The sequence below is a fragment of the Sparus aurata genome, chromosome 10 (genome assembly GCF_900880675.1).
Source record: "Sparus aurata chromosome 10, fSpaAur1.1, whole genome shotgun sequence".
Classification (NCBI taxonomy): Eukaryota; Metazoa; Chordata; class Actinopteri; order Spariformes; family Sparidae; genus Sparus; species Sparus aurata.
In genome coordinates this window covers 27,154,357-27,223,774 of record NC_044196.1, presented here as the reverse complement: position 1 = coordinate 27,223,774, position 69,418 = coordinate 27,154,357, and the positions used below count along the sequence as shown (strand labels likewise).

Here is a 69,418-nt window from a genome sequence, read left to right as displayed (position 1 = left end):
GAAACAGTAGCTGATGTTAGTTTAGAAATTGGTGTTTGCACCATTAACAAACAGCTTCCAGCATAACACAGAGCCTCTTAGTATTCTGTGAGATAAGTGTAACTGTGCACTGTCTACAGAATCTGCTCTCTGATCAGCTGGAGGATGCAGTCCTGAGTTTTTACCCAACACCAGTAAGAAGCAGGAGGCCTGCATCAGAGAGAGAAGTGGAGACTCGAGTCATTTATACTGCCAGCAGACAGACTCAGAGGGGCTCAGTGTTCAACTGATGCTTTTATCATGTTAAAACTGCTGTTGTGTTCTTTGTTGGGTGGGAGGAGTTAACATTGTATTATTGCAAAAAATTTAAATAACCAAATGACTAAATAGCTGACTTTTCAAGTGGTTTTACTATCATGTCTTCCTGGTTTTGTCTGACCTTGTAACTGTCTAGATCAACCATTGGTAGACAGAGGTCAACAGCAACGGAGGAGTCAGTGAGGTTCACCTCACTTATTTCACAGCAAGAGGCAGCGCCGTGTGGTCCGAGGGGAAAACCAGGAGATCTGTTAAATCAATGCGTCGTGGGAATGATGTCTGAAATAAAGCAGTAACTGTTTTTGAAGAACATCAATGTGGAGACATTTCAACTGTGAAATCCTTGAACTGAAAAATAAAATCTATTTTGAAAGGTTTGGTCATTGTGGTTGTGAAAATTTATGTCACCCACATGTCTTCTTTTGCACCATGCACTGTAGTGACAGCCTGAATCAGGGATCACATCTGTATCTTCACACTTCTGGCAAAGTGACACCCATCTATCAAACCAATGAAAAGTTGACTAGTCAGAGTGACACGTTTACAGCCTGATATGAAACCATCCACTCTGAATCACAGCTACTAACATATTCACTGATATGTACTCGGTAAACTCACCTGCATATATAAAAAAAATTGTTTTAATGATTATGCATTTAAACTTACACTACTTGTTACATTAATATCTGTGATTCAGCAAAGATCCATCTGAAGTGCTTTCCAACAGCTCCACGGTTGCCGGCTGTTAACATGAGGGGAATTGCCATGTTGGTTCAACATGAGTGCATTTTTTAGGCAGTCTCTCCTACAAGGCATGCACAGTGTTGCAGCAGTTGTTCACAAAATTGACAGAAATAGATGTATGAACAAAGAAAAAAGACAGAAGTTCAAACTTAAACTCCTTTCTCACCTGAAAAAAGCGGAACCATCAAGGTGTAAACTGGGTGTGAATGTCAGATCTGCAGTTTCTAAGAAAGAGAGAGAAAAGCTGGACACAGATCCCTTCATCTAATGTCAGAGAGTCTTCGGGGGGACCATCCAACAAGCATGTCTAATGGACAACACATCTTCACTGAGTTTTAGGTCAGAATTATCTTGTTTTAGGTCATATAGTCCTGTGTTATCTTTACCCATCCATCCACCGCGTTCTCCACCCTACTGTATGCAGTACACAGAATGCTCTTAATACCACGTCACCTGACTTCCTCCCTTGCTACAGTCATCATTAGGGATGTCCCGATCCGATTTGTAGGATCGGGATCGGGGCCGATCTGGGCATTTTCCCGCTGATTTTAATCGCCAATTTTGAACGTGGACCCGAGCACAATTTTATTTATTTTTTTACGTCAGAGCACACTTTGTGGCAGAATGCAGACACACGCAATAGCGTTACTCTGGCCAGTCTGTGGGTAAAATGTCTGCAGTGAGGAAATAACTTAAATTAGAAAGTGAAAGCAGTCCAAAGGCGACATGTAACATCTGCAATACGGCCGTTTCGTGGAGCTGCATTTAATACTACTCAGTTGATACAGCATATACAAAACAAACACTCAAAGAATACAACGTGTTCACTCGAGAGTACAGGCAAGGATACCGAATACTTTCAAAAGTTAAGAGAAATATCCTCAGCGATATGTCCACAAATATGACAGAGAGGGTCATCAAATTAATCGCTCTGGATAACCAGCTCATCTCCGTGGTAGAAGATCAGGGTTTTCTTCATCACCTGGAGTTTTTGAATCCCCGGTATGCCCTACCATCTCTGCATTACATTTACTCCACTTTCGAGTTACAACGTGCCGGTATGCACACTAGTTTCGTGGGTCTCATACAGCAGACTAGGGCTGCACAAAAAATCGTTAAAAAATCGCGATCTCAATTCACACATACACGTGATCTTATTTCTACACACAGCGATTCTGAAGCATTTTATATCTCGAGCTGAATCACAAACAAATGCTCCTATTTTCCTCCCCCAAAACCGCCCCCAAACGCAGCACTGCCGCTGCCTCCTCCCTCAACCTGTGGTAAAGCATCTTTACAACACGGAATTCAGCAGAGGACGCCCGCCTGCAGTTGAGTGTTTGGAAGGAGTGAGAGGCCGTTTTTAGACGGGGCAGCAAGCCGCCAATCTGCCCGTCTTTTGGGCAGCTAGGTCCACGGTTTTAGACAGAGGGCGGCAAATTGAGAGTCTGTTTAGGTCCGCCGATTTGCCGCGAGGGTGCACTTATTTCCACCTCGCCTGCTAGATGAGTAACTGGACAGCCGCTGAGATCCGGGAGATGCTAGCTTCTCCTGGATCTCTAGCTGTTTCATTGTGTTAGCTTGTTGTTGTAGCACAAGCTAGAAACGGTCGCTACTTTCAAAGTAAAAGCCCCCCGCTAAGAACCCAGTTCTAAACTACAATGGGGTGCAATGTAAAGCTCTTATTTTGAAGACAAATTTGTTGTCAACTGTTCCCAGCCCAACTTCGGGCTTCATGTCACGTCACATGTTTACTCGATGAATTTTACGCCTCCGTTTTAGAAAGTCGATCAAAGCAGCTATCACATATCACCTAGCCAAAGATACAGCCCCAATAAACACTGTACAACATGAGGGATTAAAGGATTCCCTCTCATCTTGGAGACAAATGTTTTTTTACTCATCAGTGCAATAAACATTTTGTGAAAAAATCGTGCCAGAGAATCATGATCTCAATTCTAAGCAAAAAAATCGTGATTCACATTTTTTCCAGAATCGTGCAGCCCTACAGCAGACCATGTAAAACAGGCAATCGAGGAGATGCTGAACGCTTGAAATAGACAAGCAACGTGTCCACGTCATTTTATGTGACAACGTAAAGGATATGAAAAAAGCAAAGGATGATATGGAGGTACCAAGCGTGAGCTGTGTCTCACACACACTTCAGCTGGCTGTACTCGAGGGTCTGCGGTCACAGTGCAGCGTCACACACTCACCTGCTAACGCAAGGAAGGTGGAGGCCAATGTTGTAATAGCATATGCAGAATAAGAAAGACCCATATGAAAGTATATACTTCAACAAAATAAAAAGAACTATTAAGGATAGGCTTGTATGCAGGTACTTTTTTTCTTAATGCAGCTGTACTATCTAGAAAAATATCAGTTAAGGCTAAGTATCGGATCGGGACTGTTGGCAGATACTAAATAATAAAGGACTTGGATCAGGATCCGGGTAAAAAAAAAGACCTGATCGGGACATCCCTAGTTATCATCATTATGGCCATAAAAGCTGCTTTTGACCAATCTGATCATTTTTCAGATGAGCACAGGCCCAGTCACACTTCACCTCCTTACTCAACAAGAATACAGATCAGACATTTTCATTTGACATGCAGCAAGAATGCACACTGTACCCGTGGTGGAAACACATAAAGCACTACTGTCACAGTGATTATCTGAGCTACACACACACTCCCAATATCACCAACAGTTAGCTAGCCAGTAAATAAGACATGACACACAAGTGTGGACATACAGAACGATGTATTTCTTCTCCTTAACTTTGCCCTCAATAAGAATAAAAACAGAAAATGTCCTCTGTAAAGTCAATACTATGTGTAGGCCAGAACACAGTTGTGTATGTACAGTATCTACCACCGGAGATCAGAGAGCAGCTCGGACACAAGTTCCAGTGGAGAGACCAGCTCCGTCGGCAGAGGAGGATGAGAGGCAAGCGAGGGGGAATATGGAGGAAACCTAAAGAGGCGCAAAACGAAACTACCGCTCCCAACTATTCTCCTCGCGAATGTTAGATCATTGCAGAACAGGATTGATGAACTAAACACCAACATCCGATTCCTGAAAGAATACAGGGATGCGTGTATCTTGTGTTTTACGGAAACATGGCTATCTGAGGATTTACAGAATGACATTCTTCAGCTAAATGGATTTCTTGGACCGATGCGTGCGGACAGAGACTTGAACATGACAGGTAAAAAAACGGGAGGGGGAGTCTGTTTCTACATTAATGAACGCTGGTGCTCCTCTGTGCATGTTAAAGATAAAATTTGCACGGATGAGTTGGAACTGTTGTCTATTTCCCTGCGCCCATTCTACCTACCCAGGGAATTTGGGCAGGTGATTGTGACAGCTATTTATATTCCACCATCAGCTAATTCAACTAGGGCTTCTCAGACAATTTACCAATGTATTGAAAAGCTACAAACTGCCTCCCCTGGTGCACCCAAGATCATCCTGGGGGATTTTAACACCTGCAAACTGGACTCTGTGCTGCCCACATTTGAGCAGTATGTTTCATGTAACACAAGAGGAGAGAAGCAGCTGGACCTGTGTTATGGCAATATTAAGGAGGCCTACAAATCCCTGCAGAAACCACCAGTAGGCACCTCAGACCACTTTGCTGTTCAGCTGCTGCCCACATACAGACAAAAACTGAAGCAAGAGAGGGTGAAGCAGAGAACAGTTCAAGTGTGGTCCAGGGAGGCAACCCAGAGCCTGCAGGGCTGTTTCGCCTGCACAGACTGGCAGATTTTCATCCAGGACCATTCCCTCGAACAGTCTGTCACTGCAGTGACTTCATACATCCAATATTGTGAGAGTATGCTAATACCCACTAAGACTGTTAAGTGCTATCCAAACAATAAGCCATGGCTCACACCTCAACTAAAAAGAGCAATACAGGCTAAGCGCCAAGCCTTTGCTACTGGGCACAGAGTGGAAGGGAGAGCTGCCCAAACAGCATTAAAGAGGGAGATAACCCAAGCCAAAGGACGCTACAAGGAAAGGGTTGAGGCCATGTTCCAAACTGGCAATCTGAGGCAGGCCTGGCAAGGCCTCTCTGTACTCACAGGTAAAGCCCCAGCCAAGAGAACCACAGACAGGAGGAAAGAAGAGGAGGCAGCATTTGTCACCAATCTGAACTCATTTTATTGTCGGTTTGACACTCAGGACTTCAGTGCAGTAACAGAGGGGCTGAGGTATGAACTCCAGCACGAGATCAAGGAGGGGCGGGGTCAGCCAATCGTCCTCACTGAGGAGGAGGTGAGGCAGGGCCTGAGGAGGCTCAATCCATCTAAGGCCCCGGGACCAGATCTCATTAAAGGGAGGGTGATAAAGGAATGTTCAGATGAGCTAGCCAGCGTCCTCTGTCATCTCTTCAACCGCTCTCTCCGGGAAAATACCATCCCCACACTGTGGAGATAAGACCTATCCCCAAGACCATCCATCCTGTAGAGCTGAATGACTACCGACCTGTGGCCCTCACATCGGTCTTGGTAAAATGCATGGAGAGACTAATGCTACCTCGCCTCCTCTTACAAGTAAGCCCCACCCTCAATCCACTGCAGTTTGCCTACAGGCAAAACCGCTCAGTGGAGGATGCACTGATGACTGTATTACATACCACCTACAGTCACTTAGAAAAGCTGTGCGCATACACCAGGATCCTGTTTGTGGATTTCTCCTCAGCCTTTAACTGCATGCAGCCCCACATCCTCTGTGCCAAACTGCAAGAGCTCCAGGTGGATCCCTACATGATCCTCTGGATATTGGACTTCCTCCTCAAAAGGGAGCAGTTTGTCAGGGTGGATAACTCTACCTCTCCTGTCATGCTCACATCTACTGGCGCCCCCCAGGGGACAGTGATTTCCCCAATCCTGTTCTCCCTATACACCAACGACCTGTGGGGCTCGGACAGTGTGAGCATGGCTGTGAAGTTTGCAGACGACACTGCATTGGTCGACACTTCCAACAGCCACACCCATTTTGAGGAAGAAGTGATGAATCTGCAACAGTGGTGCGATGAGCACTTTCTCCAGATAAATGTGAGGAAGACAAAGGAGCTCCTCATAGATTTCCGGAGGAAGGTTGACCCTGCTCCACAGCTGACACTCAACGGAGAGGCTGTGGAGAGGGTTAGCAGCTACAAGTACCTTGGGACCATCATCGACAGCAGGCTGACCTTCAATGACAACACACAAACCATCTTCAAAAAGTGCCAGCAGCGGATCTACCTCCTGAGGAGGCTGAGTCATCTGGACGTAGCCCCTCCCATCCTCCGCAGCTTCTACATCTGCCACATAGAGAGCCTCATCACATTTTCCCTTTTGGCCTGGTATGAGGGCCTCTCAGAGACCAACAAGGCCAAACTACGGAGGGTGGTCACCCTGGGGTCCAAACTTTGTGGGGAGCAGTGCTCAAACCTCCAGTGGCTCTATGACCAGAGGACGGTGAAGAAAGCAAGTAATATCGCGAGGGACTCAACTCATAACCTCAGCACCTGCTTTCAGATCCTGCCCTCTGGTAGGAGATATGCTGCCCCTGTATTTAAAACAAACAGGGGCAGGACCAGCTTTATCCCCTCTGCTATCAGGCTTCTTAACAAACAGAACCCCCCATAATCCCCCGCCCCCCGCTCCACTTGGAAGAACTGGCCCTGTTGTGTGTGTGTGTGTGTGTTGTGTTGACACCCCCTCACATGCACGTTCCCAGAGACTAGAGTTCTTTCTTTTTTTTTACTGTGATTGTTTTTGTATATTGTTGTCTTGTACTGTTTTGTTTTTGCATATTACTGTCTTGACTGACCTGAGCAAAATGAATTTCCCTAGTGGACAATAAACTACATCTAATCTAATCTATGTACAGTATCAGCTGAAAGAGCAGTCTCAACCACAGGAAGATGTCAGTTCTATTTTCTCTGGAGGCGTTTCTTTCACATTGTGGCCTCAATACACAGACAACAAACATACAACTGTTAACATAGTTTGTTTTGATGCCACATTTGATGGGTGTGTTGCTGACAGACTTCCCATGCTGTAGCACACATCCTAACATCCCAGCAGCATATGCAATGTGTGGGTGTTCTCATAGAGGGAGGGGTAAAGCAGGAGAAAAGAGTTTAACTTCTGACGGTGCACAACAATCATCACCTCTAAAACCACCATCCGTGCAAGATGCTATCTTCACCTGTTCAGGCGCATGCTCGAGTGGACTGCCTTGACCATGCACAAGTGGAGACCTATTAATCTGCATCCTTTGCTTCTTCACTTTATTGGCCAAAGTCTATGTCACACAAAGGACACTGATGACTGTCACACCTACTCATATAGAGAGCCAAATGGAGGGAGGAGTGATAGAGAGACACATGACTTCACAGGAAGAGACAGCACAGTGTGGTGTCAGTAAGTCAGGAGGCCTCTCAGGTCAAAGCTTTGCAGCAAAGTATAAAAGTAAACACTTAAAATGACCTATATTGTGCTGAATAAAGAATGTAAGTCTGTGTATTTGTACTGAATGGATATAAATAGCGATGAAATAAGCCGATTCACTGTGGTGACGATCATTGTCTGTCTGAGTGAAAAATAATGTCCCACAGGAAGACTTCAGCCACAAACATTACACAACCTGCTGTTCTCAAAGACAACCAAGAGTGACGCCACTACTTATGAACTTTATATCAATCTCTGCTTTACACACACTTATTTAGGTACCTTACTTTCAAAGCAACATCAACCTTTAAACATCAGATTCTGCTCTGATCCAGAGCTGTTTACTGACAGAAGGAGCTCAGAGATTACTTTTTAACTTTCCGGAATGAAGTATGGATTTATCCTTTGCTACTGTTTATCAACCTGACTGTAGCAGCTATCCTCCATGTTGTCTGCTGAACGGAGCTGGAAGAGAAACTAACCTAACAATACAGAGACGAGAGGAGGGAAAGAAGAGAGAGAACCAGAGTCCTCTGCAAGTGCTGAGTTCGGGAAAGGGCCTAGATGAAAACACACAGAAACACACACCCTCGCCACTGCCCACTTATTTACAGCTAATGTATGGTAAAGTACTCCAGCTGTTAGGGGAAATAATCACTCACATAACAGCAACAGTATTTTTATCTACATCAAATATCAAGTGTAACACAAGTAAGATTACAGAAGTGGGATTAAGAACCCTTTGATTCAGATTTTATTTGTGAAAAAGATTCAACATTAAGGTGAATTTAATATTTTGTGATAGTCCTGGGTCTTTGATTCTCACATGCTTCTTCCTCTCTTGCTCTCAGGATCTATCTTTATCATGAAATTTGTCCTTGATGCTTATCTGAATTAAAGAAACACCCACTTGATGTTTGACAGAGGAGGGAACTGTAAAGACACTGATGATTGTTGTATGTCCATATAGGGGAGGCTACTGGGAGGTAGGTTATTTTCCACTGTGGTCCAAAACAGTTTGATTGGCCTTAAGCTCTCTGCATTAAAACCACATGCGATAACAGCTGCACAACTTTCACACTGTCACTTTAGCATGAAAACTGAAGCTATTTCTGATAGATGTTGATGATTGCTATGTTGTTCAGTAGAAGTCTAATAACTGATACTTTAACAGGTTTTAAATACTGTGCTTTGTATGTTTCAAAGGGGATTTAATTTTAAAGGCTTACCAGGAGTCATTTTAAAACACAACTGACACTGTCAATAATAGCATCTCATTAATTTGTAGACAACATGTTTAGGCTTCCTTCTTTCTTCATGGTGATTTTCAGTACAGAAAAACAGAAGTAGCTGAGTCTTGAAGAAGCTGATACAGCAAGAACTTGTCAAACTGAGCGGCCATGATAACATTACTGAGAAAGCCTGAATGAAAGCACAATGCCAAAAAGGATTCTTCCTCTTGCTGCCAAGTATTGACCAACAGTTTATTTCAGCTGTGAGGGCCAACAGTTCTAAGTTAAGTCACTGCTCTGTGCTCTTTTCTGCTTTTTTACCACTGCAGGCCAATCAGTTTGCCAGGCCCCTGGGGTTCCCTATGGCCAGTCCAGAAAACATTATTACTTCAATGAAAAAACTCATGAGAACAGAAATGCATAATGCATGCCTATCAATTACTGTTGTACACAGGGGTGACGTGCTCTCTAGGGTGCCCATCCATTGGATAAAACCTGATAAAGCAACATATCTGGTGCTCATCCAATGGATAAAACGTGTTTAAGTGGGTATCTAGGGTGCCCTTCCAGTGGACAAATCGTGATAGAGTTCCCTCTAAGATGCCTTTTTAGTGGACAAAACATGATACAGTGCCTTCTCTTCAGTTGCTTGAAGTGTTCTTTTGTCATCATGTTCTAACTGTAGCCAGGAATACTGATTGACCAGTGACTGGACTTTCAGACACAGGGGTCTTTCTCCTACAATCACTTGAGACACATTCACTGAACTCAGGTGACCACCATTTCACTAATTGTTTGCGCTGTTGAACTAGATTAGTGACTTTGAAGGAGATGAATACTTGTGCAGTCACTTATTTTACATCATATATGTTTAATTAATTGGCATTTCTTTGTGGAAATCTGTTTCCACTTTGCCACTCTGGCAACAAATGCAGAGTAGTACAGAATATTTAAGCTGGAGTTGATGAGATTCGCTGCAGGTGTGTGAGACAGAAAACTCCAGCCCTCCAGGAAAAACATGCCCAGCCTCCACAGCACCTCTGAAACACACAGGCAAAAGGAAAAACATACCCAGTACAGAAAATCAACCCGAACACTTGAAATCATGACAGAAACATAAGACCCATCCTGGATCTTTGCCTAGAGTGCATGTATAGCCTACATCCTACTTGCATGCTTGCATTAAGGGATGATTGAAGACCAAACCTGACACCATTCCAAGGTTTCTGCTTCTAGACCGATTAAGACGTCAGAGGATAAGAGTGTGTATCGATTGGTTGTTTTGATTGTCACAGAAGTAAGCCATGCAGAATATACTAAATAAAATAGAACAGCCACTTCCCTTCTATGCCCTGCTGAAAAAAAACAGCATAGACCAGCATGACTTCCTTGCTGGTCTATGCTGGTTAGTGCTGGTTTGGTGCTGGTTTAGCTGGTCCACCAGCAAGGTCCCATTAATTATGCTGGCCTACCAGCATAGTCTTTCTGGTGACGTTGCTGATGAAGCTGGTCACCAGCACCCGTGCTGGTGCTGGTATGCACCAGGAAGCAGCAATTGGAAGGACACAAATGCATAGAACCTGGCAGACAGGGTCAGCAGGTCAAGTCAGTGGTTTTACTCTTTAAAGTTGACATATAAGCTTACAGGCAAAGATAACAAGTCCAGACAGAGGTGACAGGGAATCTGTGGGGTTAACAGGAATGGGAAAGAGAAAATGGTGCAGACAGGTTCATATTCAAGATGGAAAGCAGAGCACAAAGTAACAGGAGACTCAGATTGATGGATATTGGTGGATGTGAGAGTCAGGATACTGGGAGGAGTAAGTGTCTAGGGGCATCCGGTCAATGCAAGGAGAACAGCAATGAGTGCAAAACTAAGAATGGGAATGTGATGGAGAGAGGCACACTAAGCACATCAGGACTGAGTTGTGACAGTACTATTTCATCAAGGGATTGAGTCTCGATATCTCTTCAGGATGAAGGAAGTAGGGTGGGCCTTGGTTCTGAAAGATGTAGAAGCAGGAGACCTCAGGTGGGCAGCTGTGCAACTGAAAAGCAGGAGGAGGCTGCTCGGGGAAATTGTCAGGGAACTCTGAAGTGGACTACAACCAGTAGGCAGGGCAGATGGGTGGAGATTCTCTGGAGGGTGGTCCGGATGCCTGTGACATGAACAGGACTGATCTGGAGGGTAGCCACTCTGGAGGGTAGCCAAGAAAACCAAAACAACAGAAGCTCCACAAGGAGCCTGCACACAGGGAGACAGGCTGTGTGCTAGGTAACTGAGGTGCAGGCCGGAGGGTCGTGGGTCAGAGGCTAGCTAAATGGGAGACAGGCCTAAGGCAGACAATACACCGGCTAGCAGACAGGGAGACAGGCCTGAGGCTAATGATACAGAGGCTACACACTGGGAGCAGAAATTGGAAGATGCAGAGGAGTCTGAAATGTCTACTGGCTGTTGGTATGAAAACCTGAGAGGACCTGGGGCACAGATGGACAATGGTAACAGCAGCAAAGCATGACAAAAATAAGAAAGTTGGAATCAAATCAGGATGCAGATAGTTCCTCCACCAGCAGAATCTGCAAGGTTTACCCTTTAGGCGCCAGAGTCGCAAATTTGCGACACGCCACGGTACTGAACAAAACAGCTGTTTTCTCCTAAAGGGGGGTTACATGTCATTCATATTCCCCACCACTAGTTGGCGGACATCCCGTACTTCGACCTTAGCTTATTAAATATGTCATGCTTCAATGGAAAATGTTCGAGGAAGTCCCATGCAAACTGTTGGGTGAGAGACCAGAGACAGTGTGCTACGAAGCTATTTTGCTGAAGCGGTATTTGCTGGATTTAGTTAGTTATTGAGACAAAATAGACGACAATGACAAGCAAAAAGTTGACACGTAGGGAAGTGATTAAGCTCCTATTCGCTGATTCTGATTCTGAAAGTGAAAATCTAACTTTGGGAGATGACGGTCGGTCGATTAGTGAGCTTGCTAGTTGCGGTGTGTCTTTGCATAGCAATGGCGCTGCCTTGCAGAGCGAGTAACACGCACAAGCACAAACATACGACCCTTTGCTCAACATAGGTGGGAATGGAAATGATACACAAACTCGTAGTATCAGTCGGAGAGCGAATGGATGTGGTAGAAGTAGCGGGGGTGGTGAGAACAGCGCTGGGACCTGCGTTAGTGTTCACTCTCTTTCTGACTGATGATTTCTGGAATCTTATAACAATGGAGACAAATCGGTATGCTCATCAGTATTTAGGCTCACATGAACTAATGCCAAGTTCATGGTTTCATGAATGGTATGATGTAACTGTCCCTGAAATGAAAGCCTTCCTATCTCTCCATTTGAGCATGGGCCTTGTACATAAATCAGAGATTGAGGATTACTGGGCAGAATTTTATATATACTTTATATCAATATTGCTCCTATTGTCTCTGTGCTTTGCAATGAGAGGCTCCACACTCTACAAAAACTACAAACTTTTATCTGGATAGATGGGCACAGATGAGGCGCGTCTGCATCTAAATGACGCCTACTGTTATCATTATTATTATTAGTAGTATTATTATTATTAATGATAATGATATTAATATTAATAATAATAATAATAATAACTAGAACTGCAAGCAGTTATGAACGGGGGCCAAGCCCCAGCGCAAGACTCGGACCCCAAGCACCACAGAGCCCAAGGAAGTTGGCCCCAAAGGATGACGGGCTCAGGGCAAAAGTGAGGACACAGGCCAACGTCTGAGCCGTGGCATTCGCTGTAATGGGAAGTGCACTGGAAGTGCAAAAGGTTGAATGTGTGCCGATTTGGATTTGTGGTAATAAGCCACGCCCACGTTGACCAGTCATGACCCCCTTCAAGATATGTCCTCAGGATTGGCCCTACATCATACGACCAAATTTCGTAAAAATCGGTGTAGCCATTCAAGAGATATAAAGTTCCCATATTTTTAGCGCCCCTTAGTGGCCAAAATTCGGCAAATTCGGCTCATCCCTTCCCAGTCTCATGGCAACCAAGGATCTCAAATTTGGTGTTAATAGCATTTAGTTTGACCGAGATATCAAACAGTTTACATTTTTATAGCTAGCTACAGAAATTTGTTCATTAATAAGTTGCGCATTTTTTGACCGAGCAAAATTCTTTTGATAACATTAGATGAGGTCCAGCTGAAGAGTGTACGCTCAAAGTTTCACGCAGATCGGACAAAATCCCAAGGAGGAGTTGGAAAAAGTAGGTTTTGCATATGTGGGCGATTTAGCGAAGGAAATTTGCAGCAGAAGTGGGCGTGTCCTATGTCAGAAAACCCAGCTCTATTCAGGGAACATTTGGATATAAGGTTTGCGAATGTGTTATTTATAATGTGGAAGTAACAGGCAAAAACGCGATTGCATCCATTATAGCGCCACCTACTTGAGTACATGTGCAATTTTTGGTATGGAAGAACTATGTCCTATTCTATCTGTACCATATAAATTTCAAAGCTCTCAGCATAATAGTTTGGCTGAAATTAATGTTTGTTGTTTATGTTGTAATAAGCCACGCCCACATTGACCAGTCATGACCACCTTCAAGATATGGCCTCAGGATGGGCTCTACATCATACCGACCAAATTTCGTGAAAATCGGTGTTGCCGTTCAAGAGATATAAACTTCCTATATTTTTAGCGCCCCCTAATGGCCAAACTTCACCAAATTCGGCACATCCCTTCCCAGTCTCATGGCAACCAAGGATCTAAAGTTTAGTGTTTATAGCATTTAGTTTGACCGAGATATCAAACAGTTTACATTTTTATAGCTAGCTACAGAAATTTGTTCGTTAATAATTTGCGCATTTTTTGACCGAGCAAAGATATTTTGATAACTTCAGATCTGGTTCAGCTGAAGAGTGTACCTGCCAAGTTTCACGCAGATCGGACAAAATCCCAAGGAGGAGTTTGAAAAAGTAGGTTTTCCAGTTTTTGCGATTTTGCGAGAAAAAAAAAACGTTCTAACCGGAAGTGTGCGTTTTGAATGTGTGACCTACAGTTTGGGAGTTATAGGCAAAAAACGTGTTTTCCTAGGTTATAAAGCCCCCTGCAGGTGGATATATGTAGTTTTTTGTATCTGAAATATTCGCAGGAGTCTGGACCAACCCTCCAAATTGCACCTCCAAATTTCCAAATTGCAGGAAACCCTCTGCCCCTCGACCCCTCGGGCTTGGCCCCCTCATAATAAAGAAGATAAGAGAAAAAACACATACTGTTTACATGAGTTTCGTGGTGTAGTAATAGTTCTAGTTTACGACTGTTGGCTTACAATTTACTTTTTCCCTGTTCACTTGATGTGTGGACAACATAACAAATGGATGGAGGGGATGAATCTGATGAAATAACTTCAACTCTCTTTCAAGATATCAGGTATTTCATGGAAATTACATAATCCAATATGGCGCCACCATATGCCAATTAGATGGGAAAATTTACTCCCTAGATAAACTTTTGGTCATTCTCAATATTTGTCACATTTACACTTTGCCTCTATCTCAAACCACTTTCAAGCCAGAGCCCTCTGAAATTTAGATGTCAAAATCTTGTATTTTTCAAAATAAAACCCGCCCCTAAAGGGTTAATGGCTTTGTTTTTAGATGTGTCAGCCTCAACCCGGAAAGATGATGCACTTTCCAGCATTTTCTTAGTAGAAGGAGAGCTGAAGGGTTGAAGGAACTGTCATATTTTAAAGCTGCAAGGGAAGCAAACCACTCCTCTGCTGTCTTTCCAGTAAAGCATGCTATACTGTGTTAGAGGAAACAATCAATATATACTACTATTATTAAACACTGTATAACCATTACTTCTTAAAAATCCAGTTAATTTCAAAATTAAAATCACTATCTTAAGTCAGCCTAGCAAAAACACCTCCAATACCACCTCCAGCATGTACCACCCTATAAGACAAAAACGATTTTCCTGTGCAGAATGCTTCATTGGTGTAAATGAAAATTGCTTCTACACAACTGTCTGAAACGGAAGGAAACATAAGGACAACCTAAGAACCATCTGATGGCCGAGATCATTTTTATTGCTTTGGTCAAACAAAAATTGTTTGTAATGTTAATATTGGATGATGGGATTAGATTTGACATTCTTAGATAATCTTACATTGTATAGTAAAAATAACACCTTCAGAGAATAACCTTCTGCGTCAACACTTTTCTTCCTGACAGCAGGTTTGTGGTCAGTTTGATGAACAGGATAAGGAACTTAAGACACACCCCGCCTCTTTGCATTAAAAGCACCCTGACTGGAGCACAGTTTAGTTGTGGACATTGCAGAGTAACAGCAACACGCGCCATGAAGAACTTCACTTTGATAGCAGCTTTGAGTCTCTGCAGCATTAGTGAGTATTGAGAATTAATTACTGTTCACTTATTTAAACATTTATCCAAAGGAAAATGTTCATGTTCCTTTTTTTGTCATCTGCTTTTGTGTCAGGCTGGATCTCTGCCTCAGTCTCTCAGTATCAAACTGTGGAGGCTCAGCATGGTGAAGAAGTCACACTGCAGTGCAACAACATTTCAAAGTATGATACTCAAACATTCTGGTCCAGACTGGTCAACACAACCAAGATCAGCTGCGTTGTTGTTATCTATAGATATGGAGGCAACGTAACAGTCTGTGATGGATATGAAAAAGGGAAATTTGAAATGAAATCCAACATCTCCACTGTCTTTCTCAACATCAAAAAAGTGGATTCATCTGACTCTGGACTGTATTACTGTGGATTTTTCATAAGCGGCACTCCAATTTTGACTCCCATACATATAAAAGTTAATGGTAAGATTACTGTATTTTTCTCTTTTAGTTATCTCTGTTCAGTTTGCTCTTTTCTGCTTTTATTGTACAATAACTGTATTTATTGTCTGAAAAACAACATCCTGTATGCAAGAAATTAGTTAATTAAATCATTCTGATGTAAATCTGTCAAAACTAAATCAAGACGAATGTTATCTTTATTTTATCAAAAGGCAGCGATGAGCCACATGATGATGACAGGGAGGGTAAAAGTAAGATTTCTTTCATTTGTCCAAGTTGTCAGTTAGTTCTAGGTAAAATAGTGAAGCTACATTCAGTTAGTAATGTTGAGCCTATATTAACTTTCTTGTAGGAGAGTCCGACAGAATAGCAATGCTGACGAGTGTGATCCTGGGTGCACTGACTGTTGTCCTTGTACTTGTCATCATTGGTCTGGTTGTGAAAGTCAGGAAACTTCAGACAGGTACTTTTTCAGTTACTGTCTCCATCTTGTTTCCAGTGGAAATGCTTTTAACTTTTGTCAATTTGCTGGAAAACTGACCTTATGTCTTCTTTGTGTCACATAGCTGATAAGGAAGACCAGAACCGAGAGCAAAGAGAGGTGAATCCAATTTTAATACTTTTGTTTACTGCATATTGTTTGATAGAGCTGAACCGAAAAACAGCCAGAACTGTATTGTATCGGACCACATTGGCTTATGTATTTATTTGTATATATTTGCATCTATGAGGTATATATATGGGCTGATAAGTCTAGAAATGGCCAAATTATGTTTTAGATCCACTGGAGAGCACTAACAACTTTATTTTTGGTGTATACATGTCTCGCTCAGTAAATGTGTTTGTCACAATCCTTTACAGGAGCTCTGAGCAAAAATTTAAATCAATTTACATGTATTAGTCACTTTTTATTGGCCTTATGTGAGCAGATTGTAGCATGATGTGAAAATTACATCTTCCACGTCTGTCTTGGTTGCCCATACAAGCCTGTGGATTATTTGTTTAAACTGTTTAATGCTGCTGGACTCTGGATTTATGTGTGAACGACTTTGGTTGATTTTCTGCCATTCCAAAGGATGTCTCTTCCTGCATGTTCTCAAGTGCCTCGTCTCAGTTCCCCTTTCTGCTTCGTTAACAGAGAGCAACAGAAGCTGACATTAGTTTAGAAGTGGTGTTTGCTTCATTAACAGTCAGCTTTTAGCACAACAAAGGTTCTCCTTAAAGTATGAATTTAAGGTAGTCTTACTAAGAACATTGTACCATTTGTAACTAAAGTTCATTTAGAAGGCGTTATATTTGAAGGAATTAAGGTCATGTAAGTCACCATATTAAGACTGTAAATACTCTTTTCATAGAATGTGGGCCGTGATGAAGACGTGAACTACGCAGCAGTGACAATTCGACCGAAAGCAAAAAGAAGAGAGCGGGAGCCAAATGTTATCTATGCTTCAACCAGATAGACTCAGAAGGCAACTGGAACTGACGCTCTATTATATGAAAATGCTTTGAGCTTTTGTATGCCATGTTGGTGAGAGAAGTTACCATTCTAGCCAAACGATTTTCTTATGCAATAAAGATCATGTGTTCATCCATTTGTAAGTGTCTTCCTACCACTGGTATGTTTTGATGGAGGATGCAGTAAGGACGATGATGACTGCCCAGGTTGTCTTACAGTGAGAGATGGATGAAGGTCTCTGACAGTGGAGCAGTGAGTGAGGCACACATCAATTGTTTGACAGGAAGAGACAGCACAGTATGGTCTGAGCACAACTGAGGTGAAAATCGTGAGGCCTGTTAGATGAAAGACCTGTAAGTTTCCTCTTTGATTTACAATATTCTCTAAATGATTACCTAAAAATACTAGATACTGTACTATATTGTAGCCTACATATTCTACAAAGCAGTGTCACTTTTATCATCAAAGTACCTAGGACAAACATGTAGTCACGGAAGAGTGAGAGGATCATAGAGACAAACTGCTACCTAGTATATGTTCCAACAATATTCTCATTCACTAGTGTCGGTTTGGCTTGAAATACACCCCCAGACCAAGCTACCCCAAGCTGCTTTCAATATTTAATCCTGCCAGAACTACTGCACACATTCCCACTGGTAAGAAATAATATCATCCGGTTAGAGTGCAAAACTCTGCCAGGAATTAACAGCTCAGTCTGACGTCCTCGGTGGTATTCAGTCAAACATTCTCTTCATGCTATTTTATTTTCTGCTGACACAATCAAGTTATGTGCCCACGCTGTGTGAATCTTTATTCCTCTTTTGAGTGTGAACTTCTGTGTATAGAAGTGTGTATTTCTTGAGCCTGAACATTTGAATCATCATTCATTTCCCTGAGAGCATGTATGCCGTCAATTTGAGGAACTTTCTTAGTTCAACTGAACCAGTTTGACCCAGAATCGGACCCAGAAGGAGAGGCTCCTGAAAAAATACAAACTCTGCAGCTGCAGGAGGACGTTTTAGAATGGTTAGTGTGTCTGAATAATTTTAGTTTGTTAGTATGTGTTGTTGCAGTTACTACCATGTAGCTAATGGCTAACAGCTAGAGAAAGCTGTGTTTGTCTCCAACCCATTTTTCAAACACTTGGACACTGTTCGCATTGGTGGTTAGCACACACATACAAGCTAACACGAACCGTAGCCGGCATGTTGTCGTTAAAAATGAAACACAACTACTGTTCCCTACTACTGTAGCCTATATGCTGTACTACCCCAGCAATAGGAAAATACATAAACACAGACTTGTGGAGTTTACATCTAGAATAAATAAAGAAATGCTGGATGCAGAGGATGATGATCTTGTAGTCCAAAGTAAAAGACAATCTGTAGAAACCCCACATTTTGGCTCCCAGATGGCAGAAAGCCAAGAAGTGGACACAGAAAATGAATTATTATGGTGGTTATATTTGTGGTTTTGAAGATGACATGACCAATGTTGACTACTGTTACAGACGTATGTGTAATGTGCCGATGATACTGAGGCTCAGTATCATCTGTCTGGCCTGAGGACACCTCTCATCAGCCCCATGATTGCTTTGAGAGAACAAACTGGGGCATCTTTGAACAGCAGGACCTGGAGGACTACACTTCATTCGTCCTGAGCTATATCAAGTTCTGCTCGGAAATAGTAACCATCAAGAAGTGCATCTGGGTCTATCCAAATCAAAAGCCCTGGATGACTGGAGAGGTCAGGACCCTGCTGAAGGAGAGAAACAAGGCCTTTAGGTGCAGTGAAAGGGCACAGTACAGCACTGCCAGAGTCAGCCTGAGGAGAGGCATTAGAGAGAGGCCAAGACAGCATAGTAGAGGAGGATAGAGGAACATCTCAGCAGCAACAACACAAGGCGGGTGTGGCAGGGGGTGCAGCACATCACCTGCTACAAATCCAACAACCTTGCAGTGGTTGACAGAGACGCCTCGCTGGCGGAGGAACTGAACATCTTCTTTGCGTGCTTCGAGGCAGAGAAACCGCATGCAGCCACATCACACCCCTTAACCTGTGACAACATCCTCATGTTGGATTAACATGAGGTGTGGCGCACACTTAAGGGGTGAACCCGAGGAAAGCTGCTGGACCAGATGGCGTACCTGGCTACTGAAGACCTGTGCAGTCTAGCTGGCTGTTGTCTTTACCAGGATCTTCAACCAGTCCTTGTCCCAGTACACTGTCCCACCTTGTCTGAAGTCCTCTGTTATTGTTCCACTGCCAAAAAAAAACAGCAGTCAGCAGCTTGAATGACTACCATCCAGTGGCACTTACACCGATCATTATGAAGTGCTTTGAAACTCTGGTTCGGGGGCACAGCATCTCAAGTCTGCCACCTGCATTGGACTCTCACCAGTTTGCGTACAGGGCTAACAGATCTACAGAGGATGCTTTTGCAACAGCCCTCCACACTGCTCTGAGCCACCTAGAGCAGCAGGGGAGCTATGCAAGGTTGCTCTTTGTTGATTTTAGCTCTTCATTCAACACCATCCTCCCCAACAGACTGGTGCCCAAACTGATGGGGCTGGGACTGTCTTCCTCCATCTGCCACTGGATCCTGTACTTCCTGACAAATCGCTTTCAAAGGGTGAGAGTAGGCTCCCACCTCTCAGCATCCATCAGCATCAGCACCGGCTCCCCACAGGGCTGTGTGCTGACCCCCCTACTCTACACCCCCTACAATCATGACTACACCCCTGCCCACTCCAGCAACACCACTATTAAGTTTGCAGACGACACCACCGTAGTGGGACTCATCTCTGAGGGGGATGAGTCTGCCTACAGGGCTGAGGTGGAGCAGCTGACTGGGTGGTACAGGGAAAATAACCTGGTCCTTAACACCACCAAGACGAAGGAGCTGATCGTGGACTTCCGGAGGAAGAAAACAGAAAACATCCAACCACTGTGCATCAGCGGGGACTATGTGGAGAAGGTCTCTGACTTCAGGTACCTGGGCATCCAGATTGAGGAGGACCTGCCGTGGAGTGCAAACACCTCAGTGACCATCAAGAAGGCACAGCAGAGACTTTACTTTCTGAGACTCCTCAGAAAGAACCACCGGTCACAAAAACTGCTTGTGTCATTCTACTGCTGCTCAATAGAGAGTGTGTTGACATACTGCATGTGTGTGTGGTATGTCAGCTGCACAGCAGCAGAGAGGAAAGCACTCCAGAGGGTCATCAACACCGCCACGAAGATCACTGGCTGCTCTCTCCCCTCCCTAGATGAATTGTACTGTGCAAGGTGCCTTAAAAAAACTCAAAACATCATTAGGGACCTATCACACCCCGGACATAAACTCTTTGAACTGCTGCCCTCTGGCAGAAGATACAGACAATACAGTTTTTACTCAAGAGCAATAGTGTCGCTGAATGCAATCAAGGCATAAAAGAGGCTACAGACTGGGAGCATAAATTGGAAGATGCAGAGGAGTCTGGAATGACTGGTCTGAAATCCTGAGGGCATCTGGGGGAAGGTCCTCCACCAGGTAAATGGCTCTGTTTTTAGATTTGTCAGCCTCACACTGTAAAGATGTGGCTAAAGCTGCAAGGGAAGCAAACCACTCCTCTTCTGTCAATATGGTATGTACAGTTTAAAAGTGTCGGAAACATCTTTACAGTGAAGCATGCCATACTGTGTTAATGGAAACAATATCAACTACTACTATAAAAGACTGTATAACCATTACTTTTTAAAAATCTGGTTAAAATCTGAAATTAAATTCACTAGCTTAAGCCCAGCAAAAACAAAATACCACCTCCAGCATGTACCATTATACTATGACAGAAAAAGGTTTCCCTTTGCAGAACGCTCCATTTTGTTCGCTGGTGATGATACAGTCATGACCACAAGGCGGTGAACGAATATTGCTTCTACACAACTGTCTGAAATGGAAGGAAACATGAGGACAGCTTACTCAAAAATGTAAGCTTTAAACATACAGACAACCTCAGAACCATCTGATGATCTGATGAGATCATTTTTATTGCCTGGTCGGACAAATGTTGTGTGTATCTTTTATATTGGATGATGGGATTAGATTTGCTAATCTTGCATAAAAGTTCTGATGTGTCATTTGTATGTAACAAAAACTTTGATTGTATTTCATAAAATAACACCATCTGAAGAATATCTTAACATTCTGCCTCAACACCTTTTCTTCCTAACAGCATGTTTGTGGTCAGTTTGATGAACAGAATAAGCAACTTAAAAAACACCCCGCCTCTCCGGTTGAAAGCACCCTGAAAGCACTGGAGCACAGTTCAGTTGCGGACATTGCAGAGTTACAGCCACACGCGCCATGAAGAACTTCACCTTAATAGCAGCTTTGAGTCTCTGCAGCTTTAGTGAGTATTTCCATTATATTACCGTTTACTTATTTAAACATTTATTTAAAGGAAATGTTCATGTTTCCTTGTTTGTTATCTGCTGTTTGTTTCAGGCTGGATCTCTGCCTCAGTCTCACAGTCTCAGACTGTGGAGGCTCAGCCTGGTGAAGAAGTCACACTGCAGTGCAACATCTACAACAATGGTGCGGTGATATTCTGGTTCAGACTGGTCGACAGAACAGAGGTCAGCTGTGTCTCTGTCAAGATCCACGGCAATGAAGCTAAAAACTGCGAAGGATTTCAAAATGGGAAATTTGAAATGAGAAGCAGCAACAACACCGTCTCTCTCAAAATCGGTTTTGTGACTAAATCTGATGCTGGACTGTATTTCTGTGGATTTTACACTAATGGAACTCCAACTTTCAGTGTTGTAGATTTAAATGTCAAAGGTAAGGTCATTCTAGCCTTTTCTTTTCATTCGTTGTTCATTTATATTTATTCTGTATTTCCATAATTGTCACATTACAACACAAAAAACAAAGTGGCTATTAAAACATTTGCTAAATTTAATCAAGATGTAAATCTGTCAAAACAAAAAGACTACTTTTATGCTTTTTTTTTTTTTCTAAAAGGCAGCAACGAGCCACATGATGATGAGGACAGCGAAGGTAAAAGTGAGATTCTACTAAAGATTTCTTTCATTTTGCAGAATATGAAATGTTAGTATGGTGAAAAAGCTAAATTTTTAATTTGACTCAGAATTAGATTCTAACTTAATGATCTCCCTTGTAGGAGAGACTGACGGAATAGCAGTGCTGATAAGTGTGATCCTGGGTGCTCTGACTGTTGTCCTTTTACTGGTCATCGTCGGTCTGGTTGTGAAAGTCAGGAAACTTCAGACAGGTACTTTTTCAATAACTATATCTTGTTGCCAGTGGAAATTCTTTTAAATGTTGTTAATATGCTGGAAAACTGACCAGATGTCTTCTTTTTTTCACATAGCTGTTAAGAAAGACCAGAATCCAGAGCAAAGAGAGGTGAATCCCATTTCGGTATTAAGTTTTATGTTGTTTGATAGAGTCAAACTGAAAAACAGACAGAACTGTACTGTATCGGCTTTCATTTGCTTCTCCCTTACAAATCAGTTTATTTGTATTATGTACTGTATATATTTGCCAAAAATATTGGCTGATTAGTCGAAATATTGTTTGAGGTCTGCTAGAGAGCACTAAAAACTTTATTTTTTGCATATAAAAGGTCCTGCACAGTAAGTTTATTTGTCACAATACTTTAAAGGAGCTCTGTGTAACAATTTGAAGCAATTTACGTATTACTCACTTTTTATTGGCCATGTGTGAGCAGATTGTAGCATGATGTGAAAATGAGGCCTTCCACGTCTCTCTTGGTTGCCTACACGAGCCTGTGGATGATTTGTTTAAGCTGTTGGATTTATGTGTGAAGGACTTGGGTTAATTTTCTGCCATTCCAAACATTAACGACCAGCTTCAAGCACAACACAGAGCCTCTTTAAGTATGAATTTAAGGTAGTCTTACTAAGAACATTGTACCATTCGTAACTGAATTTTTTTGAGGGAAATAAGGTCCTGTAAGTCACCATATTAAGACTGTAACTACTCTATTCACAGAATGTGGTCTGTGATGAGGACGTGAACTACGCAGCAGTGACAATTCGACCGAAAGCAAAAAGAAGAGAGCAGGAGCCAAATGTTATCTATGCTTCAACCAGATAGACTCAGAAGGCAACTGGAACCGATGCTGTGTGAAATCAATTTGTTTGAGGCTTTTGTATGCCATGCTGATGAAAGCAATAACCACTCTTGCCAAAACATTAACATTTGAAATAAATATCAACTTCCCACTGCGGTGCTTTAATTCTCAGCATTTTATTTCTCTCAGTGTCCATTTTGCAAAAACACATGATCAATATTTGACAGTGGAATCCAGATTTACTATACAAGAACAGAACAGTCATTTTTGTCAGACTTTGATGAAGGTCTGTTAAGGTGGAGAAGTAAGTGAGGCACACATCACTTGTTTGACAGGAAGAGGCAGCACAGTGTGGTCTGAGCGCAACTGCGGTGAAAATGTTGAGGCCTGTTAGATCAAAGCTTTCTAATAAAAGAAGCTGAAAGGAAGCAGTGAATACTGACTGACTGACAGAGACAAAAGGTAACACTTAACGTACACACAAATGTGCGTACACTTACATTTACATTTAGGGCATTTAGCAGACGCTTCGTCCAAAGCGACTTACAATAAGTATATTTGTCACAAGAAAAAAACCACAACATATCACCACCGATAAAGTAAAAAAGAAAAAAGAGAAACAGTTTTCAAGCCCTCATCTGAGCATCATTGTTGCTATTTATCAAGGATACCTTAAGTGCATTAGTGCTATGATTTAAGGCCACATTTACACATAGCCGTCATAACATCGTGCACACAACATAGTTTTCAAAAAAGTTGTCATTTACATCAACCCGCATAAATACGCCGTCGAGCGCCATTATAACTATGCCAAACCTATGGTCGGCAGTGTAGGGAGAAGGATAAAGCCATGCGAGCCAATCAGAATCCTCAGACTCAACAACAATGACTAACACGAGTGACTTCCTGTTCCTTTCAAAGCAACAAATATGGCACAAGGTTCGTTCGTGTGGACATAGAAATAGGGCGCTCACATGACGTTAAGCATTTACTGGCGCATAATGTTGACATTAGTTGACACAGCAACACATAACCGGCATTATCAGAAATCTCCCCTTTGGCCGGAGTTTTTAGAAATAATCGTTTCCTGTGATAAAAACAGGGTTTTCGTGTAAATGAGAGGCCAAACCACAGGGAAATATCTACGTCTTCCCTTGGTGTAAACGGGGCCTAAGTCCTAAGGATAAGAACAGTACATGGGAGAGGGGTCATGCAGCATTCTGGATACGCTGCAATTGTTTAGTCGCAGAGGCTTAGTGTCCAGCCAAGAGCGAGTTGCGGTAGTCCAGTTATAAGTTGACCAGAGCTTGGACCAGTTGCATTGCGTCCTTTGTGAGCAAAGCTGCAGGATCGGGCCAGAGCAGTGATGTTGGGGGTACAGGACAGTCCATCGTAAAAGATTACGCCCAGGTTCTTCGCAGTCGAAGACATGACAGGTTCATGCGAGGGCAGTCTTTCTTTTCTGAAGCAGGTAAGGCCATCAGAGGTAAGGGTGGGGGGAGGTGCTTTCTGAATGGGCATAGGAGTAAATGAGGAGCTGATGTCATTTACTTTATTTTTAAAGTAGTTACTAAGGAGCAAGTAAGAAGTGAATCAGGAATGACTTGTTAATTAATGAGTCACTAAATAGCCATTCTTGAAATAACTGATGTTAACACTATATAGTAGATAATGATGCATTACAACAGATCAGACTGGGACTAACTATATTAATTAATCATTAGGTAATTAATGATCTGTTAACTATGAATTAGCCACTGAGAGAAACAAACTAATGACTACTCAGTAATTCTAAGCTCTCGTCTGTAGCAGTGGACATTTACAGTATATCTAAGGTGTCAGCATGTATTATGTGGTGTGAGTATAATGATAAAAATATGTTGAGGAAAGTGAACACGACTGAACACCAAACTGGCACCGAACACAGCCTTCAGGCCATGGAGGTCAGTTTGAGTGATGACTAGGACTTGAACTTAAGGGACACGGCTGAATCTGTGAATTTTGGACTTATTTTCACCGAACTGGGTGATTGTTAAAAGACAAACCGAGACTGTTTTATTTGAAAAATGCACAACTTTTAATGGAGACAAGTTTACAACAGTGAAGTTTATCTTAGTCGGTCGTATGGCAGTTGAATGTTTTTGGTTGAATGCAGGCAAATGCAGAAATCAAACTTTTATTAACAGATGAATTCATGTTTTGAAAAGGGCCTACCAAAAAATAAATGGACAGCACAGGAAAAAGACCTCAGAGAACATCGGCCGTGTTCTGGCTCATCTTCCTTGACGTGAACATTCTGCATCAAAACACATTTTTTGACAGGGAGATTTGAAATGAAACACAACAACTCCACTCTCTCTCTGATGAGAGTGACACTTTACAAACATATTCAGCGATATGTACTCAGTAATCTCAATGCAGCTGCCGGCACATGTAAAAAATGTCCTGTTACCTGTGCTTTGGACACGAAAAACTGCCTGGTTAGTCTCAGGTAAAATATCTCACCGTTGAATTTTAGTTTGACACAGGACACCATCAGTGGTCTCCTGGGTCAAAGTCCTGTGTTTGCTTTACCCATTCATCCACCTTGTTCTCCACCCTACAGCATGTGGATTTTTTTTTTTTTTTTGCTCTCTATACCACAGCACCTACTTTGCCACAGTAATAATCACTATGGCCAGATGAGCTGCTTTCGATCGATATGAACATTGGGCCTCATTCACCAATATCTTCTTAAGAAACTTCTTAGATTCTTTCTTAAGTTGTTCTTAAGAGGTTCCTTAAGAAAACCCTACGTCAGATTCACCAACGCGTTCGTAAGCCTCAGAATTGTTCGCAGCTGTGTTCTTACATTGATGAAAGCCGCAGGATCAATATATATGCCATTGTTTTGCGGGCCTTGGATGGAGAAATGCCACGTATAAATATGGTGGGGGGGGGGTTACTAATTGATGGCATGTTTCCAATTTACTTGATTTATCTTAAATCATTGGCACATTTAATTTATTTTAGAATTTAAATTCTTTGTAAATTACCAAAAATATGAAATGAATAAATAAATGAATAAATGACAGAATTATCACTGTAATATTGCATTTTATTGAACTACACAAGAGAAGAAAACACAACCATGCCACCATTTCGGCACTGAAATGTGCGTAAGAGTACTCCTGAGTGTTCGTAGGATTTGTTCTTGCCTAAGAAAAAATCCTAGATAAGAAAAAAATTCATGAATGCCACAATCTTCGTAAGTGGGACTTAAGAACAAATTTGTTCGTAAGAACGGTTCATGAATGAGGCCCATTGTTCTGACGAGGAGAGATACCCTCACACTTCACATCTTTACTGAACAAGAATACAAATCAGGCATTTGTCTGAACAAGAATACAAATCACATACAGCACTGCTGTCACAGTGATTCTCTGAGCTTCACACACACACTCCCAATAGCACCAACAGTAAGCTAGCCAGCAAAGAAGACATGACATGCAAGGGTGGGTGTACACAAAGACGTATTCCTTGTCTTTGTGCAGTCTCTCTCTCTCTCTCTATCTCCAATGAATACACAGTGGCTAAGCTATGTGAGCATTGTTTGTCATGGCTTGGAGCCGGTCAGGGATTGAGGATCTACAGCTGTGAGGGACTGAAGCTGCCACATGTCGTTTTCTCTGTAATTAACCACTTTCCTTTCATACCCTGGCCAGACACTCTTAGCACATCAGTGGTCATTCCTGCCTGTATCACTCCTGCATCAACCCTAGCGGATCAGGAAATCCACTTACCAATTGCATGCGAGTTAAGCCATCCCGGGTGAAGCCACTCAGCCAATCAAATCTGTGCATTCCTGGCAATAAACGTTGCGACTCTGAATATGGACAGATGAAAGAGGTGAGAAGTGAGTGACAGACGGAAAGACGAGTGAGCGATACAGGGAGAGAAGACAGAGAGAAGAGTGCATGAGTGCGGTACCTGAAACCTTTCTTCAGGGGAAACAGAAACAGACATTTTTATTTTTCAAAAATTAAGCACCTGATTTTAAGATGTACAATTTTATATATCGCACTGATTCAAATGTGGAGATTGTGCAAAAGTTTAATTGAGATATTAAGTTGACTGTGTTAACCGTGTGATACGTTTCCTTGTTTAATTTGTCAAATTTCATTGATATTTTGTCAAATTTCATTTTGTCAAATTTCATTTTGTCAAATGTGAAGACCGTTCCAATGTGGGGGCTTTTTGTTGACAGGAAATGATGATTACTGTAACAAGCAGAGAAGAAAATAAATCCTCAATTCCAATTTGTGCATCTGTAACCTAATAGTTATTTTTGTGGTAGAAATACCACAAATGGAGTGTTCTCACAGAGAGAGAAGTAAAACAGATGAAAAGAGTTGTGACTTCTGAGAAGACACAACAATCATCACCTCTCAAACCACCATCTGTGCATGACAAGATGCGGTAATGCTCATTTGAAAGGAAAGTTTGCCATCTGCAGGCAGTGAATATTATCTTCCCCTGTTTGAGTTTTGGGGGGGATCTTGGGACTAACTTACACTTGCCCTTCAACACAACACACCTTTGTATCATATTAATCTCTACTTTAAATAAAAACATACAGAAATAAAATGTGTTAATGTCTTTACTATTGCATAAATCAATGGCTTAAGCGCTTCATAATCAGACAAGTGAGTCTAACAGGAAAATCATAGCCACATCACTTACGTTATATTTGTGTTCCCCAGAATAACAAATCTGACTCTTTCTATTTCTCTCCGTGACTTTCTATAGGTGAAGCAGGTTGGGCTAGAACTGTTTAGGCCTGCGTATGTACACCTTCATTGTACGTTTTATGCTGTTATTGTTATGTCTTTGAGTAATAATGCATGCTTATTCTAAATTCCATTCTGAATTCTATAATTTTTCCATTTTCTGTATTTATCTGTCCTTGTTTCAGCCCTTGTGCTACCCAAACATCCAAATTCCCTCTCTATGAATCCACAGAGGCTTATTTTATCTTAACCTATCGTCGTATTTACAGTGTCTCACTCTCCTTGTGGCAGTGACGTCCATTTTCCTGGAAACATTCAGTTTGAGCAGCAACAGAAACACCCACCTTTATACATCGAGACCACTCTATGTTGAGCACAGTTCAGAGCTGCAGCCCTACTGCACGCATCGTGATGAACCTCACCTTGGTAACAGCTTTATTCTGTAAGTATATCTACTAATAATTTTCAATACAACTTTTAACCTCTTGTCAATATAGCAACCCAACAATCGTAATTGTTTGGTTGCTGTTAAATTACTACTTTATGGATAAATGTCACGCTGTTTGTTTCAGGCTGGATCTCCGTCTCAGTCGCTGAGTTTCACACTGTGGAGTCTCAGCCTGGTAAAGAAGTCACACTGCTCTGCTCCAACTTTACCAGATTACCCATTCACATATACTGGTTCAAATTAAGTAACAGCTCCAACAACAGCTGCATTTCCTATATGATGGTCTCTGATGGAAATACTTCATTCTGTGATGGATTTCAAAATGGCAAGTTTAATATGAAATCCAACACCACTACTCTCTTTCTGAGGATCAAACAATTGGAATTATCTGACTCTGGACTGTACTTCTGTGGATTTTACTCATATGGCAACTCAGCTATTGTCAGTGCAACATATTTAAAGGTTCAAGGTAAGTCCTTTCTGACTTTTGAAAAAAACTGATACGTCTACCCACAAGAAATAAAATATTTGTAAAAATGTTCATTTCATGATCTCTCTTGTAGAAACACTTAATGAAAAAGTAAAGCCGATGAGTGTGGTCCTGGGAGCTGTCATTATCATCCTCGTTGTAGCTGTCACTGGTCTGGTGGTCCAAATCAGTCATACAGGTATTTCTTAATTTTTATTTGAAAATGAACACTTTCCAAGAAGTACTGACAACTCCATTTTTGAACAACTAACAGACGAGATTTTCTGTTTCTGTCATGTAGCTCATAAAGACTCAAAGGATCCACAACGCAGTGAGGTAGTGAATTAGATTGATTAAATTGCTGTCTGGTTCAACTTTATTATAAATAATGATTTAAACACTAACCTGTTTGACATGAATATTTTTATTTACAGAATCTGGACTCTGATGAGCTGAAGGACGCCACTCTGACTTTCTATTCACCGACAATAATAAGGAGGAGGCCTGCATCAGAGAGAGCAGTGGAGACTCATGTTGTTTATTCTGCTTGCACATAGACTCAGGGAGCTTATTTCAAGCTTATTTTTGTTTTGCTGTCTGTGCCCCCATATCCCCACTGTCTCTCTCAACCAAAAGTGTGTCATGTCGTTTTGACAAAAGGATATGCGCGGGAGTGGAGGTGTGAATGAGTTTCACCTCCCTCGTTTGACAGGAAGAGACAGCACGGTGTGGTCTGAGCCTGACTAAGGTGAAAAACCATGAGGTCTGTTGACTCTGTGAGAATAAAGTCTGAAATGAAAAGCAGAGACTACTGGCTGACTTTCTTGTGTCATGAAGAAAAAATCATCAGCTTCATTTGAAAAACAGTGTGATATTGTGTATGTCAACATAACTGTGTATAATAACGTGAGCAAATACATCTTTACAATAGAATTTGACCCAATCTGCCATGTTGCACACCATTCTGTGGTGACAAACATCTCTGACTGTGAGGTATCTGCATCTCTATCATGAATGATCGGCCTTCAGTTCTCAGGACCCTCACCTCACACCTTGAAGGCCTTCATGTTCCCATAGAATAACTTATAAAGTGAAGGTGTGCTTTATGTTTTGATCTCACAGCACATTGTTGGTGTTGTCATGGCTCCCCTCCTCATGGGTCACACTTGAAAGACTAAGCGCCCGCACAGTCTCACACTTTCTTGCGAAAAGATAGCTGTTGCAAAAGTGTCACTTGCACGTTCTCATTTCAAAGCATTTACTCTGCTCAGAGCAAAAACCACGGCAGATGAAGGTCCCATCCATCTCCACTGCCTTACAAACATTAACCAAGAGCTCTCATTGGGCAGGTAAGATTTCAACTGATATTAATGCTACATTTAATCAACTTCTTTCGGGTGTACATTAGTAAGGAGTAAGTAAGGATCATGTGCGCTTTTTTTTTTACACTCAAGAAGATTATTTAACTGCAGCATTTTCTTCAATAGTATGAATGAAGCACATTACAAATATATCATTGTCAGGTATGAATATGGCTCCCTGTTAGATGTACTAGCTTTGATATGTTTTTAGAGATTTGTTTGAGCTTGAGAACAAATCACATCAGCGAACTAATACATTTGTTGGGAAATTAGTGTTTTCCGAGGTCATGTTATGAGAAGATTATAATTCAGCACATAGTGCAGGTGCCTCTTAAAGAACACATTCTTTTTTAAAATAAGTGTTACATAGCTCTATATTACAACAGTAATAAGGGATAGAGTGTTTGGTCGGTAACCCGTGTATAACTACTGTATATACATAGTTACTTCTGGTTTGGTCACAGCTCTTCATTGAGGTATATATAATAGTAGGTCACAATATTGCGTGGTGCTAATTTACTCTCACACATGAAAGCCGGATCACCACCGCTTAGAAACATTGCTATATACTTCTGCAAAAAGCCTCACAATAGAACCACAGCCTCTGATGTTGTCTGTGGTAAGCAGTGATGGGCAGTAACGCGTTAGAAGTAACGCGTTACTGTAATCCGATTACTTTTTTCAAGTAACGAGTAAAGTAAGGGATTACAATAGCAAAAACAGTAATTAGAATACTGTTACTTTCCCGCAAGCAGGTTGCGTTGCTGCGTTACTTAACCGTGATTTTTTTTGGAGACTGTCTCGTGAGTGACAATGACGTATGCAGGGCTGACTGCAGCGGCGGTCCCTCGCCGGACGCCTCTCGGTCCCCGCCTCCAGCAGCTGGAAGCGCCTCGCCCGCGATCTCGCTTGAGGGTCGGAGGGTGATGCGCCGTGGAAAGACCGTCAGAGCTGCGGAGGCGAGTAGCCGATGTCTGACGCACCGCTCTTTCGGAGACTGTAACGTAAACTCCCAGCGCAGCCGGTCTCATCCTGGCCGCTGCACCGTGCGCCCGCGAGTAGCACTCTCCTCTGAGGAGGAGAGGGGGCTCAGTGTCAACGTGTTACCCCCTTGCGTCTAGCCGGAGGGCGGAGGGACTGCGATTATGTCTCTTTATGTCAGACAAAAATGTACGACGCAGTCCCAGAAACAATGGCACTTTCTCAGCTCAACCATGGTTGTACTATTTTATAACTTAACACATCGTGTGCCTGTGTTTACATTTAGACTAGAGCTTCCTAGAGGAAAGATTTATAATTTAAGATTACTTTTTTGAATTTGAAAATTATCAACAGGTACTCCAATGAATTATTTGTTTATTGCTGCTTATTACTGAATTCATATCGAAGCATTTAAATCAATATTGAATCGAATTGCGACCTGAAGAATCAAAATCGAATCCTGAGGTTCTTAACAATACCCAGCCCTACTAGAAGAGGAGGGTAGTGATGCAAAGCCCCTTGGGAGCTGGTGCTACTGTAATATTGGCTCACACTGGGTTTGTTTATCTCATGTCTGACTGTTGTCCATTTATTTCCTGCTGCCACGAAAGGTCTATTGCTTTGTAGCGTATTCAGGCTGTGCATCATGTTTTTGAAAAGTAATGTAGTAAAGTAACTAGTAAAGTAACTAATTACTTTTGAAAAAAAGTAATCAGTAAAGTAACTGGATTACTTTCTTGGAGAAGTAATCAGTAACTAATTACTATTTCCAAGTAACTTGACCAACACTGGTGGTAAGTGAAGGTGATATATGAGGATGATGCGACACTCTGACGTGTCCTGATGTGGAAAAAGCATCTTCATCGGCAGAGAATCTCTACCATTTCATTATTTTACAGTACAGAGTGTAGCGGTTAGAGGCACCTGGTAGTAAGACTGCAGCCGGCAACCAACTGAATAACCATTGTCTAACCTTTCCTGACAGTGGCTGCTTAAAAACCCCAAAGGACCTCCCTGTGGCCAGTGTTTGGTTTGTCCATTCTGGGCTACTGTAGAACTCTGGCAGCGCAACATGGCGGTCTACATGAAAGAGGACCCGCTTCCTCTGTAGAAATAAAAGTTACATATCAAGGTAACAAAAGAACGAGTCATAGTTTCAGGTGGTAAAACACATATAAAATGAAAATATTCAGGCTCTACATGCCTTTTCGTCCAATGCCGATCTCAGTCTCTCACTCCTCTGGTACTCAGTACTTCTCCTTACCCAGCCCGTCGTGTCTTCACTTCCTTGTAGCCACAGTCGTGGTAATAGTCATTGCAACTCGCCTATGTACGGTTTCCCCTGTCCTCAAAACTGATCTCAGTGTTCAGACCAAGTTCAGTGACCAAAAATGTTTACTCCGCTAAACCCAGTTAAGCTGAGCTCCCATGATCCAAGGCCTCAATCCAAGCGACCTCAAGGGCCACTGGCTCCATGGTTTACTGAATCATGAGCTTATTTGCTAACAGTAACTAGCTACATCCAAGGATAGCGAAGAAAGAGCAGCTGCTGTCAGTTACTCTGATGATATGCTACCCCCGAGATTTTGGAGTTACCTTCAGATTTTGTTCATATTTTACAAATCAAACTTTTAAATGGAATTTTTTAAATTGTATTTGTGTGTAATAATACACTGCTGTATAATATATCCTGATATAGCACAAGAGCAGCTGATGAGGAAAAAGGACATCATAGATTACACTTCCTCATAGGGGATAGACGAATACACACACGAACGTTTCCTTTTCCTTAAACATGACCTAGATTGTAAGTGTTATTAAACAAGATCTCTTCTTTTTTTTTTTTTTTTCTTGCAGGCGTTGTTACTTTTCATGAGAGCATTTTTTTTTTGAGCCTGAGCGGCTGGATTAACCAAAGAACTCTCCGCCCCTTCGCGTCGGGTAATGTCTTTGTGGAGCACAGTTCAGACAAAACCATTGCAGTGGAGCAGTCAACCTGTGCGCATGATGATGAACTTTACCTTGATGACAGCTTTGTTCTCTACCTTTAGTAAGTACACCAACTAATTTTTTTTCTCAATACAACAATTGCTCATTTTGCTCCAATAATCTGCCAAAGCTTAAATGTTTAGACTGTTCATTGTTATCGTTTATAAGCATTGTTCTGGTTGTTGTTTGATTCAGGCTGGATCTCCGTCTCAGTCGCTGAGTTTCACACTGTGGAGTCTCAGCCTGGTAAAGAAGTCACACTGCTCTGCTCCAACTTTACCAGATATCCCATTCACATATACTGGTTCAAATTAAGTAACAGCTCCAACAACAGCTGCATTTCCTATATGATGATCTCTGACGGAAATACTTCATTCTGTGATGGATTTCAAAATGGCAAATTTAACATGTCATCCAACACCACTACTCTCTTTCTGAGGATCAAAGAAGTTGCATCATCTGACTCTGGACTGTACTTCTGTGGATTTTACTCAAATGGCAACTCAGTCATTGTCAGTGCAACATATTTAAAGGTTCAAGGTAAGTCCTGTCTGTCTTTTGAAAGAAGCAGATATGTCTACCCACAAGAGATAAAATATTTATAAAAAGTTTCATTTAAACAACTCTCATGTAGAAACGTTTGATGGAATAGCAAAGCTGATGAGCATGGTCCTGGGTGCTGTCATTATTGTCCTCGTTATAGTCGTCATTGGTCTGTTTGTCAAATTCAGGAAACATCATACAGGTATGTATTATGATTTAATTTGCAAAAAGTATCAACAGCATTACTTGAACAGTTAACTGACCAGATGTTATGTTTCTGTCATTTAGTAATTATTGTTTTTGTTTAGCTCATAAAGAGGGGTTGAATCCACAACCCAGCGAGGTAATCACATTTTAACCAGAGATTAAGATTGATCGAAGTGAATTATTTGATTTTTGCTGACAAACTCGACCATGTGAGATGTATGACTGTAAGTATTTCTATTCACAGAACCTCACCTCTAATGACCTGAACTATGCAGCACTCAGTTTCCAGCCGAAAGCAAAAAGCAGCAGAAGGCCTCGAGCAGAGCAACAGCTTGAGTCAAGTGCTGTGTATGCTGCCATCAGAAAGACTCAGGAAACAACTGGAACAGCAGCTCAGGGTGGAATCGTTTCTTCATCACGTTCAACATACGATGCTGGGGTTTTGCTTGAGCAGTAGCCGGATGGCCTTAATATCACTGTGAAAAGGTCTCTTTTTTTGCTTACGCTGTGTGTCTTAGATCTGAATCTGAGAGCAGACACAATTTTGTGTCTGATGGAGTAGTCAGCAGGGACAGTGATGAATGCTTAGAGTGTTTTGCAGCGAGAGTAAGATGGAGGTCTGCAGCAGTGGAGGTGTGAGTGAGGTTCGCATCACTGGTATGACAGGAAGAGACAGCGCTGTGTGGTCTGAGCATGGTAGAGGTGAAAACCATGAGGCCTGTGAGCTCTGTGAGAATACATCTTAAAGGGGAGCAGTAAATTATAGATGTCAGAAGTCTCTTCTGTAAAGCAGTCAAAATCAACACCTGTCTCTAAGAATAGTCATATAGATGTAGCTATATGCTCTCTCTCTCTAATACAGTACATTAACACATGCAGAAATTCTTTCGACATCATTCACTTTCTCTCAGGTGATATTTGCTCCTTCACTGGCTATACCTCCTGGCTAGTAATGCTAGCTGTAACATTAGCTTCAAGGCTATTGCTACCCTCTTTTACTAAATAAAATCTTCATTGTGTCTGAAAAAAGTAATTGAGAGTATTTTTGTTTAAAATAACATTTGGTTATCATTGCTCATATGTTAGAGAAATACTATTATTGCTGGCTTCCATGGGCCCTTCGCAATGTGGTGTGCTTCTGTAAAATAAACCTCCTATTCACTTTTTATGTCTCTTGTAAAGGCGTGAGAACATTTAGTGTGACATTTGTATAGACTAAGTCGAAAACATTCACTGTTCAGGCTTCACATCTTTGAGACATGACAAACCACTGCAGTACTACTGTACAGCAAGTGTAGTTCCCGTCATTGAAAACCTTTATTCACACCCAGTCTTCAGAGTGACTTAGTGTTGTACCTTCTCATCACTGGCCCAAAAGATGTAACCTTTCATAACCAACCCTAACTGATGTTAACTTTACATAATGTGAATACAACAGCCAACTGCATAATCATGCAGCACTTGGCTAATTGAACATGCCTAAGGCACAGTAGATGTACTGTCTCTTTGCAGTTTTTAACATATTTTCAACATGTTCAGAAACATAATTATGAAGATTATCTCAGATCTGTCTCTTTCTCTAAAGCATTTAGGAAATTGGGATTAACAAGCCAATGGCTGTCTGTCATACAAATTCTTTGAAATTAAATAATGGGGTTTTTTTTATATTTATCTTAATCATTTCTGTAGCAATCACAAATCACACTTTGATGGTAACATGGCAAAATGTTTTTTCATTGTATAGATTGTTCAAGCCTTAAATGATCCGAGCTAGATTATGTTTTTTCCACTTTAATGTTAGCCATGACTGAAGCCACCAAAGGAGAGGCAGAGTTGGAATAACAAAGCTGGTGAGTGTGTGTGATCCAAAAAAAACAGGGGTGTGTTACAGAGAGCTGGAGAGCTGGTACTGAATGATGAGTATGCTGCCATCAGTAAAACTCAGGACACAACTGGAACTGCAACTCTGGGTGGAAATGACCATCTGTATTATCCTCAGTTCAATGTGCCTACACGGCTAAACATTTTAACATTTCCACTGGCTGGGAAGTGGGTCGTTTTAACTAGTTCAAACTCATTTGTGTAGTCTATAACAATATATCACATGTTAGATCTAGTGTGAGGTCGTAGATCTAGTGTGAGCTCTTCAGTGCTGTCTGTGGCAGCCTGTGAGAGAAGTCTCAACCACAAGATGCCGGACCATCAGCTGCATGCTGCTGCTGCTCTCACAGTGCGAGCAACAGCCACAAAACACAACTCACAACTATTGCATGGGTGGATGTTTTTGTCGATGTCTCCTGTTGTTGAACGCACCACGGATAAAGACAAGACATACAAAGTCTCTGAACCTCATTTGATCATTGCAGTGTGCAAAAAAAACATAATGTATCAAATGGTTTATATTCGTAATGAGGAATACAAATGTATACGACAACCGCATGCCCATTGTTGCACTGTGGTGAGTGACATCAGTGAGTTATCTGTGTCTGTATCATGTTCCACAAGAGCAAGAAATGTTTCACAGTGAAAACAAACTTCCTCTTCTCTAAAAATACATCTCTCCTAAAAGTGTGAGAAGATTAAATAAAACAACAACAAAAGAAAACACTCACACTTGTTCAACTGAACATGGCTGTGGCAACTGTTTCTTTCTTTTTGCAGTGTGCACATATTCAAAACATTATCAGGGATATAAACGTAAAGAAGTTCCCCCAGAAAACATGGATGCTTATTTTGGTTTCCATGATTTGGCCCTTTTGTTTAAACTTAGGGTCACATGTTCATACAGAACAACATGAAGTGACACAATTTTGCTTTTAAAACAGGCAATCAGCCAACATGTGGTGGTCAACCAGCAGGTCCAAAGTGTTTGAACGACGTAATCTTTATCAGGGTTTTAAGATGACCTGGAATAACATCTAATTAAGCGCTGCCTGAGTGTAATTGACAATATGATGGGTGAACACTGTGTGAATATCAAGATGTAGTATATATAATAAACACACTCCGCCTCCTCGAACCCCATGGCATAACCCTAGTGTTATAAGGACCATCACAGTGACACGATCATACCCACAATGAGGAACTCCACTGTGTTAACAGCTTTACTTCTCTGCAGCCTCAGTAAGTACTGGTAATGATTTACTTTTCTGCTAAACCATATGAAGCCAATGATCCTCTGTCAGCTGAATGATGAATCTGTCTGCTGTTTGTTTCAGGCTGGATCTCTGTCTCAGGTTCTGAATCTCAGATTGTGGAGGTTCAGTCTGGTCAAGAAGTCACTTTGCAGTGCTCCAACTTTTCAAGTGCTATCACTCAGATAATCTGGTTCAGAGTGGTCAGTAGAAGCCAGCCCCGCTGCGTTTCCCACATGTTCAAGGCTACTGAACCTGCGAAACTCTGCGATGGATTTCAAAGTGGGAAATTTGAAATGCGCTCCAACATCTCCACTCTGTTTCTCAGAATCAAACAAGTGGACTCATCTGACTCTGGACTGTATTTCTGTGGAAATTATTTGAGCGGAGCCCCAGTTATTGTCAGTTCAACGTATGTACAGGTTCAAGGTAAGATTGTTGTACCAATGTAACATTTAGCTTTGGTGACCTATGCATAAGATTTTAGATTCATCAGATGGTTCAGCTTTTTAAATTCTCTTCTTTCACATACATATAATTTGTGTCCATTTAAATATTAGTCAGATCTGAAGTCACTGGAGATAAAATGTCTGATTCAGTGATTTTTCTTGTAGAAGTGTTTGGTGGAATAACAAAGCTGACCAGTGTGATCCTGGGCGGTCTAACTGTTTCTGTCATGATGGTCGTCATTTGTCTGGTTGTCAAAATCAAACAGTTTCAGAAAGGTGACTGGACATAGACTATGTGATCATGAAACTGATGAAAAGCCTATTGAACAGTGATTGACAGTTAACTAAGAGGGCATTAAATATCTGTCTTTCAGCTGATAATGAAGAACAGAATCCACAATGGAGAGAGGTGAGTCATGTTTTGAGATTCTTTTGATATATTCATTAAAACCTGACTCTGGTAGCTAATCTGGGAGTTATCTGATTCTTATTTACAGAATCTGGACTCTGATGACCTGAAGGATGTAGCACTGAGACTGTATTCAACAGCAATCAGAAACAGGAGGCCAGCATCAGAGAGGGAAGTGGAGACTTGTGTCATTTATTCGGCCAGTAGATAGACGCGGAGAGAAACTGTAACCGCAGCTCTGAACAGAACTTATGTTTATCATATTAATATGCGTTAGTGATTGTTGTCTCTAAGGGACAGGTAGGAGGAATTAAGATCATGTATGTATATGAAAAATGTCATGTTGTAATAAATATAACATATCCGTGCAAAATTGGCAATATTCTTGATAAAAAAAAATGGAAATGTGGAAATTGAATACCTGGACTGTGATATCATGCATGTGTGTAAAATATGCTAAATAAAATTTATTTTTCATTTTTTGTTATATTTCATTATAAAAATAACATTTATTTTTAATTGATAAACAGTTGAGTTTGTCATAACAAATGCGTTTGAAGCTCCAGCTGCCCATTATCCCTCGTGGTGCTGCACAGCACTCATCACTCATGAGATCTCAACCACAGGAAGTTTGGCCTTCAGCTCTCTGCGTCAATACCACAAGCAACACCATTCACGTTCTCAGAGAAAGAAATCTACCTCATAAAGAGTTGTTTTACAGTAATCTAAAGATAAACAGATTATTCATAGAGATGAGCATACATGTGGAGGTAAATCGAGCTCTTTGTGACCAAGCCATCTGTCACAGATCACACTCAGCACTTCAAACTCAAACCTCCACAAGTTGCATCAGTGTCCTAAAACTTGTAAAAAGATGCCTGAAGCAGCGTGACAGTTGCTCAGCCACATATGAAACCATTCACTCTGCGTCGGGCTGCACGTGTTACAGTTTTTATTGATTGCTTTGATGCAGCAGTCAACTCAAACTCCACATTTTCAAAACAGTTAACACACAGGCCGAAACAGTGGCACTCATGGTCATAATGACTCATTTTGTTTGCAAAAGGCTCTAACCGTGCCAAAACATTTAAAACATGCAACAAAAGCTAATTTTGCCTTCAAACAACACAACTTGCAAACAAGTGTATGAGCTCGTCCAATCAACCATTACACAGTGGACAACAAAATACAAAATACAGCACTCAGTGCGAATCAGTGCCCCATTGCTTGTCATTGTGGCCAATTACTCTACGTAGCTTTCATGCCAGTGCCATTTGTTGTCAAATTTTTTCTTTTTTCCGAACTGTGGCTGAAAACTGAAATACTGTAAATATTACACAAAAGACATGGAAACCAAAATAAAATCTATTAGAGTATAAGAAAATAAGAAAGCTGGTAGTCTCATAGTTCACAAAACATTTCTGCAGCTTCACAGCAAGCATTTTCCTGAACAACTGACCTGTTTTAAAACATAGAAAAGAAGTTAAAGATATAAAATATTACAGTAAAGTATAACAATCTATTACTGTAGAGTATAAGAAATAGCCACTATTGATACTCAGTCTCTTCTGTCTTGACGATGGGGCCACATGGCCTCATCCACATCACATTCATTATCCTCTCTTGCAATGAACCAAGGGAAAAATCTTCTTGCATGCTATCCAACCTTGACATTCCTCTGCACCTATTTCTCACTCTCATCTGCCTTAAACCTCTTCAATCCATGTTGGCAAAGAACAACACAGCCGCTGCACTTTTTAAGGCCTGCAGACTGATTGCTCATTGAAGATTTGTGTTTAGGAGTGTCAAACAGGTGCTTTAGTGATTTCATACTGATGTAGGTAGTTTCTAATAGTTAGGAACAGATGGTTTCTGTTTGGTTACCATAGCTAAAACAATGGAGTTTGGACTGCTTGAATGACGTCCGTGTTAACTGTTCTGCAAAAGGGTGGAGAAAATGTGTCAATCCAATGAGAAAGGGTTAACACATTTGCAAGAGGTGTCTTGTGCTCTGCTGAGACAGTGAAGATGAAAACCAAGTGGATCCCAGTTTGTTTAAGCAGGTCAAAGCAATCAATAAAAACTGTAAAGACATGACAGATCGCAGTGAAGCTTGTGAAATGAAGAAAATTGGGATTAACAAGCCAATGGCTGTCTGTCATATCAATTCTTTGAAATAAAATAAACATATTTATCTTAATCATTTCTGTAGCAATCACAATTCACACCTTGATGGTAACATAGTGAAATATTTATTTCATTGTGTAGATTTCTGATGCCTTTAATGATCTGAGCTAGATTCTGTTTTTTGTTTTTTTGTTTGTTTGTTTTCATTTTAATGTTAGCCATGACTGAAGCCACCAAAGGAGAGGCAGAGTTGAATTTAGTGTCATGACGCTCGTGGAATAACAAAGCTGGTGAGTGTGTGTGATCCAAAAAAACAGGGGTGTGTTACAGAGAGCTGGAGAGCTGGTGCTGAATGATGAGTATGCTGCCATCAGTGAAACTCAGGACACAACTGGAACTGCAACGTTGGGTGGAAATGACCATCTGTATTATCCTCAGCCCAATGTGCCTACACAGTGAAACATTTTAACATTATCACTGGTTAAGAAGTGGGTCATTTTAACTAGTTCAAACTTATTTGTGTAGTATATAACAATATATCACATTAGATCTAGTGTGAGGTCTTAGATCTAGTGTGAGGTCTTCAGTGCTGTCTGTGGCAGCCTGTGAGAGAAGTCTCAACCACAAGATGCCGGACCGTCTGCTGCATGTTGCTGCTCTCACAGTGTGAGCAACAACCACAAAACACAACTCACAATTATTGCATGGTTGGATGTTTTTGTCAGTGTCTCCTGTTGTTCAACGCACCACGGATAGAGACAAGACATACAAAGTCTCTGAACCTCATTTGATCATTGCAGTATGCTGCAAGTCTGACTTAAATACATGATGTATCAAATAGTTTATGTATTTGCAATGAAGAAAACAAATGTATACAACAACCACATGCCCATTGTTGCACTGTGGTGACAGACATCAGTTAGCGATCTGTGTCTGTATCATGTTTCACAAGAGCAAGAAATGCTTCACAATGGAAACAAACTCCCTCTACTCTAAAAGTAGATTACGAGTTGGACATGCTACATGCTTCAGAGAGTGGTGTAGATGGCAGACTACAGTGCCTTTATCCAGCAGCTGTTGGAGGCTTCTGTAAAAATCTCCCGCGTGCATCTGGACAGTTATAGAGTAAATCAGCCTGATTAAAACTGTACAAGCAAAAGACATGTAGCTGCAGCAGACAGAGAAGGAAAAAAACAATTATCATAAAGTACTGGTGATGATGCCAATAGACAGTAACTGTTTTAAGTAGCGTACACAGTGTACAATATATTTGCTGTAAATTTAACAACTTAAATTAAAAAACAACAAAAGAAAACACTCACACTTGTTTAACTGAACATGGCTGTGGTAATTGTTTCTTTCTTTTTGCAGTGTGCACATATTCAAAATATGATCAGGGGCATAAACGTCAAGAAATTCCCCCAAAAAACATGGATGCTCATTTTGGTTTCCATGATTTGGCCCTTTTGTTTAAAATTAGGGTCACATGTTCATACAGAACAACATGAAGTGACACAATTTTGCTTTTAAAAAAGCCAACATGTGGTGGTCAACCAGCAGGTCCAAAGTGTTTGAACAACGTAATTTTTATCAGGGTTTTAAGATGACCTGGAATAACATTTAGTTAAGCGCTGCCTGAGTGTAATCAACAATACAATGGGTAAACACTGTGTGAATATCAAGATGCAGTATATATAATAAACACACTCCGCCTCCTCGAACCCCATGACAGGATCCTGGTGTTATAAAGCACCATCACAGTGACACGATCATACGCACAATGAAGAACTCCACTGTGTTAACAGCTTTACTTCTCTGCAGCCTCAGTAAGTACTGGTAATGATTTACTGTACTGATAAATCATATGAAGCCAATGATCCTCTGTCAGCTGAATGATGAATCTGTCTGCTGTTTGTTTCAGGCTGGATCTCTGTCTTAGGTTCTGAGTTTCAGGCTGTGGAGGTTCAGTCTGGTCAAGAAGTCACTTTGCTGTGCTCCAACTTTTCAAGTGCTATCACCCAGATAATCTGGTTCAGAGTGGTCAGTAGAGGCCAGCCCCGCTGCGTTTCCCACATGTTCAAGGCTACTGAACCTGCGAAACTCTGTGATGGATTTCAAAGTGGAAAATTTGAAATGAGCTCCAACATCTCCACTCTGTTTCTCAGAATCAAACAAGTGGACTCATCTGACTCTGGACTGTATTTCTGTGGAAATTATTTGAGCGGAGCCCCAGTTATTGTCAGTTCAACATATGTACAGGTTGAAGGTAAGATTGTTGTACCAATGTAACATCTAGCTTTGGTGGCCTATGTGTAAGATTTTAGATTCATCAGATGGTTCAGCTTTTTAAATTCTCTTCTTTCACATACATATAATTTGTGTCCATTTAAATATTAAACAGATTTGAAGTCACTGGAGATTAAATGTCTGATTCAGTGATTTTTCTTGTAGAAATGTTTGGAGGAATAACAAAGCTGACCAGTGTGATCCTGGGCGGTCTGACTGTTTCCGTCATGATGGTCGTCATTTGTCTGGTTGTCAAAATCAAACAGCTTCAGAAAGGTGACTGGACATAGATTATGTGATCATGAAACTGATGAAAAGCCTATTAAACAGTGATTGTCAGTTAACTGAGAGGGCATTAAATATCTGTCTTTCAGCCAATAATGAAGAACAGAATCCACAATGGAGAGAGGTGAGTCATGTTTTGAGATTCTTTTGATATATTCATTAAAACCTGATTTTGGTAACTAATCTGGAGTTATCTGATTCTTATTTACAGAATCTGGACTCTGATGACCTAAGGGATGCAGCACTGAGACTGTATTCAACAGCAATCAGAAACAGGAGGCCTGCATCAGAGAGGGAAGTGGAGACTTGTGTCATTTATTCGGCCAGTAGATAGACGCGGAGAGAAACTGTAACCGCAGCTCTGAGCAGAACTTATGTTTATCATATTAATATGCGTTAGTGATTGTTGTCTCTAAGGGACAGGTAGGAGGAATTAAGATCATGTATGTATATGAAAAATGTCATATTGTAATAAATATAACATATCCGTGCAAAATTGGCAATATTCTTGATAAAAACAAGAGGTGGAAATGTGGAAATTGAATACCTGGACTGTGATATCATGCATGTGTGTAAAATATGCTAAATAAAGTAATTTCATTATAAAAATAACATTTATTTTTACTTGATAAACAGTTGAGTTTGTCATAACAAATGCGTTTGAAGCTCCAGCTGCCCATTATCCCTCGTGGTGCTGCACAGCACTCATCACTCATGAGATCTCAACCACAAGAAGTTTGGTCTTCAGCTCTCTGCATCAATACCACAAGCAACACCATTCACGTTTGCAGAGAAAAAAATCTACCTCGTAAAGAGTTTTTTTTACAGTAATCTAAAGATAAACAGATTATTCATAGAGATGAGCATACATGTGGAGGTAAATCGAGCTCTTTGAGACCAAGCCATTTGTCACAGATCAAACTCAAACCTCCACACGTTGCATCAGTGTCATACAGCTTGTGAAAAGATGCCTAAAGCAGCGTGACAGTTGCTCAGCCACATATGAAACCATTCACTCTGCATCGGGCTGCACGTGTTGAAGACATGACAGAACGCAGTGAAGCTTGTGAAATAAAGAAAATTGGGATTAACAAGCCAATGGCTGTCTGTCATATCAATTCTTTGAAATAAAATAAACATATTTATCTTAATCATTTCTGTAGCAATCACAATTCACACTTTGATGGTAACATGGTGAAGTTTTTGTTTCATTGTGTAGATTGTTGAAGCCTTTAATGATCTGAGCTAGATTCTGCTGTGGATTTTTTTTTTTTTTTTTTTCATTTTAATGTTAGCCATGACTGAAGCCACCAAAGGAGAGGCAAAGTTGAGTTTAGTATTCTGAGGCTCGTGGAAAAACAAAGCTGGTGAGTGTGTGTGATCCAAAAAAACAGGGGTGTGTTATAAAGAGCTGGAGAGCTGGTGCTGAATGATGAGTATGCTGCCATCAATAAAACTTTGGACACGACTAGAACTGCAACTCTGGGTGGAAATGACCATCTGTATTATCCTCAGCCCAATGTGCCTACACGGTCAAACATTTTAACATTATCACTGGTTGAGAAGTAGGTCGTTTTAACTAGTTCAAACTCATTTGTGTAGCATATAACAATATATCACATGTTAGATCTAGTGTGAGGTCTTCAGTGCTGTCTGTGGCAGCCTGTGAGAGAAGTCTCAACCACAAGATGCCAGACCGTCAGCTGCATGCTGCTGCTCTCACAGTGTGAGCAATGTGGATGTTTTTGTCGATGTCTCCTGTTGTTGAACGCACCACGGATAAAGACAAGACATACAAAGTCTCTGAACCTCATTTGATCATTGCAGTATGCTGCAAGTCTGACTTAAATACATGATGTATCGAATAGATTATGTATTTGCAATGAAGAAAACAAATGTATACAGCAACCACATGCCCACTGTTGCACTGTGGTGACAGACATCAGTGAGCTATCTGTGTCTGTATCATGTTCCACAAGAGCAAGAAATGTTTCACAATGAAAATAAACTTCCTCCTGTCTAAAAATACATCTCTCTTAAAAGTGTGAAATGATGTAGGGTGATCAGGGCTGGCTCTGACCATTTTGGTGCCCTAGGCGAGATTACGAGTTGGACATGCTACATGCTTTCAGAGAGCGTAAATGGCGTGTAAACAGCGTGTAAATGGCAGAGTAGAGGGTCCTTCTCCAGCGGCTGTTGGAGGCTTCTGCAAAAATGTCCCGAGTGCATCTGGAGAGTTATAGAGTAGATCAGCCTGATTAAATTCGTACTAGCAAAAACATGTAGCTGCAGCAGACAGAGAAGGAAAAAAAAACAATTATCAAAAAGGACTGGTGATGATGCCAATAACAGTAACTGTTTTAAGTAGCGTACACGGTGTACAATATATTTGCTGTAAATTTAACAACTTAAATAAAACAACAAAAGGGTACAATCACTCTTGTTTAACTGAACAAGGGTGCGGTAATTATTCTTTCTTGTTGCAGTCTGAACATATTCACAACATGATCAGGGACATAAACGTCAAGAAATTTCCCCAAAAAACATGGATGCTCATTTTGGTTTCCATGATTTGGCCCTTTTGTTTAAAATTAGGGTCACGTTTTCATACAGAACAAGGTCAAATGACACAATTTTGCTTTTAAAACAGGCAATCAGCCAACATGTGGTGGTCAACCAGCAGGTCCAAAGTGCTTGAATAATATATTTTTTTATCAGGCCTTTAAGATGACCTGGAATAACATTTAGCAAAAGACTGCCTGAGTGGAATTGACAATACGATGGGTAAACACTGTGTGAATATCAAGATGCAGTATGTATAACACACACTCTCCGCCTCTTCTAACCCCATGACAGGATCCTAGTGTTGTAAAGCACCATCACAGTGACACGATCATACGCACAATGAGGAACTCCACTGTGTTAACAGCTTTACTTCTCTGCAGCCTCAGTAAGTACTGGTAATGATTTACTGTACTGATAGATCCTATGAAGCCAATGATCCTCTGTCAGCTGAATGATGAATCTGTCTGCTGTTTGTTTCAGGCTGGATCTCTGTCTCAGGTTCTGAGTCTCAGACTGTGGAGGTTCAGTCTGGTCAAGAAGTCACTCTGCTGTGCTCCAACTTTTCAAGTGCTATCACTCAGATAATCTGGTTCAGAGTGGTCAGTAGAAGCCAGCCCCGCTGTGTTTCCCACATGTTCAGGGTTACTGAACCCGCAAAACTCTGTGATGGATCTCAAAGTGGAAAATATGAAATGCGCTCCAACATCTCCACTCTGTTTCTCAGAATCAAACAAGTGAACTCATCTGACTCTGGACTGTATTTCTGTGGACATTATCTGAGCGGATCCCCAGTTATTATCAGTTCAACGTATGTACAGGTTGAAGGTAAGATTGTTGTACCAATGTAACATTTAGTTTTGGTGACCTAAGAGTAAGATTTAAGATTGATGGAAGATGGTTCAGCTTTTTAAATTCTCTTCTTTCACAAAAATGTAATTCATTTCCATTTAAATATTAATCTGATCTGAAGTCACTGGAGATAAAATGTCTGATTCAGCGATCTTTCTTGTAGAAGTGTTTGGTGGAAAAACAAAGCTGACGAGTGTGATCCTGGGCGGTTTGACTGTTTTCCTCATGCTGGTCGTCATTTGTCTGGTTGTTAAAATCAAACAGCTTCAGAAAGGTGACTGGAGTTTTGTTGTATTTTTCACATCCTATTTTTTTTTTTGTTTTAAGTTGCGTATATGATAGACAAATCCACAACTTCCTATTCCACAAAATGCATCAACAGCTATATTTAAAACAGTGTCAACTAACCAGACATTTTGTCCGTGTCATTTCTAGCTCTTGCTGAAGGACAGATTCCCCAACAGATAGAGGTAAATTTAAGTTGCATCTTTAAATCTTTGTATTTCAGCACAACACTTCAAGTCCTTTGTCTGCTAGGTGAGATGAGTGACTGAACATTCTTTCATTCACAGACCTCAGCTGAACTGAACTATGCTGCAGTGACATTTCGACCGAAAACAAAATCACACCAGAGGTCTGAAAAAGAAGTAGAGACTGCTATTTATTCAGCCACGAGATAGACCCAGGAAGCACCTGGAACTGCTGCTGCAAGTGGAAATTTTGCTTTATTATTTATAAACTGATGTGCATTAGTGTGGTTGGTTGCTGTACCGGCACTTCAAACTTTAAACTATGTTTTTTGCTCAATATTCTTGCTCAGGCTGATTTTTGTTTTTTTGTCAGCTTCCTCATTTCTTGAATTTTGCCTTTCTTATTTCAGTCTGGGAGCAGACATACATGATTGGAGTTTGATAAAGAGGAACCAGTTAAATGACTGTCAGCAACAGTGTAGTTTCAAACATAAAAATTAGTTTAAGTCAGTGACTTTAAAACAGGATAGGAAGAGACAGCATAGTAAGGTCTGATCACGGCTGAAGTGGAAATCACGTGGCCTCTATCACGAGAGAGGTGTCAGAACTTATGAAAAGATGCTACACAACCTTGTCATGAACCCTCAAGTCTAGAGGCTGCATACAATTCAGAGAGGTGCCATCTATCTGCACTAAGCTGGATGCAAGTGTGTCTGCAGCTACGTGAAGGATCCCAGATCAGGTCAGACACAAAATCTAAAGCTTTATTTAAGCATGATTTCATATTTGCCAGTCTGCCCCTAAACATCCATGTTTTAAACTAACTTACCACTGGCCTGCTAGTAACATTTAACCTGTTTAAGCATCCCGTATTATGTAATATCAAAAGTCTATATTCAAGTCTATATTCAGAAACTGTGCCTTTAGACGAGCTGGGTGTCTGTAAGGTTGTGATGTCACAGTTAAACAGTCACTGCCCTAGGCCACGCCTCCAGAACATCTTCGGCAGCAGAGTTGATGTAGAAACTCAAGTGGACGGTGCCTGCTCAGGCCTGTGAAAACTGACCAATCAGAGCACACTGGACTTAAAGAGACAGGCACCGAAACAGAGCATTCAGACAGAGGGTGAAAAGAGGTGTGGCATTTTTATTTTCATCCATAGAAATCAGCCCCATTTCCACCATGTACAACTTTTTTGAACCTGTTCACCCTGCAATAGAAGACAAATGAAAAAATAAAAGTAAAAATACAACAACAGGTCCCCTCTCTCTTTTTCATTGTGAGTGTGCTTTGTGTGGTTGGTTTGAAAGAGTTACAGTCTCAGTTGGCTGAACCACAGGAAGATTGGTCTTCAGCTACATGCCATTTTCTGCAGTGTGTAACTTTCACAGTGTAAAAAAAAAACCCACCCTATAAAAAACTAGGAATAAAACCAGAGACTTCAGACAAGGCTGTTTTCGTGGCTTTTGCACATCCTTGCATTGTAATGTCAATACTTATGAAGCCAACACATCATCCTCATTAGTCAAAATGCATTTAAAGCAATGTTTTTGGATAATGGTTCATTGTAATGAGTTGATCAGACCTATTGTTTGTTCTTTAGCAAATAATGTAATGCAGCATTCAGAAAGACTTCCAGAATCCATACCTCCAATTGACTTTTGTATGGTCTTACTTGTGTTCATATATTTATTATGTTTCATATTGTTTAATACAGTTTAGATACCATCTTACATTGTTTCTGCAGCCATTATTTCAGATACATTCTTAAAGTTTGCCGTGCTTAAATCCAATGTGCAATTTCCTAGTATCAATAGAATAGATTCTTTACCATTTGAAACAATTTTTAGTCGATATGTAGCCTGGAAGGCCAACTTGCCGAGCACAGATCGATGTAGTTGGATCGTAGGAATATAAATCGATTCATCGATGTAGTAGATGAATCAATTTATAGGGTATTGAGAGAGCCTCAATATTACTGAGGTGAAAACTATGAGGTCTGTTAACTTGAAGCTTTTACTGTCCAGCTGACAAGATCTGAAACATGCATACTGAATAAATATAATGCTTTAACTCTAGTGTTAAATCATGCATGTGTGGGAAAATATGCTGTCTGAATGAAAAATAAAATGCGTGGTATGAGCTTCACTTGCCCACTGTTCCACTGTGGTAATAAAACAAAGGTGTCTGTATCAGTGAGCTATCTGTATCATGGCTGAGGTGTCACCTACAGGAAGCTTGGCCTTCGCTTCTCTGCATCATAACCATACCAGAGAAAAGCGTTCATGTTTCCACAGTACAAAAATAACTCAAAGACCCCTCAACACTGTCTTGAAAGTAAACTGTAACCACAGTTCTATTAACACTACATTATGGGAAAGCAGTGATGATGCCAGTGCTAATGATGCTAATGTTTGATCAGGCCAGTGCACCCAGTGTTGAGCAGAGCAATAAAGTCAATTGTATAAAACTTTTTCTGTTCATTAAACGTGTCCACGGTAAATGTTTCTGTCCTCTATATGAAACGTGTTCAGGAGCATAAACAGCAAGACAATTCCCCAAATTGGGTGTTCATTTTAATTTTCATAATTTTTTTGGTAGGGTAAAAGTCACTTTTTTAACAGAACAAGATGACAAAATGGAAAAATGAGCAGCTGGAATTTGCTTTTAAATCTAATTTTTTATATTTTTTTAAGAAGATACCCGGCAACATGTGATGGTCAACAAGCATTTATATTGTAATGGAATAGTGTGGATCTTGATTACCTGCAACAACAAAACTCTCAATGTATAACTGTATGACTTTGTGGCCTTGCGAACATGATGGGTTAACACTGTGTCACCGTACACCTCTTAAGTCACGTATTAAGGCCTGGATTGTATTGGGTTCTTCTCTCAAAAGCATTGGTGTGGTCAGCGCACGTGACACTATGCAGTATATACGTGAAAAGAAAAAGAAAAATCACTCCGCCTCTTCAAATTCCTTGACAAGAGCTCAGTGACATGCCCATACGCATAATGAGTAACTTCAATGTGATGAAAGCTTTACTTCTCTGCAGCCTCGGTAAGTACTAAAACTATTAAACTACTGTTCTTGATTCAATTATATAAGACCACTGATTATATTGCTGTTGCTTTAGCTGACAGCTTATTGATGACTCTCTCTGCTGTTTGTTTCAGGCTGGATCTCTGTCTCGGGCTCTGACTCACAGACTGTGGAGGTTCAGACTGGTGATGATGTCTCTCTGCTGTGCTCCAACTATACCAGTTCCCCAACTCAGATAATCTGGTTCAGCGTGGTCAAGAGAAGCCAGCCCCACTGTGTTTCCCACATGTTCAAGGCTACAGAACCGGCGACACTCTGTGATGGATTTAAAAGTGGGAAATTTGAAACAAGCTCCAACATCTCCACTCTGTTTCTCAGAATCAAACAAGTGGATTCATCCGACTCTGGACTGTATTTCTGTGGATATTCTTTAAACGGAGCCCCAGTTATTGTCAGTGGAACATATTTAGAGGTTCAAGGTAAGACTTTTGTAAGCTGTCTCTCCTCTGAGTGATTTGTTGCTTATTTTGTTTCATTTTTGTCACTCAAAAATGTAATTTGTCAATTTCAACGTAAATATCAATCAGATCTCAAGTGACTAGAGAGAAAATATAGAGTCTAATTCAGTGATCTCTCTGTAGAAGTGATTGGTGGAACAACAAGGCTGACGGGTGCGATCCTGGGCAGTCTGACTGTGGTCCTCGTGATCGTCGCCATTTGTCTGGCTGTTAAAATCAAAAAGCTTCAGAAAGGTAACTGAACTTAATTTTATTGCGTTTTCACACAGCCTCCCTATTTGCTGTCCTGCATGGCTGTAAGGTAAGGGGGGCTGAGCCTACCTGACAGAATCACCAGTGTGAGTGTGGAAGGAGGGTCCAAAGTGATGAATAAAGTTGGAACCAAGCAGCCAGAAATAAAGCCAGTGAGGAAGGAACCATAAACTGCAGCTCCTCGAGTGGCCACTTGAGGCTGTCTCCAAAAACCCCTGCAAGAGCCCATGTTAAAATCTTTTTCTTAATTCTATTAGTGCATCTTTCCTTTGATCCACTGCTTTATCTCTCTATTTATTTATTATTATTTATGTATAGTTATTTTTTACTGCCTTAAATCAGTTTCCGAGTGGTTTTTGTGGTGTGTCGGGGGTGCGTTTTCCCAGCTCGTGGGCCGTTACCATCAGGGGGTGCGCTGTGCTTGGTCTGCCATGGTGTTTGGGTGGTTGGTGTGTGTTGGGTGGCCCTTGGGTGCCAGGACCAGGACATGGACCAGCATTTTGCTGGAGTGGCCGTTGTTGTTTATTTCATCTGTGAGTGGTTTTGATGTTGTGGCTGATCGGTGTACATACAGTAAATGCATATGTGTGTGTGTTCCTGTTTGTGTGTGTGTGTGTGTGGGTGGGCTGGTGGGTGGATGTATGCCTGTATGTGTATGTGTTTGTGCTTTCTTTTCTTTTGTTGTCTTCTTGTTTTAATTTCTACTAGTTTGGCCTGACAGTTACATTATCTTCCAGTGTGTCCTGCTTTTGTTCTCTTATTATCTTATTATTATCATTATTTATTAAGGCAAAATAAGATTATAACTGTGTAATATATTCAGTTTCTTAAAAAAAAAATTGGGGGAAGGAATTTGGCATCAGGTCAAAAAGTGGGTTTGACAGAACCGAGTTTCTGACTTTGATGACTGTTCCATTGCACTTTTCCGTAAAAAAAACTTTTTTTAAAAACGCAATTGAAGGGTAATTGCAATGTTCATTTAGTATTAAATTAACATGTTTTAATATTTGAATTACATTTGACTTGTGAGGTTCGTTTCCAGTGTCAGCCCTGACCAATTTAGTGCCCTAGGCAAGATTTTAGCTAGCGCTCCCTTGTGTCGCAGTCAATTTCACCATCAGTTTTCTTACACTCACACAGACACTGCATATATATTTGGGAAAGCTAAGGTGTGGAGTATTAACAGTAACACTTTAACTGCACACAACTGCTATTTACTGATTAATAAACAAAGATACTCTTGTCCGAAGTAAGCTGGCAAGCCGGGTGGTTTCAATCTTGTGGGCATTGTGATTCCGCTACAGTATCAATGAATCTCTCTCGTTTTTTCTCCCCCCATTTGTGGCGCCCTCCCATGGATGACGCACCCTTAGAATCCACCTATACAGGCCTATATGCCTAGAGCTGGCTCTAGTCTTTTCAATAGTCCTATAAACAGCCGTGGGCAGACCCCATGACTTCTGGAGGAATAAACACCAGGAGTTGATAACAGCACTGAATATTTTTATAAACCTTTGGGAGTAAAAGGTGGATTTATCTCAACCTTGAATGCTGAATGAAAGGAAGGTACTTTACTTTATGAACGCATAGAGAGGAGATGGTATGGAGCCAGAACGGTGACTTTAAAATTTGGCATCCAAAAAAAAAATTGGCATTGAAAACAAAACCAGTACTGAAAAAAGAAACATTGTCATTGTAACACTTGTTTTGAAAACAGTTGTATTGGCATTGAAACAAGTATTGGCACTGAAAAAAGAAAGTAATTCAAATAATTCAAATCCGAAAATCTTATCATTTTATTTTATTGGGATTTCTTCAGATTTTTTCTTTATGTCACTTTTTTTTCAGTGACAGATTTTTTTTACAATGTCAGTTTTTTTTCAGTGTCACTGATTTTCAGTTTCAACTTTCTGTCACAGTTTTGGCGTCGAGAGCGAGGGGCCTGAGGGGAGGGGCAAGTAGAGCGTGGTTTGCATATCATTTGAGAAGGTAATGGCAGCAGCCTGCGGGAAGGCGGGGCTGGACGGCTGACAAAACTGACATTGTAAAAAAAATCTGTCACTGAAAAAAAAGTGACATGAAGAAAAAATCTGAAGATTGTCATTGAAAAATCCAAAAAAATCCCAATAAAATAAAATGATAAGATTTTCGGATTTGAATTATTTGAATTACTTTCTTTTTTCAGTGCCAATACTTGTTTCAATGCCAATACAACTGTTTTCAATACAAATGTTTCAATGACAATGTTTCTTTTTTCAGTACTGGTTTTGTTTTCAATGCCAATTTTTTTTTGGGATGCCAAATTTTAAAGTCACCGTTCTGGCTCCATAAGATGGGGTAAGGAAAGACAAGATAACTGGTCAGAAACAAATCACAACACAAGCACAGACACACACAGCCTTGGTGAAAGAGGTTCCTCGCTATCCTGCTGATACGTAGAGTATAGTATACTGTCTGTTCTGTCCACTTTTTTTGTGATTGTGTTTTTGGTTTGGTTACTCTCTGCATGTAAATGTCTATGAATGAACTGTATGTTGTTGGATTGCCAACACTGAAACACAGTCAGACCATGGGGGTGAACTGGCTTGGTCAATCAGGTCAGCAGAGAAATGATGGGTAAGCTCACTTTCTTTTACCTCTAGCCGAAAGCCAAACACAGTTTCAACTTATATATAGGCAACTAAGCCTAGGAAGCCCTAAGCAAGAGAGGACACAATCTCAGTGGTTGTGTGGCTGTGAACCAGTGATTTCCTGTTAAATAAAATGCATCAACAGTAATATTTAAAACTTTGTCAACTGACCAGCGTCTTGTTTCTGTCATTTAGCTTGTGCTAAAGAACAGAATCCACGACAGACAGAGGTGAAGTTCATGTAGTTTCATTGTTCAATCTTTGTATTTTAGTGCAATCACTTGCTTTTAATGATTTTGTCTTTTCCTCAAACACTTGGCCAAGTGAAACGACTGACTGGAAGTACTGTCCTTCACAGAGCTCAGATGACCTGAACTATGCAGCAGTGACTTTTCGTCCGATGTCAAAAAGAAACCACAGGCCTGCATCAGATGTCACTGCAGTTCAGACTCAGGAAGAAAATGAGGCCTCATCTCTAACATAGACTGATGCTGTTGTGTAGTTGGTGGGTTCACAGTCACTTTAAACCATCACCATATTATCAAAGTTACTATCAGGTTTTCATAAGAACTCTACTTTGTCACACTGCAGAGGGAAATGTTCATGTTCCCTTTTTTGTTATGTTTTTCTTGCTTCTTTATTTTGTCCTGTGTGTCATAGTTTTTACTGCCTTACATTTCAATCCGAGGATTAAATACCCACAACCAGGCTATAAAAACTCCCTAAACATCAGCAACTCATCACTTGTTTGACAGGAAGAGGTGGCACAGTGAGGTCTGATCATGACTGAGGTTAAAATCATGAGGCCTGTTAGATCAAAGCTCTGTTGAAGTGATAAAAAAAAAAAAAGCGACGAAGTGAAGAGTGGTTTACGGTCACATGAGACCAGCCTCACAACTTAAGTGTAGAAGCTTTGGGGAACATACAGTAAATGGTTACAGTCATGGTACGGATGTGTTCTGTGTCACAAGAGAGGTGTCAACCACTAAACTCGTGTAAAGATGCTGCACAGTCTCACGTGAAACCATCCAGTCCACAGGCTGCATATGTTGACAGATGCCATCCATCTCCGCTGTGATATGAGCTCAATGCAAAGTGTGTCGGCAGCTACATGAATGATCCCTGATCAGGTCAGACACCGATACAATGTAAAGATTTAAGCATGTCTTCATAATTCCCAGATTATGCGCCAACATCTGTGTCTTAAACTAATTTATCATGGCCTGGCAGCAACATTTGACCTATTTTGTAGATGCTATATAAATACTTTGGAGGTAAAAATTGGGTGGTGCCTGCTCAGGCCTGCGAGGGCTGACCAGTCAGAGCAGTTTTGCCTCAAAAGGTGAATAGAGGTGCTGCAGCGATGGAAATTATGGGTGAACAAAATGTTTTTTGAACATTAAAGCATGCAAACATTTCTCAGTAGGCGCCAGAAATAAGTGTAGAAACCTGAAATTGAGCATATTGTGGAACCTCTAAGCAACTTCTCCGGCCTCCATTATAAAACAGAGATGCCTATGTGAAGTCTTATGACAGCTGCTTATGACCCTGATCATGAGGAATAATGGAATAGCCTGAAAAAGGGGGTGGGCTCCCGTTACCCCATCAACATCACAAATTAAAGCCATTGTTAAAAGTCATAAGTACTTGATAACTTCATATGTAACTTCAAGGAAGAGACTTATTTCAGTGTCAGCAGTTCCTCCAGTAATAAGCTGAACATATTATTTAACCTCAGGTTAAATAAGAGCTTTAAATCAGTTTCCTTATTAAATAACAGTTACCCTTGAAATAAGTGCTGGAAGGTTTAACATGAACACATTAAAGAGTATCTGTGTTGTTTGGTATCGATTCTATGTGTCTTTGTTTTTGGAGGTAAAATCTGAATAGTATGATCTCAGGCATCGATTTCTCTCATAATGGTCATCATTGGTCCATTTCAGGACACTTCAGACAGGTAGGCTACTTTTGAACGCCACTGGATCCGTTTCTGGTTTTATTCACTCATTCATCTCTAAAGTTGTGCAATACAAGGTGCTGTTGAACTGACACTTGTCCCAGTCATATATAAGGCTCAAAATGAATAATACAAAAACTCTGTATCCTTCCAAAGACAGGGAGAGACTGCAGGCCTGCATCAGAGCGCGCTGGAGACAAATGTTGCGTTTGCTGCCACTAGATATGCTGTAACTACCGAAACCACAACCCTGTGTGGAACTGTTGCTTGCTTATAAACCTATGGTTATAAACCATAAAGATATTTCGTCCATGACAAACTTGCAAACTTTTTGGTTACACTGACACTACTTCATTTTTTTTTTTTCTTCCATCAACAAAATCCATTTTATTTCGTCTGAAACAAGATGATGACTTGTGTTGACGGAGGAGAAAATAAGGGGTGAGTGGGATTCAGATTTATTCTCTGGCAGGAAGCACAGTGTGGTCTGAACACAGATGGTAAGTGCATGCATGCAACAGTGGGCATGCAATATGCAAGTATATGCTTGTTATTTCCATTGTGGTGATGAAAGGTGCTGTCAGGGACGGCTTAATTTCAAGTTTCGACCACAGGAGGTTTAGTTCGCTGCATCATACCCACACACAGTAAAGACCTGGTGATCTTTAGTCATGTCCCTTGAAAAAAGGTCTTTAAAAATAGTAAAAGGAACTCTTAACTTGTTGTGAAAAGTCTTAATTTAGCAGTGATACCTTTATATGACCTACATACAGTGTTGGGGAGTAACGAATTACATGTAACGACGTTACGTAATTTAATTACAAAATGTACGTAATTTTAATCCGTTACATTACTGGGAGAAAATATGTAATTAAATTACAGTTGCTTTTGGAAATTTCAATGATTACAACTTAAGTTACATTTGAAAAATCGCCGCAAAAGCTCGGATTTATCAAATAGTTTTTCGCCCCCCTGGATTCATGTTTGTTTTTAGTTTTTTTCATATCAACATCCTCCTTCCAAAACTGACGCTTGTGATTGGTTCTCTGTGCCATTCGACTCAACCTACAAACCGTACGGCGGCAGTCAGACTCAGCAGCAACAGTGTCGGCGGCGCACAAGATGTTCCTGGGCTGGAAATACAAAAACACTTCCTACAACCAGAAGCCAGGCTTCCCTGTATTACAAAGGTGGCTCTCTTTTAACCCGGCTAGATCACCATGGTAACTTATACTTAGCTCACAACCTGGTCCCGACCAGGTTCTGTTCAGAGTTTAATCATAAAATCGGCTATAAAAGCGCCGCTGTGTCACTATTTAACTCATTTACAGCTGACGTCACCTTTACTTTGAAAGTCCAGTGGAGCTGGATCAGAACGGAGCATTTGTACGGAGGGAGAGATCGCGCTGATCCGCTGCTGTTTACTTTCTCTCTGAGCGTCTCCGCCTACAGATGTTCAGCTGAGGGGGAACGCTGCTCAGCTGATGATCCGACTCGCGTCAGGAGGTCATTTATTAGGCTATAGCCTATTTACTTTTATATACAGTCAGTCACCACTGAAAGTTGTGCGCTCGCAGCAGGACAGATAATTTAACTTAATGTGGCCATGAATAAATTAATTGTTTCGCCTGTTATGTGTTGCCCAAACGCAAATCTTGAGTAGGTCTACTGTGTTTTCTCACATTTAAAAAGGTCTTTGTACAGAGACAACATGAGATTTGCTTTTAGCTACAGCACCTAAAAAACCCACTGTAACCTATTTTCATACGCACACCCAGCCTCGCTTTCAATAAAACACACACTGGCATTTTATAATTGCGATCAGTGAAATATATGAAAACAATATAAAACACAGTTTAAAACAACAGTTGTTGCTGCTCTAAAGCTTCATATTTAAAAGCAGCTCAATGTAGAGCTGTCAGAAATTAAAATCAGCCTCCTCTTGTCATATTTGCAGCAACACTGTTGCTTCAGGCTGTGATCAGGCTTTTTTGTATCACTCATACTCTCTCCATTAAAACAACCTGCTCCTGTTGGCTGAAATCAGCCCGTTGTCGCTCCATTTAGTGAGGAAGTGAGCCTCCTTCGCCTACAGGCCTAAGATCAGACTCATAATATATGGTTAAACCTTTTGAACTGAAAGGTTTATCACACTATAGGTCTTAAAATGTGAAAATGGTTAGCAGTTGAGAGATTTCATTCAAAATTAAGAAAAGTAATCATAATGTAACCAAATGTAATTAGTTACATTACTTTGAGAAAGTAATTGAAATAGTTACACTACTATTACATTTTCAACAGGGTAACTTGTAATTGTAACCAACTACATTTCCAAAGTAATCTTCCCAACACTGCCTACATACACAAACAAGCAGTGAGTTTGGCTATTTCTATTTCTCACAACCTGAGGAAACAAGCTGTGGTACAGCAGTGGATACTAACTGGCTTATAATATTACATTTCATGTTGGCCTTTGCTGCCAAGCTACGTCTCTCTCTCTCTCTCTCGGATTATTATGAAGATATAACATTACTCTGCAATGTTGTTAACTAATGCTTTGGCTCTACATAATTACTATCAAAGAGGAACCAAATCTGCTAGCAGTTGGTTTACTTTCCTTTAGAATTTCCCTGTTATCATCTTACAATTGTTAATCCTACAGAGTCACTAATTGATGTATAACCTCATCACTATGCATAATAATTTAGTATAGTATAATAGTGTTACCTTTCATTCACTCCTTTCCAAAACTAATGCACCTAAGCAAGACCAAGATGCACTTTTAACTATTTTTCCCATGCATGCTGTTTTTGTTGAAATAAAGTTTTTGTAGAAAACATGTCAGACGAACGTCACAAAAATAATTTTGGTTTCAGCATCATTATATTTCTAATTATAACTGTAGTTGGATCTGACTCATTTGAATCGTATTATGTTGTAGCCTGGGCTGAATATGGTAGTAACTACTTTTTTGTGTAAACAGTTTCATTGAACATCCAAGAATCGATGGTCTGCAGGGCCTTTTTTTTTTTAATAACTCAAGAGGCATAGCTCTGATAAAATTATTTCCCATCCAAACATTAAGACTTTTTTAAAACTTAGGCTTTCCTAAAAGGAAGGTATAACACACTAAATACATTTTCAGTTTTAATGGCAATATATTATATAACACAGAGTCATTGTTTGTTTTAAACATTTTATTCATGCAGGTCAGATTTACAAAAAAAGCAATACAATGCAAAGTACTGCAAGTTGTCCTTCCATCAAAATTGTGCCTAAAATCAGTTGCTAAAGCAATTCCTTTGTATCTAAATGACTTCATGTTTCAAAAGGGTTTAAAAAATGTCTGCTAGAAATTGATTTTCTTCCTAGTCCATTCAGTCTAAATACTAACCCTTGTCCAGCTGAACCAAACCAAGCCAACCCATGGTCTCCAAATGCAGGATTTGTAGACCATAGTTAGTATTCTATTTGCTTGGAGTTCCTGAAAAGTGATTACATTTAGAATCATTTCCCAGCAAATACTGGGAATAGAGTAGCAGATTTACAGCCAAATGGATAGTTATGTGCAGAGGCAATGAGGAAAAGTAAAAGCAAGCAAAACTAGCTAAACTAGCAACCACTGCAGAGTCTCAATGTTACTACAAACCTCTGTAGTAAATGACCACTAAACTTTTACTCATCAAAGTTCAATGTTCATGTGCTGTCTGCTTTACTTTCTACTTCAGTGGTCCATGAACCCTTTTCACTTACCTGATGACTCTGAAGGTTTCCAGCATCCTTTGATGTCATCTCCCCACAGACTCATGGTAAACTAGTCTCAGCTTTGAATTCTCACCTGGTTGACTCTGGCTGGAGTGTTACACCCTTCACCACTTATGCTCTAATGTGGACAAGATTCAGTTGGCACTGAAGGGGACAGGCTACAGGGTACGCTGATGATGAAAACTGGAGCATTTCAGACAAGACCAGAGGAGATATTTCTTTAATCAGCGTGACGATTTTTAAAAAGTTTGCTGTACGTGATATCATTAAAGGGGCTGGTTATTTTTTTCGAAAGGTCCTTGCACAGTGTTCGAATTTTTTTAACCGGTTACACTGATGAAGTGCTTTAGCGCTGGGCATGATTTTGATCCAGTCTCTGAACATCATAACTGCACAACTCCGTTTATTAAAAACAATTTCGACAATGGAAAGGTACATATGAGCGATTTGCGGTAACTGTCCTAGTAACAGTTACTTTATACATTTATCAAACCACTACGACCTATCAGTTTTTAAATTTCACAGCAACGCCACATGGAGGTTTGGTTTTTCGATGAAAAAGCTTAACATGATGGAACCAACGTGCAGATTGGATTTAATACCAAGCATGATTTAGTTCAGTTAAATCTACAGTCACAAGTATCGCCTAGAAACTTATGCTGAAATTATTCAGCTGTCTACAGGTCACACACAACATCAGAACACTAATTATTCAACGTAAAAGTACAAATTAAAAAAAGGAAACGCCTAACTCAGACGTCAAGCATTAAAAATACTACAGCACAATAACAAACATAAGGGGAAAAAATTCGAGTGTAAAAATTGTCCCAAAATAAAACAAAAACAGACGTGGACGTCGGCAATTAACGTCCTCCTGTGAACATCGTAGGGGAACGCAACGCGCTCAGCCACAGACAGGAAGAGGATAGTGTCACGTGCATCAGGAGGCGGCGAGCGGCGACGCAGTCGGACGACGATCCTGGAAAAAGAGCAAATGACACAAATGAACTGCCTGCAACTGTTAATACAAGCACGCTGTCCCATCTTAGGTATCTACATGTTGACTTTAGTGCGAGTTCTGTATCTTCAGTTCCGTTCCGTAGTCAGAGATCCCAGACTCAGTTTGTCTTTAGGAGATTATGGCACACACAACTGAAATCCAAGTTAGTGCACAGACGTGTATTAACGAGTTACCAACTTATTGAACAGCACCACGTACGCATGCTTTTTTAGACCTGCTTTTCCACACAAGCTCTGGGCGGTGCAGAGCAAGTGACAAGCTGCCTCTGCCTTTAGAGGGACGAAAGTTAATTTTAGAAAATATATGAGTACCAGTCTATCTCAGACCTATTCTCACCTTCACATGCCCAGGCCTTGCTTAATAAGCGTAGCGTGCAGGCGGTGGCGGAGGCAGCCGGTCGGCGTAGGGGTCCCTGGCGCGTGGAACTCCGTAAGCCGGGACCCGGGAAACCGGAGAGAGTCGGGAGCGCTCGTAGGAGTAGCCATTGCTGGCAGGGGGCATTTGCGTGCTAGGCGCTCTCCTGAGGGGACTGCGATCTCTGGCGTAGTACGAGGACGGAGGAGGTGGGAGGGGTCGACGCTCGTACGGGTCAAGCGACGAAGTCATAAGACGATCTCGGACAACGGCTGATGGGGGTGGGGGAGGAGGAGGGGCGCCGGCACGTTGGTCCTCATAGGAGGCCATGCCATATGGGCGCGCTCTGTACTTCTCATAGTAATCTACCACGCCATACCTGTCCCTCTCGCCCTCATAAGGACGGTCGGGATAAACAGCTCGTCTAGGGGGAGGAGGTGGCAGAGGAGGGGCAGGGTAACCTGGGGGTATATGGCTGAGGCGGCCTCTCATGTAGCTGGGTGGGGGAGGCTCGTGTCGCTCTCCTGGATAGCGTGGGGGCCAATAGCCACCTCTGTCTGGGGGAGGTGGAGGATAGTCATCCCGTTCATCATGTCTGGGGCGGCTTTTGGAAATCTGGACATGGATGCGTTTACCTAAGTTACAAGAAAATATATGTAAGGATACAGAAAACACAAATAAAATATTTAGGTTTAAACATGACAGGTATTAGCTTCATTGTTTCTTCTTTTATGAAATGACTTTTCCTTACCTTGAAACTCAGTGTTGTCCAGTCCCTTGATGGCATCCATGGCCTCATCAGAGTTGGACATGTGTACAAAAGCAAAATTCTTCACAACAGCACACTCTGTAACTGTGCCATACTCTTCAAAGAGAGCACGGAGCTCGTCGTCAGCCCCCTTTTCTACATTTGCTACATGCAGTTTGACTGAGCCCTGGTTCTTCCCATGGCTGGCCTCCACGTTGATTGGAGTGCCATGGAGCTTGTGGAGGTGCAGATTCTTGATGGCCTTGGTGGCTGCCTTGCGGTCATCCATGTGAACGAAGGCGTAGTTCTTGATGATGGCACATTCCGTGACTGTGCCATACTGGGTGAAGAGTGCCTTGATTTCCTCCTGGTCAGCTTCCCTGGGGAGGTTTCCTACAAAAATTTTCACCATCTGTTTCGGGACCAATCAGAAAAAATAGGATATACAAAGAGGTGGGGAGAGAAAACAAATTTTTGAATTAAATGTTATCCATTCTCTTCTAAGCGAGCCTGGATATTTTTTCTCAGTATACCAATACTGTAGTCGCAGAGGTGAATTAACCGGGCCGGTCATTGCAAAATGGCTGACGTCAGTTGAACTACTGCAGCAAGACTACTTTAAATTCACACATTTTTGATGAGCTGTCTCACTTTTGTTAATATTACAATGTTTGTTGACTATTTTGTTGCTTTACGTGTTGATTTTTACCTATTTTCAAACATTATTCTCGATCTTTGTTCATCAAATCAGCTAGTGCTAGGTTTTAGCTACGGTTAGCTTGCTAGCCAGGCCACGCTACTGCACAAAGCCCGACTGGTTGTATTAAGTTAGCACACCGGCAAAGAATGGCGAGCAAACGCTGAAACGTTTGTACATATTCAAGGGGCTCGAAATGTCGATAATTCTAAATACGAAGACTGCTTTGTGTTCATTTTAATTTAAAGTTACCTTTTCACCGGGCGGCTTCTGGAAAGGACTTGGAGCTGCAGTTCAATCCGGTTTCGAGAGCTTTCCTTAGGCCGATTTCCGTTTGGTTTCTGCCTGCGTCGTTTTCCGTCTTCTTCGTGTGCCCTCGCGGATCACAGCCACACCGCCCCCCACAGTCCAGGAGTGTGCGACAACTTCAAGGACAATACAAAAAATGTAAATTTACATTGGGATTTCCCCGCTGTGTTTGGTGTCTATGAACGAGTGGACAGTTTCACATATTTGTTGTATTACAGTATACAGATTTACGGCAGAGCTGTTTGAAAACATAACACTGAATGTGAAACTTTGCGGTAATCGAAGGACTGAGGCGGGAACTTCCAGTCAGGTTTACATTACACCATAGGGGAATTTTCGCTGCCGAAATGCTACGTTCAAGCACTCGTCTAAAAATCGTTAATTAGAGAACAGCAACCCATTCATTAGATGTTTCATCAGAAAAGTCAAAAAGTAAACTTTGAACAGCTTAAAATATTTAAACATAAAACATTTCTTTTTGCCATTGCTTTTAACTGAAGCAATTCAAGTCTTTGAACTGCATTATTACTCTGAGTTTTTTTTTTTTATAATGCAATTTTTAATGTCTTTTAAATGAAATGTTTATGTCTTTTAATGTAATTTGTGTGTGCCTGTAAAGCACTTTGAGTTGCCTTGTGTCTGAATTGTGCTATACAAATAAACTTGCCTTGCCTTGCCTTGCCTAGCTGTAGCTGTGACTCGAGTAGTTTTTATCGTATAAGGGAAGTCCCTTGCGTAATACAACGATTTTAATAGCCGCGCAACAGTTATAGTTTTCATTATTTATTTATTTATGTTTCAATTATTGATTATTTTCAATAAACAGTGAGTCTGTCACACATCAGAGAAGGGTTGTCAGTTCTCCTAACTAAACGCAGCGTCTTCATATTTATGTTATTGTCCAAACGACTAAAACACATACATATTAAATTCAGTAGGATATAAAACACACCTCCATTCTTGACACGCGTGAACCAGTGAATGTTGGCATTGAGCTTGATAAATGATGATTCGTTTTCAATCAGAAATTGTTGATCAACTAACAGATTAATTATTTCCCTTAATTCAGCCAGTGATCTGGCATGGAATGGTTTCAAATTCTGCATTGCAAAAATAGTACTTGTAAATGTAGTCTGTGCTCCTCTGAACTTGTATTATTGTGTGATCATTTAGTTGCTAGACATTCGTGGCTGACATCATTACTTCTTCCTAGTTGTTGGACAAATCTCAAATGAAAGTCTTGACTTTTCCTTTCTATTCGCCACCGTTACCTCATCCACAATCAACAACCGTGCTTTTTCACTTGAATGCAGCATTGCTATTACCGGGTCTTGTGAGAATGACGAAACTCGAGAGAGGGGAAGTCAACATGCTGCAGGGCAGATAGGAGGAGTCTGTTTTCACACGAGCACCGTTAGTCAAGCAAGCACAGTCAACATTTGGGCTGCTTCTCCGTGGGTGTGAAAGCATCGACTTATATCGCCTGTTTACAAACTTCAACATTAAGGTAAGGCACACACATCTAGCAGTTGGAATAACTGAATCACTTAACTCTTTGTTTTGAATGGTTAACCACCTCATCTCACCAGATTCTAATGTTTGCCGTCTTTTTTGAACAGCCCTTTGCCACTGGTCATCTGATTTCATCAAGAGCTGTGAAGCAGGCTATTGTTTGGTGATGAATGTGTCCCAGACCCAGACAATGGAGACGGAGGAAGATCATACCTGTCTCCATATCAAGCTTTACCACCCTCAGCAGAGTTGTAGGGGCCTTTACGGGCTGCTTCCTCTGGGGACAAGGAGCAGACACTCAGCAGATGACCCTCTCAGGCTGGGGCGTGACGCCCAGACCTGCACCCTCGCCCTGAACGACAACAGGGTCTCCCGCAAACAGCTGGCCCTCCACGCCTACCGATCACCCAAGAACCCTGACATGCTGTTCACCATCCAGAACTTGAGCCAGAGGGGTCAGCTGTCGGTGAACAGCTCTGCACTGGGCTACCTGGAGAAGGCGGACCTCCCGGACAAGGCCCTGATCCGGTTCGGAGAGTATGAGATGCTGATCATCCGTGAGCCCGGCGAGGCCAAGGGGCACTTCGAGGTGGAGCTTGAGATCCTGGCTGTCCCTCCGTCCAGAGAGACATGCATGGGTGTGCCCAGTATGACACCAGTCATGGACACAGGCTCATGTGCGATGAGCAGTTTCCCAGGTGAACTGAGAGCACATGGGCCCCTGGAGACCGATGAGACTCTGTGGTGTAATTCATGATGAACCATGATGAACGCTGCGAGACTCTTTACCCATTTTTTTTTTTTGCATCTGAGGGCAAAAACAAGTGCAGTGTAGCCGTTACATTAGGGCTCAAGGATGTTTAGTTCCCACTATGTAACGTGAAAGTATTGTATTAATTTGCACCCTGTGTTTATGACTCCATTTCTACATATCAAAAGCTGTGATCTTAATATAGTAACTCCTACTATGATGTGAATGCTATTTAAAGCCGTTTGTTTCTACATTTTCAACCCGGACGCATTAAACTGTCTTTTGTTAACACCGTTTCACGAGTGCGGTTATTCAGTACTGCATACCAGCCACTGCTTGACCACTATGCTATGAACACAGAGCAGAGAGTCTCATCGTCAAATACTTCAGAAACAGGTTTATCCAGATTTGCTTGAGATAAAGAGGACATCTGCTTCTCTCCCGGAGCTCAAATTACAGTGACGGCCTCTGAAAGAAACAGAATCCACACCTCCCTTCTTGGTGTCAAATTCTCGGAAATGTGTGCAGTTCCCCACATGCTGTAACCGTGTCACTCTGTGGTGGAAGTATTCCTGTGACAATAGCAAGAATCAATACAACAATACTGAATTAGTCCATCACAAGTTCGACTGTCAAACCTTCCCTTATAAACCATGTTACTGTCAGCAACATAACCGTGGGAGGTACTAGCTGGCATTGCTCCATGCAATATTATGTAACATTGAATTATTACCACTGGCACATTGATGTGTTCATAGTATTTTAATATTCATATAGCTGTTAAATAAATGGAAATATTAAATAATTTCATTCCACCATATTTACTTGATAACTCAAGTTACTTTGCAGATTCAGATTTGTGTTGATGTTGATAAGAGCATTTCTTTGCATAAAAAAAACATTTTTTAAATAAAAGAACTTATTTATTTTCCTACACTGATTTCGGCGAGGGCTCATAGAGGTAATGGATCTTGTTTGGGTCAGGTCAAGAAGCTGCTAGTTCTTAAGTCTGAGAACAAAGTTCAGTATCCACAGAGAACCCTTACGCCACTATATTGTCCCAGCAGGAAATGCTAAATAAAATCTTTATCTATTGTGTACACAGATGAGCAATAACGTATTGTAGTTGTTAAAACCAGACTTCAGGAATGAGTACATGAGTCATAAACGTTTGGCATGCGATCGTTGTCTTGGAGGTGGCAGTGGAAGCAGTCAAGCACGTACCATAAAACCATTTGTGGTTACCGCAGTAATGAGACTCTAACCAACACCCTTTTTTGAACTCAAGTCCAGTGCATTTAAGGAAACCTCATCTGAAGTGGAATAACTTCAGTCAGCAAACAAAACTTCCGAAAAAAGGAACTGGAAGAAAATGACACCTCTGACTCTGGAGAATTTACTTACTTGAAGATTGCTTTGTCTCATTCCCCCCCGCAACTTTTATCCGGCAAAAGGATATTGCCCAATCTTACGATAAATCACGTAGTGAAATCGAAACTCTTCTCCTAGGGAATGACATTAGCAAAATTTAGCAATACCTAGGATTGTCCACTTCCCCTGGCATCTTAGCCCAACTTTGTTGTTGTACAGTCACAATTAACCACCCTGGATTGAAATCGGACTCCAACTATTGAAAATACATAACGGAACCACTCTCATCAAACAGCGTCTGGCAAACTGTCCTTGACATTGTGATTCTTTTAAAAAGGCCCACCAAGAAGGTTTCAATAAGTAGCATACAGTAATTAAGAAATGGGTTTAGGCTCAGATAATGTTAAAACAAAAGGTTTAATTTGTGTGTAAAAGGTCATGCAGTGGTTACAAGTATACATTTCAGGCCATATGGACTGCACCAACGTCCAGTCACAACTGCAACACTATATGGCTTTAGATATATTTCCATTTCAGCAGTTATGTGGAGGTAAAAAGGACATTTGTACCGTAGGTGGGACAGAGTCTCTCTTGACATGTTTGAGAAGTCTTGAGTGAATAAGAATCAATCCAAGATGTGACCTGTAGGATTGATCTTAATATGTCACCTATTAAACATCATCCATTACTTTGGTGTCAGCAGCACACAGAGATGTAACCATGCAGGTTTCCTCTGGACCGGACATTCACCCTGGCTCACAAACCGATGGGTCCAACTTTCACCACAGGAACACATCCACTTCCTGTAAAAACAAAAAGACACTTCATTATTAAATCCATAAGACACCATTTTGTAAACGCACAGTGAAAACCGTACTGCTTTACCTTTCGCTGCAGTGACAGTCTGATCCGGTCTTTCCCAGGTTGTAGTGTTCAGAGACGACAAACTCCAAGCACAGCTGCCAGAGCAGAGATGGCCTGCAGACAGAGCGACAGGGTCACTGATCTCACTCCTCGTCACTGGAAAACTTCAAGATGTTATTTGGTCCAGTACCTCACACATAGGTTGCATTACCAGTATTAAAAAGAACAAACGAAAACTGAGCACCAACTTCAATGAAGACTCCCTAAAAGTAGTAAAAAGCCACTCCTTTAAAATACTTCAAAAGAAGGTAAACTTATTTAACTTTATTATTCGTCAAATTAGTCCTATTAAACTGTTTAATAGGACTAATTTGAAGAATAGTAAAATCATTCACAAGGAAATGCTTTACCAATTTAAAAACTTTGAAAAAAAAAGTTACTTGGCGAGTTGATCAGTTAGTCTTCAGAATTTTTGTAATGGATGAAAATGCACTTTTTCAAAATAAGTTATTTGTGTTCCTTTCAACATTTTGATGCAAGGTGCGAAATTTCAGTTTTTAAATAAAACTTTACTTAAAATCAATGTGTTCTGATTTTAAGAATGCTGTACTGTAGTAAGAGAGGCACAACACAAGAGGGAGGCAGGTGACAGGCTAATGCATTGGTATGAGTGGCTATGCAGTAAAGTTCAGACAACACCTACCCGCTCTCCACAGGTTGCTGCTCATCTTCCAGGGACAACTTACAATGAGTTGGGATCTCCTGCATAGTCTAACAACCTACAAAAAGCACAAATACTAAGAATACCAAGACTGCATGCAACTTCTGTTACAAATCCAAAAACTAGAAATGTTAAGACAAAAATGGAAAGTGTGACTTATATGTGGCGTGAACTCAATGACAGAGGAATGAGGAAATCTAAATGCAGACTACAAACTGTCGCAGGACAACAAACACGGGCCATCGCAAAGCTCAGTTTATTATTGTTCCGTTTCTAGGAAATCCACTAACTGGCTCGACACAAGGTAGGCAATGAACGACTGTTACTGAGGAAAGTTGCAGCCCCCCAGGGAAACATGTAGCAGGAGATGAACGTAGCGTAAACATCACGTGGAGCCACAGAAAAAGATACAGGGAACATATTTTATAGCAAATTTCTTCGGCCGTTGTTTAATTTACTCCTGGGTTTGTGGACAGCTACATATTTTATTTCTGTAAGTAGGAATCAATTTAAACTTCGACAAATTGACAGTATCAGTGTTTTTCTTACTTTGCATCGCAAGCATTGCTAATGAACGTGCATGAACACAAGATTTCAGTGGAAAGAAGATTCGGTGTTGCTTCGCAAAGAACTACATTATTGTAGACTTTATTACCATAAGTGAACAGGGGAGAGAAAACATCACCTACCATGTGTCAAGCTGAAAACTCTTAAGAGTGAAACTCGAAGCATAAAAGTTAAACGGCTTAATATATATGGCCTGGTGAAGAGTGTGTCTACCTAGCCTAAAAAGGCCTACCCAACGAGGAATAACTTCACAGTTAAAACGTTGTTGTTGGTTTGATTTTTTTTATTAAAAAGCCTTCAAATGAAAAGCAACTGGTAGGGTAAATAAAATCATACATAACGGTGCAGCTATGGATTCTATTTCCGCATGGAAAGGTAACACAAAGAGTAAAAAGAACAAAACCACACTGGAACTTTTGATTTGTCATGCTAACATATGTCGCAAATCTCAGATTACTGTACAACCTTCCACACCAAGTATTATATTAAAGCCTCGACACTAAAAATCTTTTAAACTTATTTTGATGAGCATTTTATCATCAACCAACAACCTTAGTGTCAACAAATTTTGTTTACAAAGACTACATATAATTTCATTACATGATTTCCCTTGTTATGAAATTATGTCAGTTTTTCCCAGAGGCCGTATCCATTTAAAAAAATAAAAGGATTGAAGAGCAGAGTGTAAATGGCCATTAACAGCACTGCGTCACACTGAAAGAGACTAAGCACCTAAACCAGCATCCTTTTTCTGCAAAACATGTTGAAGGATTTGAACAGTAAAACAAGCAGAAGGGGGGAAAAAAAAGGCATAAACAGCTCAGAAGAATACGTGAACTGTAGACATGGTATCGGTTGATTTTTTTAGTACGGGGCTGTCCGCAATACAGTATCTTCCAGTAAGTCTCAGGCGAACGCAACGCAATCCGCCATAGACGAGGGGGGGATGCATAGCGCCACGTGCATCAGCAGACAACGACGATCTTGTCATATTCTAAACCTGGGAAGAGAGCACACCACACATGTCAAGGAGCGTGTTTTACTCGCGCAAAGGCTGATTTTTTTTTTTTTATGTAAGAGCACCAAGATTTTAGGATTCTATCAGCAATCTTTAGTTGTTGTATGTATTAAGAGGTCTGGCTGATTGTGATGGTTTCCAACGAATGGTTTCTGCCTCAACTCGATACAGCTCCAAAATGAATTGCGATTAATTTCTTGGATTTTTTTCTCAATGCCTACTTCTCAATGTGATTTGTGATGATGAAATGAAACACCCACTCTGTTCTCACCTTGTATTACACTCTTGTAGACCTAATAGCCTGCATATCGGGGTGGTGGTGGCGGTGGCAAAGGCACTCTGTCTGCGTAGGTGTCCCTGGGACGAGGGGCTGCATACATCGGAGGTCTGGACAGCGGGGAGAGCCGGGACCGCTCATATCCGTACCCATTACCAGCTGACGGAGCAGGAGGGAGCTGGGCTCGTCTGATGGGGCTGCGGTCCCTCATCATGGAAGAAGGAGGAGGGGGAGGAATACGGCGGTCGTACGGGTCATGCTGCCCCATTCCAAGGCGTTCTCGAACCAGCGCTGAGGGGGGAGGTGGCGGTGGCGGGATAGCACTGGAACGCCTGTCATCATAGCCTGACGGGCCGTCGAGGCGGGATCTGTATTTCTCATAATAATCAACCATCCCATAGCTGGCACGCTCACCATATCCACGGTCAGGGTAAGGCGCTCGTCTCGGGGGAGCAGGCATCGGAGGTGGGGGAGGGTACGCAGGCATGCGGCCTCTGTAGGGAGGCTCCGGCCTCTCCATTGGGTAGGGAGGAGGATAATAGCCTCCTCTGCCAGGTGGAGGGGGGTAGTCCTCCTCCTCCTCTGGTGCCCCTCTGGGTCTGCTTTTGGAGATCTGAA

The 69,418-nt window shown here is 41.2% G+C and overlaps 9 protein-coding genes across 10 annotated transcripts in view; 7 read left to right on the top strand and 2 right to left on the bottom strand.

The window, feature by feature from the left end:
• The first annotated feature begins 15,034 nt into the window (after positions 1–15,034).
• On the top strand, positions 15,035–17,122 carry LOC115588964 (uncharacterized). The gene is made up of 6 exons (XM_030429636.1): positions 15,035–15,108; positions 15,204–15,545; positions 15,737–15,775; positions 15,877–15,987; positions 16,091–16,125; positions 16,880–17,122. The coding sequence occupies exons 1-6, from the start codon at positions 15,063–15,065 to the stop codon at positions 16,982–16,984; spliced, it is 678 nt and encodes a 225-aa protein (XP_030285496.1). The 5' UTR covers positions 15,035–15,062; the 3' UTR covers positions 16,985–17,122.
• Positions 17,123–21,204: 4,082 nt separating this feature from the next.
• On the top strand, positions 21,205–23,246 carry LOC115588967 (uncharacterized). Its single transcript, XM_030429640.1, has 6 exons — positions 21,205–21,371; positions 21,467–21,802; positions 21,986–22,027; positions 22,146–22,256; positions 22,356–22,390; positions 23,000–23,246. Exons 1-6 carry the CDS (start codon positions 21,326–21,328, stop codon positions 23,102–23,104), a joined length of 675 nt encoding a protein of 224 aa, XP_030285500.1. The 5' UTR covers positions 21,205–21,325; the 3' UTR covers positions 23,105–23,246.
• A 4,970-nt stretch (positions 23,247–28,216) lies between these two features.
• On the top strand, positions 28,217–29,571 carry LOC115588961 (uncharacterized). Its single transcript, XM_030429634.1, has 5 exons — positions 28,217–28,292; positions 28,423–28,767; positions 28,862–28,966; positions 29,069–29,103; positions 29,202–29,571. Exons 1-5 carry the CDS (start codon positions 28,217–28,219, stop codon positions 29,322–29,324), a joined length of 684 nt encoding a protein of 227 aa, XP_030285494.1. The 3' UTR covers positions 29,325–29,571.
• A 468-nt stretch (positions 29,572–30,039) lies between these two features.
• LOC115588971 (uncharacterized) lies at positions 30,040–35,013 on the top strand. The gene is made up of 6 exons (XM_030429649.1): positions 30,040–30,116; positions 32,967–33,159; positions 33,294–33,638; positions 33,733–33,843; positions 33,950–33,984; positions 34,093–35,013. The coding sequence occupies exons 2-6, from the start codon at positions 33,054–33,056 to the stop codon at positions 34,303–34,305; spliced, it is 810 nt and encodes a 269-aa protein (XP_030285509.1). The 5' UTR covers positions 30,040–30,116; positions 32,967–33,053; the 3' UTR covers positions 34,306–35,013.
• A 6,734-nt stretch (positions 35,014–41,747) lies between these two features.
• On the top strand, positions 41,748–43,082 carry LOC115590414 (uncharacterized). Its single transcript, XM_030431770.1, has 5 exons — positions 41,748–41,793; positions 41,889–42,233; positions 42,419–42,529; positions 42,645–42,662; positions 42,751–43,082. Exons 1-5 carry the CDS (start codon positions 41,748–41,750, stop codon positions 42,870–42,872), a joined length of 642 nt encoding a protein of 213 aa, XP_030287630.1. The 3' UTR covers positions 42,873–43,082.
• A 6,358-nt stretch (positions 43,083–49,440) lies between these two features.
• Positions 49,441–53,352, top strand: LOC115589431 (uncharacterized). Its single transcript, XM_030430270.1, has 5 exons — positions 49,441–49,486; positions 49,603–49,947; positions 50,110–50,220; positions 53,064–53,098; positions 53,227–53,352. The coding sequence occupies exons 1-5, from the start codon at positions 49,441–49,443 to the stop codon at positions 53,350–53,352; spliced, it is 663 nt and encodes a 220-aa protein (XP_030286130.1).
• Positions 53,353–58,009: 4,657 nt separating this feature from the next.
• Positions 58,010–61,818, bottom strand: LOC115589473 (RNA-binding protein 4B-like). Its single transcript, XM_030430373.1, has 4 exons — positions 61,663–61,818; positions 60,717–61,125; positions 59,948–60,600; positions 58,010–59,569 (listed from the first exon to the last, which is right to left on the bottom strand). The coding sequence occupies exons 2-3, from the start codon at positions 61,123–61,125 to the stop codon at positions 59,969–59,971; spliced, it is 1,041 nt and encodes a 346-aa protein (XP_030286233.1). The 5' UTR covers positions 61,663–61,818; the 3' UTR covers positions 58,010–59,569; positions 59,948–59,968.
• Positions 61,819–63,065: 1,247 nt separating this feature from the next.
• On the top strand, positions 63,066–64,271 carry tifa (TRAF interacting protein with forkhead associated domain). Its single transcript, XM_030430376.1, has 2 exons — positions 63,066–63,226; positions 63,339–64,271. Exon 2 carries the CDS (start codon positions 63,398–63,400, stop codon positions 63,986–63,988), a length of 591 nt encoding a protein of 196 aa, XP_030286236.1. The 5' UTR covers positions 63,066–63,226; positions 63,339–63,397; the 3' UTR covers positions 63,989–64,271.
• A 1,480-nt stretch (positions 64,272–65,751) lies between these two features.
• LOC115589474 (RNA-binding protein 4B-like) overlaps positions 65,752–69,418 on the bottom strand; it is a 4,847-nt gene continuing 1,180 nt past the window's right edge. Inside the window, exons 3-6 of one of the 2 annotated variants that reach the window (XR_003985522.1) lie at positions 68,795–69,418; positions 66,921–66,996; positions 66,239–66,331; positions 65,752–66,156 (exon numbers count right to left, since the gene is read on the bottom strand). The exon at positions 68,795–69,418 is cut by the window's right edge and continues 15 nt beyond it. Coding sequence is in view for 1 of the 2 variants with exons in the window: in XM_030430374.1 (XP_030286234.1) it covers positions 68,817–69,418 (602 nt within the window). In the remaining variant the exon portion in view is untranslated. Of the gene's footprint in view, positions 66,157–66,238; positions 66,332–66,920; positions 66,997–67,770; positions 68,506–68,794 lie in introns of those variants that run through there. The other variant, XM_030430374.1, reaches the window with a different exon arrangement.

Coding starts and splice junctions, on each gene's coding strand:
- LOC115588964 (XM_030429636.1), top strand. CDS start 15,063: ATGAAGAACTTCACTTTGATAGCAGCTTTGAGTCTCTGCAGCATTA. Junction 15,109..15,203: donor TTTGAGTCTCTGCAGCATTA/GTGAGTATTGAG, acceptor CTTTTGTGTCAG/GCTGGATCTCTGCCTCAGTC. Junction 15,546..15,736: donor CATACATATAAAAGTTAATG/GTAAGATTACTG, acceptor TTTTATCAAAAG/GCAGCGATGAGCCACATGAT.
- LOC115588967 (XM_030429640.1), top strand. CDS start 21,326: ATGAAGAACTTCACCTTAATAGCAGCTTTGAGTCTCTGCAGCTTTA. Junction 21,372..21,466: donor TTTGAGTCTCTGCAGCTTTA/GTGAGTATTTCC, acceptor TGTTTGTTTCAG/GCTGGATCTCTGCCTCAGTC. Junction 22,257..22,355: donor AGTCAGGAAACTTCAGACAG/GTACTTTTTCAA, acceptor TTTTTCACATAG/CTGTTAAGAAAGACCAGAAT.
- LOC115588961 (XM_030429634.1), top strand. CDS start 28,217: ATGTTGAGCACAGTTCAGAGCTGCAGCCCTACTGCACGCATCGTGATG. Junction 28,293..28,422: donor CTTGGTAACAGCTTTATTCT/GTAAGTATATCT, acceptor TGTTTGTTTCAG/GCTGGATCTCCGTCTCAGTC. Junction 28,967..29,068: donor GGTCCAAATCAGTCATACAG/GTATTTCTTAAT, acceptor TCTGTCATGTAG/CTCATAAAGACTCAAAGGAT.
- LOC115588971 (XM_030429649.1), top strand. CDS start 33,054: ATGTCTTTGTGGAGCACAGTTCAGACAAAACCATTGCAGTGGAGCAGT. Junction 33,160..33,293: donor AGCTTTGTTCTCTACCTTTA/GTAAGTACACCA, acceptor TGTTTGATTCAG/GCTGGATCTCCGTCTCAGTC. Junction 33,844..33,949: donor ATTCAGGAAACATCATACAG/GTATGTATTATG, acceptor GTTTTTGTTTAG/CTCATAAAGAGGGGTTGAAT.
- LOC115590414 (XM_030431770.1), top strand. CDS start 41,748: ATGAAGAACTCCACTGTGTTAACAGCTTTACTTCTCTGCAGCCTCA. Junction 41,794..41,888: donor TTTACTTCTCTGCAGCCTCA/GTAAGTACTGGT, acceptor TGTTTGTTTCAG/GCTGGATCTCTGTCTTAGGT. Junction 42,234..42,418: donor AACATATGTACAGGTTGAAG/GTAAGATTGTTG, acceptor TTTTTCTTGTAG/AAATGTTTGGAGGAATAACA.
- LOC115589431 (XM_030430270.1), top strand. CDS start 49,441: ATGAGTAACTTCAATGTGATGAAAGCTTTACTTCTCTGCAGCCTCG. Junction 49,487..49,602: donor TTTACTTCTCTGCAGCCTCG/GTAAGTACTAAA, acceptor TGTTTGTTTCAG/GCTGGATCTCTGTCTCGGGC. Junction 50,221..53,063: donor AATCAAAAAGCTTCAGAAAG/GTAACTGAACTT, acceptor TCTGTCATTTAG/CTTGTGCTAAAGAACAGAAT.
- LOC115589473 (XM_030430373.1), bottom strand. CDS start 61,125: ATGGTGAAAATTTTTGTAGGAAACCTCCCCAGGGAAGCTGACCAGGAG. Junction 60,601..60,716: donor GGACAACACTGAGTTTCAAG/GTAAGGAAAAGT, acceptor CTTGTAACTTAG/GTAAACGCATCCATGTCCAG.
- tifa (XM_030430376.1), top strand. CDS start 63,398: ATGAATGTGTCCCAGACCCAGACAATGGAGACGGAGGAAGATCATACC.